This window comes from Meriones unguiculatus, chromosome 7, assembly GCF_030254825.1.
Source record: "Meriones unguiculatus strain TT.TT164.6M chromosome 7, Bangor_MerUng_6.1, whole genome shotgun sequence".
Classification (NCBI taxonomy): Eukaryota; Metazoa; Chordata; class Mammalia; order Rodentia; family Muridae; genus Meriones; species Meriones unguiculatus.
Genome location: NC_083355.1, coordinates 59,892,073 through 59,963,415, shown reverse-complemented (window position 1 = coordinate 59,963,415; position 71,343 = coordinate 59,892,073). Strand labels below are relative to the sequence as shown.

At 44.9% G+C, this 71,343-nt stretch overlaps 1 protein-coding gene and 1 non-coding gene across 2 annotated transcripts; both read left to right on the top strand.

The window, feature by feature from the left end:
- Positions 1-11,847: 11,847 nt before the first annotated feature.
- On the top strand, positions 11,848-58,647 carry Snx6 (sorting nexin 6). Its single transcript, XM_021655232.2, has 14 exons — positions 11,848-11,918; positions 12,063-12,110; positions 26,690-26,794; positions 27,328-27,438; positions 31,657-31,778; positions 34,510-34,633; positions 39,156-39,251; positions 40,967-41,072; positions 44,662-44,737; positions 47,424-47,463; positions 49,792-49,878; positions 51,542-51,701; positions 52,363-52,448; positions 57,961-58,647. Exons 1-14 carry the CDS (start codon positions 11,913-11,915, stop codon positions 58,012-58,014), a joined length of 1,221 nt encoding a protein of 406 aa, XP_021510907.1. The 5' UTR covers positions 11,848-11,912; the 3' UTR covers positions 58,015-58,647.
- Positions 58,648-70,541: 11,894 nt separating this feature from the next.
- Positions 70,542-70,705, top strand: LOC132655652 (U1 spliceosomal RNA). The gene has a single exon (XR_009593442.1). It is a non-coding gene; the product is annotated as a U1 spliceosomal RNA (small nuclear RNA).
- Positions 70,706-71,343: the final 638 nt, after the last annotated feature.

The following is a 71,343-nucleotide window of genomic DNA, read 5'->3' as shown; positions in this document are numbered from 1 at the left end:
AGAGATCTACCTTCCTTTGTCTCTTGAGTGCTAGGATTAAAGGCATGCACCACCATGCCCAGCTAGTTTATATTCTTTGTCTGAGACAGGATCTCTAATCCAAGCTGTTTCCAAACTCCCTATATGGCTAAATATGAGCTTGACCTCCTGGTCCTACTTCCTCTACTTCCTAAGTTCTGGGATTGCAAGCATGCTCCACCATGCCTATGTTCAGTCACATGACCTGTTTACAGTAACAGAACAGAAGAAAATCACAGACAAACGTATTTACCAAATATACCAGTGGGGGCATCAGGTATGCAGGTTACAGCAAAGAGGACAGACAGAATTCTGTAGGCTCCAGGCGCTATCAGATGACATGCTCAGCTTTGAGACTGACGGGAACTACCGGTTAGCTAAGTTAATGAACACCAAAGATTTGACTTGATAGTCTAAAGCAGTGGTTCTCAACCTGTGAGTCATGACCCTTTCACAGGGCTTATCTAAGACCGACAAAAAACACAGATATATACATTGTGATCTATTACAGCAGCAAAATTATAGCCATGAAGTAGCAACAAAAATACTTTTATGGTTGGGGACCCCACAGCATGAGGAACTGTATTAAAGGGTCGCAGCTTTGAACCACTGGTTTAAAGGATAGTAAAAATGACACAGAGATAGTAGTGAACGATTATTAAGGAGATAAGGGATACTCCAACAGAGCTGTTGCTCTAGGGATGTTGCGTTCCAAGGCTCTACAGTTACCACATTCTAATCACACTCAACATGCGGAACTTCAGGTCACAGGGCATGCTGACAACTTAGCTTTCCAGTCTGAGGACCAGTTTACCCAGGCAGGGTGGCCTGGGTGCCTGTCATGTGACAGGTCTTGCATTCCATCTCTAGCTCTGTCATTACCTTTGGTCTCATTATGCCTGGTGTCCTTTGACTCCACTTCTTCCATAATGGCACTTTCATTCCATCAGTTGAGGACAGCTGCATCACTGGAGTAAGACCAGGCTGGCCTCAAACTCACAGCAATGTGCCTGCCTCTGCCTCCCTGAGTGCTGGGATCAAAGATGTATGCCACCATGCCTGGCCCTAACTCCTGTTTTAGTATAAAACTTATGTGTAAAACATATTTGTCAGGTCCCAAAGATACTCAGGACAGGTGACTGGAGAGATGGCTCAGAGGTTAAGAGCACTGGCTGCTCTTCCAGAGGTCCTGAGTTCAATTCCCAGCAACCACATGGTGGCTTACAACCATCTATAATGAGATCTGGTGCCTTCTTCTGGTGTGCAGGTGTACATGGAGACAGAACCTTGTACCCTTAATAAGGGCAAATGGCTAAGTGTAGTGCCTATTTAACATAGCAAAGCACACCTTGGCCACACAGTTCTCTCAGTGTTACAAGTACCTGTTACAGATGGCACTTGGCACTTCTCACCCTTGCCCCTACCTTAATCCTCTCCAGCCCCTGAGATGAGCTTCCCTTCCTTCAGCTTCTGATTCCTGCAAAATCCTGCCATTTCATCCACAAGTTCTCTTTGTCTTCTTTGTCATTTTGGTCCTCTGCTCTTGGCTCCTGCTCCCCTCTCTCTCTCTTTTCTGGCTACCTCTCTGTCTCCTTAAGGCCTGGTCTTTCCAGGCTGGACTCTTCCACATGCTTCTGACTGTTCTCTCCCTTGTATCTACAATGAAAACCTTCTCTTCAGCCATACCTCAGAGAAGTCATTACCACATTTTCATTCAGAACTGAAATTCCAGTCTCAGATTGGATGAAGTAGCACAGGCCTTTAATCCTGCCACTCAGGGAGGCAGAGGCAGGCAGAGCTGTGAGTTTGAGGCCAACCTGGTCTAGGGCTAGTCCAGGACAGCTAAGGGGGCAAAAACATCAGAAGGAATGGGAGACGTGGTTAACAGGTTTATCATGATTTAAAAGATGTGTGTGTGTGCGCGTGTGTGACAGGGGTGCATGACAGCGAACATGAGTGGAGATCCGGGGCTAAGTGTGTGGCGTCCGCCTTCTCCTTCCACCTTTCCACAGGTTTCAGGAAGGGAGGGTTGCTTGTACGGCCTCACCGGATCCTCCTTTCCTCCTCTTCCTCTTCTTGCTCCTCCTCCTCCATGCCGGGCAGTCTTATTGGGTTCTTCTTCTTTCTTTCTTTATTAACATCTATTCATCTGTGGGGAAGGGATGTCCTCGAAAGACAGAAGACAAGTTATAGGAGCAGGTTCTTTCCTGCTAGTATGTGAGTTCCAGAGATCAAGCTCAGGTTGTCAGGCTTGGTGACAAGTGACAGTACATTTAGCTGCTGAGCCATTCCACTGACCCCCCTTAAAGTGTTTTTGTTTGTTTGCTGTGGGGTTTTTATTGTTGTTGTTTCTTTGTTTCTAAGACAAAGTCTCACTATGTAGTATGGCTGACTCAAGAGATCCACTCGCCTCTGCAGTGCTGAGAGTAAAGATATGTGCCAGCTGAGCACAGTGGCACACACCTGTAATCCCAGAACGTGGAGGCAGAGGCAGGTATTCTGTGAGTTCGAGGCCAGCCTGGTCTATGAAGTGAGTCCAGGACAGCCAAGGCTACACAGAGAAACCCTGTCTTGAAACAAACAAACAAACAAACAAACAAACAAAAAAGGAAAGACATGTGCCACCACACCTAGATAAAATGTGTTTGAGGTAGTTTTACTTGTGGCATAGTCTGGCCACAAACTTACAATGCAGCCCAAGCTGCCGTCAAATTCAGCATTAAATGCTGGGGTGTTCGTATGGACTGCCATGTCCAGTTTATGTTTTCTTTTAGGCTCCCAGGATTAGGATTCCTACAGACCTTTGCAAAAGCAAGATTAATAAACAACCCTCGTGTTCACCCACATGAAACCTGCACCCTCTCTCCTTTCTTATTTTTATTTTTTCTTGCATAATGGGCTCATTTAAGGGCAAGGAGTGTAGCTCAGAGGTAAAGCACTTGCCTGGCATTTACCAAGCCCTGGGTATGATCTCTGGTACCACCAAGAAACAACAGAGGAAGACAATATGGTCAAAGGAAGCCGGGTGTGAAGGTGTATGCCTGTAATGTTACCAGAAGACAAGACACTAGCCTGGGCTATATGTTAATTAAAACAGGGAATGATATTCCTTCCCCCTTAGGGACTTCCATTAGGGTAAAGCCAGACCCTTGATCATGTCTCAGAAAACAATTTCAGGATGAGTCCGAGTGAAGCCAAGTGAGTGTGATTTATTAAGATAAAGGAGACTACACACTCTAGATTCCAATGGAGGCTTTAGGAGATGGAGAGTACACAGCCTACGTGCTTTGCATGCAGAAGAGCCCCCCCCCATGGATATATATTGTAACCTTTTTTTTTTTTTTTTTTTTTGAGGCAGGGTCTCATGCAGCATAAGCTGGCCTCAGAGTCAAGGATGACCCTCACCTTGGAACCCTCTGACTCCCACCTCCCAAGTCCTGAGAGGACAGGCATGCTACTAGAACCAGATTAATGACTGTTTAAGTCATAGTGTTCCTAGGACATCATTTACAACAAAGTTTAAAGATTAAGCAAAGCTAGAAAAAAAAAGTTGATTAAGTAAAAACATGGTTTACTTATTTCTCTTATCCTAAAGAATTTCCTTTTGTAAACAAAATTGAAGTGCAGTTTTATGAGATTTAGATTTAAGGATCACAGGAATGGTAAATGGTAAAATGCAAGGTTACAAACATTCTGGCCCTGACTCAACCAAACCTCTGTTTGAGCAATCTTTAGAAAAAACACATTGTCTCTGCAGGAAGCTAGACATTATCAGTTGTGTTCAAGTTTCTTGACCTTTGGTCAGCAGGAAAGGTAAACTAGATCCCAGGTGAGTGTTTTTCCCTTTCTTTGTCACCTTGATTAACTGTTCTCGTCTAGGGCTACATAGCTAGAGCTATATCCTGTCTCCAAAAACCAGCAAACAACAAAACAGAAGAAACAACAAAAAAGGCATGCCGGTCAAAAGGGAGCCTGCAATAGTGCTGTTCAACTGTAGTCACTAATACAGAGGAAGCAGAGGCAAGAAGATTGTGAGTCTGAGGCCCCACCTTGGAAACTCAACGGAAACCCTGTCTGAAAAACAAAGGGCCCAGCAAGAGGGCTCAGTGAGTGGAGAAAACTCCTGAAGAGTGTTCTCTGACCTCTACATGCTAAGATGCTCCCCAGTAAATACATAACTAAATAAATGTCAAAAATAAAGTGTTGAAAAAAGATCAATAAGCTGGGTATGGGGGCGCACACCTGTAATCCCAGCACTCAGGAGGCAGAGGCAGGTGGGTCTCTGTGAGTTTGAGGCCAGTCTGGTCTACAAAGTAAGTCCAGGACAGCCAGGGCTACACAGAGAAACCCTGTCTTGAAACCAAACCAACCAACCAACCAACCAAACAAACAAACAAACACGACAACAAATAAAAACAAGGCAAAACAAGCACACGAAGGCAGGAACAGCAAGGACGCACACCTTCTGCACGCCTCTAGAAGAATCCGGGTCTGCCGACCCCTGACTTTAGCCATGTGAGGACGTTTATTTGGATGCAGGCTGGAAATGACTGGGTCGTTTCCAGTCACTGTCCTCGAAATCTCTCACACAGCTGCTCCTTGCAGGACTGAAGCCATGAACAGAGAGCTTGAGGACATCTGACCTTCCTCTATAGACTTTAGTGTATGTTTCTAAACACTGGGTATCACCAGTTAGAGAAATGCCCTAGGCTGCATGAGAAGGACAAGCTTAGGCGGGAAAAGAAAGAACTCACGTCTTGACCACATCACTTTCACGGCCTCTACAATCTCATTGTCTTGGTGAATTCTGCACAGGTGAGGTTGGTTTTGTTTGCAAGTTTTGAAGGTTGCCTAAACCACAGCTAAGGACTGTACCTGTTCTGTTAAATATAAGAGGGGAAAAGAAATAATCTGAATCATTCAGAACACAGCGTATGCTGTCTACTGCTTCTAAAATGAGGATTTTTGTGCTCTGTGTTACTTTAGAAACTGCAGAGCTAAGGAATTTATATAAACAGCAAGGTCAAGGAAGTACTGACTAATCTGGTTGAGGCATCTGAAAGTAAATAATTCATTTCTGGACTCAGAGCAGAAACAAAAGGGAGGAGGAGATTATGGGTTCTGGCTCTAGGCTCCTCCGAGGCCAGGACTAAATTCATCCTAGATGCGGTGAGGAACGGAAACACAGGTTAGAGACAGAGACAGGAAGAAAGTCTAGGCCAGGCGTGGTGACCTTAGGCTTTCTTTTCTTTTCGTTCCCCCCTGCCCTCCCTCTCTTTATTTTTCCTTCCCCCTCCTCCTCTTCCCATTTCCTCCCTCCCTGATCTTCTTCCCCCTCCTTTTTCTACTCCCCCTTCTCCTCCTATTTGATACAGTTCTTGCTATGTAGCCTGGAACTTGCTATTAATATAAATGAGTTTGGGAATATATATTATTTATTATTAGCCCTATAATTGTGGCAATATTATTTGATCTGCTATCACAAATAATAAGACACAGGCACCTGTTAGATTTTATAATTGCCTTATTACCTTGGTCTGGGCAGATATTTCTACCTACTCTATCTCAATAATTTCACCATCCACCTCCAGCCCCAGCCAATGCCATTCTCCTTATCATTTCTATGTGGGCTGTCTTCCTTCCATAATCTTATAAACACCTGCTTCTATTCTTCATCTGGGCCTTTCCACGCCATTATTGAAGTCCTTCCTCCCAGCCCACGTGGCTCCTTCTCCACGCTAGCCCATCATGGCACCCTCCTCTCTTCCCATCCATCTCTTTCTTGTGATTCTCCCATCCTCAAAAGCCCAGAAACCTTAGCCACGCCCACCCTATTCTGCCCTGCCCAGGTATAGGCCAAGCAGGTATATCTTAGGCAGGTTTATACAAGGGTATGTATATCCGGGGAGTAAGCAGATCTTGAGGACCAGTAATCAGTGTAGAAAATAAAACATCAGAACAACCCCCAACTATGAAATCTTGTGTGTGTGTGTGTGTGTGTGTGTGTGTTTATGCATGTGGATGAACACACCACGGCCTGAGTGTGCAGTTTTGAGAAGAACTTCAGAAACTAGGTTCTCTTACTACCATCTGGGTCCCAGGGACTAAACTCAGGTCATAAAGTGTTACAGCAAGTTCCATTACCCACCAAACTATCTCATCATCTTAAAAAATAATAATAATTAATTTAACCATTGTGTGTGAGTGTGTAAATAATTAAGTTAACCATTGTGAGTGTGTGTGTGTGTGCTTGCCATGGAGCATGTTTCTAAGTCAGAAGACAACTGTAGGAGTCAGTTCTCTCTTTCCACCACGTAGGTTGTGGAGACTGAACTCAGCTTGTCAAGCCTGGTGGCAAGTGCCTTTAATCCCCTGAGTTATCTGGCCAACCCCATGCAAAGTCTCACAAGCACAGGTTACTAATCAGGTGCAACGCACAAGCCTGTAATCCCAGCACCCAAGAACGGGAAACTCGACAAGGAGGGTCAGAACTTAAAAGACATCCTGGGCTGCGTGAGACAGAAAAAGAGATTCCATAACGTGTGTGTGTGTGTATGGTCTATGTGGACAGTGCATGCATGCTGTCTTGAGATAGGCCCTCTTGCTGAACAGTTCAGCGAGGCTGGCGGGTCAATAAACTCTGAGGACCGGTCTATCTCCTAGTGTTGGGCTACAGGTAAGTGCAGCCCTGCCTGGGTTTTTATGTGTGTGCCGGGTGTCCAGCTCAGGTCCTCACACTTGTAAAGCAGACACTCTCATTCACCAAGCCATTCCCCAAACCTCCTTAACCTTAAAAAAGATCTTTTTGTTTGATTGTTTTCAGTTTTTGAAACTGGGTTTCTCTGTTTAGCCCTGGCTGTCCTGGGACTCACTGTATAGGACAAGCTGGCCTCAAACAAGCTGGCCTTATTTTGTTTTTTTTTATTTATGTGTATATGGGTGTCCATGTGCCATGGGTGCCCATAAAAGCTGGAAGAGGGCATCAGAGCCCCTGGTGCTGGAGTTACAAGATGTGGCAAGATGTGGGTGCTTTCAACCACTGAACCATCTTGCCAGGCTTCTCCTTAATTTTTTTTTTTTTTTTTTGAGACAGGTTTTTCTGTGTAACAAAGCCCTGGCTGTCTTGGACTTGCTTTGGAGACTAATCTGGCCTGGAACTCACAGATTCCCCCGCCTCTGCTGAAATTAAAGTCATGTGCCACCGTGCCTAGCTCCCTCCTTGACTTTTGTCACTTGTTGAGAGTTGGTTACTATCAGTTACTAATAATTACTTTTTTATTTGTTTTTGTTTTTTGAGATAGTGTTTCTCCGGCTGTCCTGGAATTCACTATGTAGAGCAGACTGACTTTAAACTTGAAGTGACCCACCTGCCTCTAGCTCCCAGCGCTGAGATTAAAGGTGTGTACCACCATGCTCTACTGATAATTACTTCTTATCATGCACAGAATATTGCTTGTGACCTTCGCTCAGGAAGGAAAGCTTGAGTATTAACACTTTATTATTTCAGGCACAAGCCCTTTAAGCACGAGAGTTTTCTGCTACAGATTAGAGCTACAGTAATCACCACAGGTCTTTGTTGGTCATTTAATTTTGCTACTTGTATTTTCAACCCCATCCTGCATGTATTTTCATAAGTAGAAATTTTAACCCTTTGGCATTAAGGATTACAGTGTCTCTGGCTGCACTTTAAATGCTGACATTTAAGACTCTTGGATAAGACTGAGGTAGGGCCAGTGAGCTGGCTCGGTGGGTAACGGTGCTTACCATGCAGAGCTGACAATTTTAGTTCGAGACTTTGGACACACCTTGGAAGGAGAGAAACAATCCCCAAGGATGGTTCTCTGACCTCTACATGTACACTGGCATATGCACACTCATGCACATCTCACACACAAATATTAATGAATAAGACATTTTAAAATAACTGCGGCAACTGAAGTGTTTCTATCTGACCCTTCTCAGCCTTCATCTGTGTGGACTCTGCGAGGAGCTCTACACAAATCTGCTCATTAACTGGACCCCAATCCTCTTTCTCAACCTACTCATTATCTTCAACCAAAACACAAATTAGCACTTTTTTTAGTTCTTTTTTTCTTTAAAATCTATTTATTTATTATTTATGTAGTATTCTGCCTGCATTTGTGCCTGCAGGCAAGAAGGGGGCACCAGATCTCAAATTGAACCCAGGTCCTTTGGAAGGACAGCCAGTGCTCTTAACCTCTGAGCCATCTCTCCAGCCCCCAAATTAGCACTTGTACCTGTTAACAAATCCCTTTTTTAGAGTGGGAGGAAGGAAGGAGGGAATGCTCCATGTGGTTTAGGCTGGTCTCAAATTCCCTGTGTAGCTGAGGAAGACTCTGAGGCCCTGATCTTCCTGACTCTACCTTTTAGAATTACAGTGTTGGTTTTGAGACAGGTTTTCACACATAACCCAGGCTGTCCTAGAACTTGATATGTAGCTTAATCTGGCCTCCAACTCACGGCAATTCTCCTGCCTCAGCTTCCTAAGTATTGGGGTTACCAATGTGAACCACTACACATACCTGGCTTACTAAAACATTTCTCCTGAGAGTTTTTGTTTTGTTTTGGTTTTTTGAGACAGAGTTTCTCTGTGTGTATCCCTGGCTGTCCTGGATTTACTTTGTAGGCCAGGCTGGCCTTGAAGTCAGAGCCGTCTGCCTGCCCCTGCCTCTTGAGCACTGGGAGGAAAGGTGTGTGTCACCATGACCTGACAGGCTCTCTCCTGACTGAGAGACATAGGAAGTGAACAGCCTCCCTGGGGAGGACACCTGAGGTTGTCTTTCAGCCTCCACACATGTGCACATACATACAAACATTTTCTTTTTCAAGACAAGGCCTCTCTGTGTAGCCCTGGTGTCCTGGAACTCACTCTGTAGACCAGGCTAATATTGAACTCAGAGATCTGTCTGCCTCAGCCTCCTGAGTTCTGGGATTAAAGGCGTGAGCCATTACCACCTGGTAATACATTTTTAAAGACCTCTTTAATATGGCCTGGAGAAATGGCTCAGTGGTTAAGAGCACTGACTGCTCTCCCAAGAGGACCTGGATTCATTTCCCAGCACCTACCACATGGCAGCTCACAACTGTCTGTAACTCCAAGATCTGACACCCTCACACGCACATATATGCAAGACAAAACACCAATGCACATACAGTAAAAATCAATAAAAAAAACTTTAAAAAGACCTCTTTAATAGCCATTACAATGCTTTGGGAAAACAGAAGCAAAAGACAAAATGTAAAGTCCTCCTTCACACCATTTTGGGGAGCAGGAAGTAACGCTGTCTGGCTGAGTTCTCCTAGCATACAAAATAACTGCATGGAATTATTAGCAAATTTGCCATTTCTTAGAAGCTTCTTTTCAGTGGGATAGTACAGAGGACAAGGCAAAGTATTCACACAGGGGGGCCTTGGAAGTGTAGGCTGAACAGTGTGGACTGTCACAGGGTGGGCGTGGCTCACTGAGATAAGGCAAACTGCCTGCCAAGCCGGCACGACGGTCTGAATTTGAACCCCAGCAATTACATAAAAAAGAGACGGACGTGAACATGGTAGCACGAACCTGTAATCCCAGGAGTGGGGAGGCAGAGACAGGAGCATCACTGAGGTTTGCTGGCTAGCCAGCCTAGCCAATAGTGAGTTCCAGTTCCAGTGAGAGATCTGTCTTTAGAAATGAGGAGAGTGACAGAGAAAAATAAGACCTGACTTCAACCTCTGGCTTTCGCACATGCACACAAATGTACACACCTGTCCACAGACATGCGTACACATGTACACACCCACTGTTCCAACACACAAATTACTGCGCAGAGTGGACGTGGCAACCATCCACGTCTGTGCTGTAGGATGAAGACAGCAGCAGTGTGCGGGATATGGGAGAGAGACACGGAGCATAAGAAAAGTTAGGAGATAATTCAGTGCTGACGGTACACATCTATTATCCTGGCATTGAGGAGGTTGAGGCAGGAGGATCACAGACTTAAGGGTAACCTGGGTTACACAGTGACCTGGAAAATCTTGGGGAAAGAATAATCTCAGTGCTTGAAAGACAGATAATTGCAAATGGCTAGAGAAGAGACGTGAATGGTGGCAATTACTGGAGAAAGTGAGACAATCTAAAAACCACTATGGGAGTAAACAAAAGAAAAAACAAACCCAAAAAACAAGCCAGGTATGGGAGTAGACATTTATTGCCCTAGCCTCCAGAGGAGGAGGATCTCGGCAAGTTTGAGGCCAGCCAGACTTACAGGGGTAGAACTATAAAGGAAGAACGTGACCACTCATAGCTATGGCTGAGGAGGTTTTTATTGTAACATGAGGGAGGGTACAGCCTGAGGAATCTGAGAGAGTCCAGAGCAGGGAGAGAAAGACTGAACATGGCCAGAAGACTAGACCAGGCCATGAGAGGAAGTGGGGGTGTGGAGAGTAAAAGAGGAAAGAAGGAGAAAGCTGAGAGAAAGGGCCAAGAAAGCAAAAAGGGAGGGCCAAGAGGACCAAGCGCCAAGAGAGAGAACCAAGAGAGAGCATGGCAGAATGGCTGGGCTGTACAGGAATGAGAAGCAGGGGAAGGAAAGCCCATGAGCTGGAGAAGTTTGGGGTAGGAAGCATGGTGAGAAGAGCTGAGAGGAGCCAGGATGCCAGCATGGGCTCTGTGACAGATAGTTGCAGTGCTGGGAGAGCCTGGAGGCCGGCATGAACTTTGGTATGTTAATAGGCACCGCAGTTGGCTATTTGTCTGGAGATTTTTTTTTGGATCTGACATGCCAATCTTTTTGTTGATGATATGGACAATGTAATCTCTCCTGTAACTGCTTTTTAGCTGTAATTAGGGTGTCATTGTTGGGGCCCAGGAAGGATGGGGCAAGGGTGTGACCAGGGGTGGGGAGAGGATTCAGGCCAGGGGATGCATACATACGTGTGTGTACATGTAGGGAGGGAGGTGGGGGAAGGAGTCAGTTGTAGACACCGTGGTATTTGTTTGGATGTGAGGAGTGAGGAAGAGGAAGCGTGTGAATAGGACAGGTGTCTGGCTTGAACCTTTGAAGGTGATGATGCCATTAAGTCAATGGAGACACAGGTCTGCTTGAGTGTTCCTTTGTAGAGGTGAGGTGCAGTAAGTTAGAAACGGTTTTCTTTTAATGTTACATTTATTTAGTGATCACGTGTGCATGTGTGTGTGTGTGTGTGTGAAAGGACAACCTGTAGTACCTTTCTCCCTTGTGGGTAGTCTTGGGGATTGAACGCCTGTCACTAGGCTTAACAGCGGTACTTTTCCTCCCTGCTAAGCCACCGTGCCGGCCTGAGGAATTATTCCTAGCGTCCAGGGTCTGTGGATACCGGTTTGGTGCTCTCCAGCTGGACAGTTAGCTCCGGCAGGGAATTCTCTAGTAACGAGAACAGCTCGTTTTTATAGCGCTCAGTCATTAGCACTGCAAACAGGTCTTTATTACTTCCGCAGCAGTAAAAGCTTGATGACAGCCCCTGTCCGCTTACTGTGCGAAGCTCTGGGTTCCTGAAACTTCTTCCACAGGCAATGTGGTATTTATTAATGGTGACTAATCATCACGTACTCAAGACAAAGACAAGAATATTTACCGTGGCTTCCTGGGGGCCGCCTGCACAGCTTTCGGGGGCCTCCGGGCCAGGGAAGCGGGCTGGGAGCGGCGACTGCTGCGCCGAGCCCACCCTCCCCATCACCTGAGGCAAAGGCTCCTTTCCTCCTCAGGGACTGCCCTCCCCGTCCCCACCCCCAGGGCTGCGCGCGGGCAGGGGGCGGGGCTGGCGCTCGGCCCCGCCCTCAGCCCCACCCGCGCGGCCGCCTGGGTCCGCGGCCTCGCCAGTGCGTCTGCGCGAGCCCTGGACTCGGAGCAGCCATGATGGTGGGTGTTCACGGCGGCGCCGAACTCGGGGCGCGCGGTGGGGGCGGCGGGCGCGGGGACGGCGCGGACCGGGCGCTAATGTCTCTCTTTGTGTCCCCCCTCCCCTCCCTCGCCCTTGGTGTGCCCGGCCCGCCGACTCCGCAGGAAGGCCTGGATGACGGCCCCGACTTCCTCTCGGAGGAAGACCGCGGAGTAAGTCGTGTCTCCCGTCGCCGAGCACCCTCGGTCCCTTCCCCGCCGCGGCCTGAGGAGGGGTCCCGGCCGCGCCCTCCCGACCCCCGCGGCGCGCGCCCCGCCCTGCTGCAGCCCTACCTTCCCCGGCGTCGGCGCCTCTCGGGTCCGCGGGGTCCGCGGCAGCTTTCTCGCCTCGGGCGGGCGGTCCAGCTCCGGGCCGAGCCTGCTCTGCCCAGGCCAGGCTGCAGGTGGGGTGGCCAAGGTGGAGGCCGGGTTGCAACGCCCCCATCTTTGACACCCTGGGCCGGGAAACCCGTTCTCAGACCTTCCCGGTGGTGCCGTCAGAATCTTCTTTCTGTGGCTTTCTGGAACCCCGTGGTGCTTTCCTCTGCTGAATGATACAGATTTAGTCTAAATTTACTCTTTTGTAGTAATTTTTTTTTTTTCAATCAGCAAATCTCAGTTGTGAGCTACCAGATTTTGCAAAGAACTGGTAGCCCACAGTATCTACTTTTTCTAGTCTAGCCTTCAACCCCCATCTTTTTCAGGGTTCTCTGGGGATTGTTTCCCATCTCTAACTCTATTGAAGTTTGACTTGTAAAATTATAATGTATATAATTAAGATGCACACTGTGATATTTTGATGCTTGTAGAGGTTGTGAAATGATTATCATTGTCACCTAGGTACCTTCAGTTTCTTTTCGATGAGAACACTTGGTCTGCTCTAAGCAAGTTTCAAGTATATATTACTATTAATCACTATGCTTTACATTAAGTATCCAGAACTTGAAACTGAAAGTTTGTATCCTTTGACCACCCCCTCCCCCAGCCCTGCCCCTTGTGTAAAAGCTCTGATTTCTCCCTCCCAGCGCTCCATGTGTCTTTTAGTGAAGGGTAGCAATGCATGTAGTGCCTAAGTTTCAGTTTTGCCATTTAACAGATCACTTTTTAGTTTTTTAGGCTTCTTTCTTTTTCCATTCTTTCCTTTCTTTTTCTTTTTGACAAGTTTCCATGTAGCTAGGTTTGGCCTGGGACTTAAGGCATTTTTCCTGCCTCTGTCTTTTAAGTGTGGATTACAGGTGCATGCCACCCAGCCTAATTTTTACTTTTATTTTCCATTTTGCTTTTACTTATCCATCCTGTATACAGTGAGAGATACAGGTGTTGGTGGGTTTGGGATAGATGACAAACAATGCAGGATATTGTTGTTGAGAGATGAGGTGTTGGTGAGCTGGTGGAGGTGGCTCTTTGTTTTTTGTTCCCAGCAAGCTAGAGGGCAGAGGCAGGTGGATCTCTGAATTAGAGTCATAGCCAATTCCAAGTCAGCAAGGGCTACCTAGAGAGGACTTTAAGGGTTCATTTTAAATTCTATGTCTGTGTGTGGGTAGGTGCATCTGTGTATAAGTGCTTGTAGAAGCCAGAAGGTGTCAGATCCCGTGACACTGGGGTTACAGGTGGCTGGGAGCAGTCTGTGGGAGCTGAGCTCAGGTCTCCATGCTGAAGTCACCTCACCAGCTCCTGAAGCAGTTTTAAAAACCCACAGAGGGACACATGCTACTGTGGATCCCTTTTTTTCCTCCAGAAGTCCCCGTTCCGCTTTCATGTCAGACATGCATTCCATTGCAGAGAACAACCTTGAAGAGTCAGCCCTCTCCTGGGTTCTGGGATTAAACTCAAGTTGTTAGGCTTGCACAGAAAGCACTTTACATATTGAGCCATCTTGCTGGCTAAAGGCTGGGGTTTAGTAAAGATATTTTAATACATGCTTAAGCGTTAGGGTTGAGAAAGAACCACTCTCTCAGAAAAACAGACACACCCAAGAGCATGGGATGTGAGTTTCTGTAAGGAGACTTGAAAAGACTCACCAACGGGGACTTGAGTGTAGCAACCGGATGCTTTTGTAAGTGATAAACTAAACCCCTTAGTTTATATACAAGCATGTGATTTCTGGTTTTAAAAACTTCTAGTTAACTACAATGTTTATGTGTAAATATATATGTAATTTTTGGATAAGACAGAATTTTGGATAAATTAGAATTTACTAACTGTATTTTATGTTTTGTTTTATTTGATGTTGTGAGACAAGGTCTCACTTCGTAGCTATGGCTGGGCTGGAATTCAGAGATATTTCCTTGCCTCTGCCTTCCCAGTACAAAGATTAAAGGCATGTGCCACTGGCTGGTGTATTTTTGATTTAAAGGAGAAGGACTGGGGTTGTAAATGTGATGCGTGTACTCCCCTATCATGGGTAAGACCTTGGCCTCAGTCCTTGGTATTGGAAATAAAATAAAATAGGAGACACAAGTAGTTATTGATGAAATGAGATTAGTCTTAGTTCACTTAAACTGATTGTTCTGAAAGCATGTAGTCTTCTTTGTTTAGATTAAAAAACTGTCTTTTGTCTGGACAGTGGTGTACACCTGTGATCCCAGCACTCAGGAGGCAGAGGCAGGTGGATCTCTGTGAGTTTGAGGCCAGCCTGCTCTACAAAGAGAGTCCAGGATAGCCAAGGCTATACAGAGAAACCCTATCTCCAAAAACGGAACCAAAACAAAATAAAACCCTGTCTTTTGTAGTCTACCATAAAAAGTGAACAGGATTTGCTCATCAAGTGTTAATATTTTTTACATTAATGACATAAAAGATGGAATGTTTTCTAATGCATAATTTGTTTTGGTGGCTTTTGGCCTTCATAAAATTTGTTTACAGAACTGAAAGTACTTAAGTGATATGTCTGAGAACTTTTCATGTGTCACAAAATTAGAGCGAGAGGAAGCAAAGAGGACAGCTGACCAGGGGTTACTGTGGAATGTTGTAAGCGAAACAATTTTATTTACTTATTTTTCGTAGGGCAAATGTTGATTTATTAAGGAAAAGTAAGAAAGACTCTGGAGAGTAGCAGGGGTTCCAAGGAGGAATAATACCCTAGATGAGGATTCTCGTGTGAGAGTGGGAAAACAAATGCACAGACTAAACAGGCTGGAGGTGTGGCTCAGCGGCAGGACTCGCCCACACATCTAAGTGGCTGAGCCCGATCGCCCCTCCCCTAAGGGAGTTAGACTGCAGGACGGCTCTACTAAGGCTGAGGACCTGAGCTCCCTGGGATGCAGATGACAGAAAAGAAAAAAGCAGTTCTCACAAGTTGCCCACTTATTGGCTTCCACACGTGTTCTGCGGTATGCATGTCCCGTGCACAAAAAAGGAAAATGTTCGTATTTTTAAAAAGCCTAAATCTCCGTACTGATAGCTGTGAACACCTGTCCAGCTTGTTCTTATTTTGGTGCTGTGGAACTGCCGAGTCGGCAGTTATGACTGGACAAATAAAGCTCCGTGCAAACCTTTGGTCAGCATCTGAAGCCTGGTTTTTCTCTCTCACGTTTATTTATGTATAGTGAGTGTGTGTGGCCGGAGTGGTGGCACACACTTTTTTTTTAAGATTTATTTATTTATTATATATACAATGTTCTGTCTGCACATAACCTGCATGCCATAAGAAGGCACCAGATCTCATTATAGATGGTTGTGAGCCACCATGTGGTGGGTTGCTGGGAATTGAACTCCGGACCTTTGGAAGAGCAGCCAGTGCTCTTAACCTCCGAGTCATCTCTCCAGCCCTGGTGGCACACACTTTTAGTCTCAGCATCTGGGAGGCAAAGGCAGGTGGAGGCTAGCATGGTCTACCAAGTGTGTTCTAGGACAGCCAAGGCTACACAGAGAAACGCTGTCTTGAAGTAGAGTGAGTGTATATATAAAGGGGCACATACGCTATGGCAAACACGGAGGTCAGAGGACAATGTGGGCCCTGGGAGCAAACTCAGGTCATTGGGCTTGGTGGCAGGTGTCTTTACCTGCTGAGCCATCATGCTGGCTCCTCTGTGTGTACCCCTTTATAGCTGAGCAATCAAAGACTTCTGAAGAACTTTAGTAGTTTGGGGTCACACAACAGTAAGAGCTGGATTTTGTATCTTGTTCCTGACAGCTAAGACATATTTCTCCAACTAGTCTTGAAATACTTGTGGTTGGTTGTGGTAGTGCATGCAGTCCCAGCATTTGACAGGAGGATTGCCTTGAGTTCTAAGGTGGATGTTACCAGAGAGTGCTAGGGCAGCCTAGGCCACAACCCTTGCACAAGACAAGACTTGCATCAGAGTCGCCCGTGCCCTGGATGTGGTAGTGCGTTCCCATGGCACTCCAAAAATTGACAGGAGGAGGACCAGTTCAAGGCCAACCTGGGCTACAAAGCAAAACCCTACCTCAAAAAAGTCTATCCAAACCAGAGTCTCTTGGGGTGTATGAAAAAGAAAACAAACATTTTAGGATTCTTGCCCTAACAATCCCCCTAAGCTGGAGTTAGCAGCCAGTTGTGAACTGCCCAGTGTGAGTGGTAGAAGTCAAAGTGGGTCCTCTGAAAGAGCAACAGACACTCTTAACCACTCAGCCATCCTTCCAGCCTGTTTTAAGATTTTTAATTTTTATTATGTGTGCAGAGAAGCCAGCCTTCAGGAGTGGGTTCTGTCCAGTCTGTGGGCCTGGGCGTGAGCTTGGGTCAGCCATCCTGTGCAGCACAGTTTGCCCATTGACCTGTCTCTCTGGTGCCCAGCACCCCCAGGCGTTTCTCTCGTTCACTCAAGTTTGATTGCTGTTGGACAGTTAGTCTGCTCGTCCCTCAGTTTAGAAACAGAAATGTCTGGCCTGTCTAAATTTCCATGTGTCGCCTGTCCTGTTAGAAATAGATTCCAGTAGTTAGATATTAAGGCATTGTGGTTCTTGTTCAGACTTTAGATCAGTAGTTCTCCACCTCTTGGGGAAAATCTAAGGACCCTTTCACAGGGTTTGCCCAAGACCATCGGAAAACTAGATACTTACAATGCACAACAGTAGCAAAATTACAGTGATTGGAGTAGCAACAAAAATAGTTTTATGGTTGGGGGTCACCGCAATGTGAAGAACTGTATTAAAGAGTTGCAGCATTAGGAAGATTAAGAACTTTCCTGCTTTAGATCATTTTGCTCAGCCTATAAAAAAGGAAACCTTTTTTTTCTCTCCTTTAATTGTATTTATTTATTTTGTGTGGGAGATACACCTGTGAGGTCAAAGGACAACTAGTGGGAGTTGGTTCTCTCCTCCCATCATGTAGGAACTCAAGTTGTCCGTCTCCTTTATCCATTGCATTAGCCTTTTTCCTCTTCCAGCCCTCTTTTGTTTTTCAGATAGGTTTCCCTATGTAGCCCCCAAATCCTAGTTTTTCTGCCTCCCCCTCCCAAGTACTGAGACTACCCACATCCAGCTTTTGAAAAGGAGTCTGAGTGAAAAGTATAAAGTGAATATTTGATCTGTGTTGCAAAAAGAGACATGAAAGATTCAGAAATAACACAGGCATCTAGAGCAACAAGTAGGTAAAACTACAGCCAGTATTTTAAAGTAGATAGTTTAAAGCAGACTAGGTTTTCATCCTGGTATTTTTATCAGGAAAGGCTTTGATGACAAGAAGAAAATGTTTTCGGCATCTAAAAAGAAGGCTTAAAATAGTAGTGGCTGGATGTCAGAGTGCACACCTGTAGTCCGTGCTTTCGGGAGAAGTGAGGCAGAGGGTTGGCTGGGCTAGAGTGTGAGACACTATCTCACCATGCTCTCTTCCCCCCAAAAGGCAAAAAAGCAGAACAGTATGGGAAGCTGTTGTCTAAGCTTTGTTTTCTTCAGCCCCGCCTCTTCAGAAGCCACACACAGAGAAGTAAAGGACAGTAACATTTAGTAAGCACATGAGTCCTTTGAACTGGATGCACTTTGTTTTGATGTGCAGTGCATACCAGAGTGATGGCCTATTTCTCTTAGCATGTGGTTTCAATTCTAAATGGCATGCTGTTTTTCAAAAAACAACATTAGAGTTGGGCAGTGGGGCTCGCCTTTAATCCCAGCACTTGAGAGGCAAAGGCAGTTGAACCTTTGAGTTCGTGGCCAGCCTGGTCTACGGAGTCGGAGTGAGTTCCAGGACAGCCAGAACTACACAGAGAAACCCTGTCTCAAAGCTTCCCCACCCACAACCACCCAGAAAGAGAGAGAGAGAGAATCTTCTGGACTCCCAGTCTTGCCCCTTCTCTGCATTCCTTGTCTTAGTGCTATCATTATCATTTTCCAGTTGTGCCAAGAACTCCAAATCATACATACGTCCTCAGAACAGTCACTGAGCCCACCTTAATGTCACTATGGAAATATTTGCTCTACCTTTTAAGAAAACTTAAAACTTTTATTGTTACTGGAAGTGTGGAGGTCAGAGGACAACTTCATGGCATTTGTTCTTTCCACCTTTCCACCGGTTCCAGAGATAGGTCGTTAGTTTGGGAAGGAAAGGCTTTATTTGGCTTACAGGTTATAAAACCCAGGCTGGAGAGATGGCTCAGAGGTTAAGAGCACTGCCTGCTCTTCCAGAGGTCATGAGTTCAATTCCCAGCCACATGGTGGCTCACAACCATCTATAATAAGATCTAGTGTCTTCTTCTGGCATGCAAGTGTATATGCAGATAGAATATTGTATACATAATAAATAAATAAATTATATATATACATATATACATATATATGTATATATTTAAAATAAATAAATAAAACCCATCAGTGAGGGAAGCCAGGGTAGGTCAAGGCAGGAACACGGAGAAATGCTGCTTACGGGCTTGCTCGGTTGCTTTACCTACACAGTCTAGGCTCATCTGAATAGGAATGGCGCCACCTATAGTGGGCTAGTCTGATAGCATCAGTTCCTCGGGTGAAGTGTGCTCTTCTCCAGTGACTCCTAATTTGTGTTAAGCTGACAAGTGGCAAGTGCCTTCATCCACTGAGGCATCTCATTGGCCCTGCCCTACTTTTCTTATCCATAGCTTTGATGTTTTTCTGGATTGTAGCAATACTTGTTACTGGTCTTTCATCCTTCTGTTTTCCATTCACCCTTATTGTTTCCTTACAGTTTGATAATTTAAATTATTAAATCATTTCACTTGCTAACAGTTTTTCTTATACCCCATTTCTTTTGGAGTACGGTCCAAACATTTTATGCTATGTTTATCCCTGTTGACAACTCTTTCTGGCCGGTTAGTCCATACCTCTCTCACCCCATACAAACATTGTCTGCTTGTCTTTCAGGAAGCACTTTGTCTATTTTGCGTATGCATTTCAATGCTGTAGGGTGTTCCTCACACACAATTTCTTTGGACCTGGCACAAATATTTGTATTATTTGTGTGCCTGTACAGTATTTACACAGATTTAGAAAGATTAAACAACTGGTTACAGTCATATGCAGGTAGTAGGCGCTGTAGTTAGACACACACTGTTGAGCTGCAGGGTTTGGGCTCTTAAACTTTTTGTTGTCACCAAAATAGGCTAACTCCTGAATATTGACCTGGAATTTTGTAGTCTGGCAGAAAGGATAGTACGTGTGGGTAGTTTGGTTCTCCTTGGATTGCTTGATCTTACTGAGGCAGAGGTTGCAAAGGTCGTTATGACTGGAAGACAAAAGACATAATGGCAAAGGCTGCAGGCACTAGGGAGTGCTAAGGGGTTTTATTAAGCTAGAAAATAGGTGTGTTCACACTCGAACAGGGTTGTAGCTCACTCTTAAGGTGGAGAGTGCTTGATGCTTCCTTTCAGAAAAGAAAGCAGTTCATAGAAAATTGGAACACAGCAGCTGAGGTTTAAGAGTCAAGACTGAAGAAGTCCAGGGGTGGACACGGCAGTGAGTACCAGGCGAGACTGATTTTGTTTTACTTCCATGTTTGTGTGTGTCTTACTGTAGGGATGAGTGCATGTGGCTGTACGAGGACTGTAATCTGTGAGTCTCCCGATCTGTGTGCTGAGAACTGGACTTGGATCCTTTGTAAGAGCAGTGACTGTTCTTAACTACTGAGACATGTCTCTAACCCCTGTTTTTACTTGCTTTAAAAGCACTTAATTTTTGTGAAAGCTAAAACATACATAACTGAAATTAGCACACATTCTAGACTGCTCTGTGCATGGTTTTGGGTGAAACTCAACTTGGAATAATTGTGATGCTTACTTATACCAACAAATGCTGGCAACTTGATCTGGTTAGTAAAAATTATAGCCTCAGCTACATAAATGTAGTATAATAGGGAAATTATGGTTAGATTGATGCACAAAATACATGAAAAAAATAGGGGTTTATTAGCATATATAATAGGTTTCATTATGGCATTTTTAAAAAGAAGATTACATGTATTTGTTTTGTGTGTAAGGGAGGAAAAGGGCACACTCATGTCACGTGTTCAGTGGAGATAGAAAATAACTTGCAGAAGCCAGTTTTCTCTTTCTACCATGTAGATCATCACATTGGTGGCAAGCGCCTCTACCCACTGAGCCATCTCTCCGCCCACATTATAACTTTTGATATGTAAATTTTGTATTTTCAACATATACAACATTTATCACCCTCTCTTGTACCCGTACTCGCTCCATGGTCCCCCTTCTTCTTCCCAGCTAGCCTTCCCTTCTCCTTTCACGTACAAGGCGATTTCTACTCTATTTATTTATTTTGGTTTTTTGAGACAGGGTCTCACCATGTAGCTTTGGCTGGCCAGGAACTTGCCGTGTAGACCAGGCTGGCCTCAAACTTATAGAGATCCACCTCCTTTGTGCTGGATTTAAAGGCATGTACCATCACACTCCACTTAATTAATTAATTTTTGATTTTTCTGTATAGTCCTGACTGTCCTGGAACTCACTCTGTAGACCAGGCTGGATTCACAGGGATCGTGCTGGAATTAAAGGCGTGTGTCACGAGCAACTGGCTTTTTTTTTATTTTTTTAAGATTTATTTATTTATGTATGTGGGCGCTCTGTCTGTGTGTATGGCTGCATGCTAGAAAAGAATATCAGATCCCATTATAGATGGTTGTGAGCTGCCATGTGGTTGCTGGGGCTAAAGAGCTCTGGAAGAGCAGCCAGTGCTCTTAAATGCTGAACCATGTCTCCAGCCCTTAATTTAATTTTTTAAAGATTTGCTTTTATTTATACACTTTTATATTTTCAGGACAAGGTTTCTTTGTGTGGCTGTGGCTCTCCTAGAACCAGCTTTGTACACCAGGCTGGCCTCAAACTCCTAGAGATCCGCCTGCCTATTCCTCCCGAGTGCTGGGATTAAAGGCCTGCACCACCACCGCCAGGCTGACAGACTTACATTTTTATTTAATGTGTATGAATAAGTGTTTTGCCTGCATGCATGTAAGTGTATGTATGTATTTGTTCATGCCTGGTACCTGCAGAAGAAAAGAGAGGCAGATCCCCTGGAACTGGAGTTAAGGACAGTTGTAAGCAGCCGTGTAGGTAAAGAAAGCTGACCTGGGTCCAAGAACAGCAAGTGCTCCTAACTGCTCAGCCATCTCTTTAGCCAGAATGTGTAAGACAATTGAAGGGCTTGACAGTATGGCTCAGCAAGTAAAGCCTTACGACCTGAATTCAGTCCAGGACTAACATGGTAAGAGAGAACTGTATGGTGTGTGTGCGCACAAATAAATAAATGTGTAGTAAAAAAATACATTTAAAAAATATTTCCGTTGTGTGTCTATGTGCGCATGGGTGCGTGTGTGTGTACATGAGATGGTAGTAGTGGCGTCTGGGAACAACTTGCTGGAGTTGATTCTGTCCTCCCGGAATAGAACTCGGTCATAGGCTTGGTGCTGAGCTTTTGAATCCATGAAGCCATCTTGTAAGCCTAAGAATGAAAATTTTGATTATGGAACATTCAGCAGTCTTACTCATGGATTTAGTTCCCTCTCCCCTGTTAAATAAAAATAACTTTGTTTTTGAGACAGTGTCCCACTGTGTAGCCCAGCCTGGCTTGAAACTCAATATGTAGATCAGGCTGCTTCTAACTCAGAGATCTATCTGCCTCTGCCTTTGGGGTGCTGGGATTAAAGGCATGTCCACTATGGTCATCTTAATTTTATTTTATTAAGATTTATTTGTTTGTTTGTTTGTTTATTATGTATGCAGTGTTCTGCATGAGTACACACCTGCAGGCCAGAAGAGATCTCATTATAGATGGTTGTGAGCCACCATGTGGTTGCTTGAAATTGAACTCAGGACCTCTAGAAGAGCAGCCAATACTCTTAACCTCTGAGCCATCTCTCCAGCCCTGTAGTTTTATTTTTTGACAGGCTGTTACCGTATAGCCCAGACTAGCCTCAAACTCAACACCTTTCTCCTGTTGGCTAGGATTCTAGGTATGAGTCACTATACCAACCTTAAGAAATAATTCCAATCTCTGGAGCATCCTTGCAGCATGCATATGTGGTACATACATACACACATACATACCAACGTATATACATTCATTCTTAATGTTTTACTTAGAATACCAAGCATTGGGTTCCATTGCTGTGCGGTGGGAAGGATCCTGAAGTGGCAGCTTGCTTGTGTGTTCTTGAGATGACAGGGACACATGGCGGATGGCAGTGATCTAGGGAGCGTTAGACACATGTTAGGTGAGATGTTAGAGTGCCTGGTGGGTTGCTGTAGGAACATTGGTTTCCAAGTGGAAGCTTTTGAACACGGGAATAGTATCTCGCGTAATGAGATTATAGTGGTGGGTCTACAAGGACCAGGTTGCAGAAGGCAAAGCAGAAGATTACAGTAATTGTTACTTTCCCTTCTTTGCTGGGTCAGTACCCAGCAGGTGGAGCTGAGAGGAGGGTGGCCAGTCCAGCTGGACGCCCTCCGTGACTGAGCAGGATGGTGAGTGTCCACGGCCCGAACCTCCCCAGATGCCCCAGGGAATAGCAAGGAGAGGTGGGCCAGCGACAAAACTCCACGTAACAGTCACCAGGCAGGGTTGATTTTAAGGCGGATATGCTGAATTACTTTTGCCCGGAAGTGGTGCCTCTTAAATCAGAAACTAAAGACAGGTCTCCAAACTCGAGCCAGGCTCAGGTAGATGCAGCAGACCTTATCAGGCCCAACACCTCTTTCCTCATCCATCTCTGTACATTTGCTAATGCTTTCCTGGCAAAAGAAACTGATTTAATTATTTTATTTTATCTTTATTTTTGTTTTTCAAGACAGGGTTTCTCTGTGTAGCCCTGGATATCCTGGACTAACTTTGTACACTAGGCTGTCCTAGAACTCAAAAAGATCTGCCTGCCTCTGCCTCCCAGATTACTGGGATTACTAGCGTGCACCACCATGCCCAGCTTGATTTAATTTCTTAATATTTATTTGTCATGTGTGTGCACATGTGTATGACAGCCTGTTGAAGTCAACTCTCTTTCCTCTACGTGGGCTCCGGGAGCAGACTCGGGTCATGGGGCTTAACAAACAAGCACCTTTACACACTGAGCCGTCTTACTACCCTACGAATGTCTGTTGTCGAAGTAGTATAAATGGAGAACTAACCAGACAGCAGCTGATCAGCATCTGTGTGTGCACGCGCATGTGCGTGCGTATGCGTGCATGCGTATGCGTGCATGCACTGCTGCTCTGAGCCAGGGTCTTGAGCACAGGTTAACCTCAGCTTCCTTTACAAATGAGGATGACTTTGAACTTGTGATTGTCAGGACTCTACCTCTACCTCCCAAGAGCTGAGATACTTCTGTGTACCACACACCTGGCTTAGGGTCTTTAAATGAACATCATTGTCATCATTATCATAAGGTTTATTTTTAAGTGTGTGTGTGCTTATACAAGTGCCTGCAGTGCAGGTACCTTTGAAAGTCAGAAGAGGGCTTGGATCCTCTGGAGTTGGAGCTAAAAATAAAATTCCTGTCCTCTGGAAAAACAGCAAGTACCCTTAAATGGCCAAGCCATCTCTCCAGCCCAGGATCTTTAAATTTTTATTTTTATATATTTTTTTGATACTGAGCTAGCTGTGTAGACCAGGCTGGCCTCAGATTCCCAGAGATGTGCCTGGCTCTGCCTCCAGCGCTATGGAATTAAAGGTGTGTGCCACCTCCTTGGCCTGTACATTTTTTTAATGATACTGTATTTTTGTTGCTTCATTTTGGTGCTGTATTTTTGTGTCCTCTTTCTTATGAACAACAGCACAAACGTTTAACCTACTCTGTCTCTAAAGAAAGTACAAGCACCTCCCCACATGTGCCTAAGCCACACAGAAGAACTAAAGGCAGAAAAGTGAGGTTTCTTTTTTGAGACAGGGTTTCTCTGTAGCTCTGGCTGTCCTGGGCTCACTTTATAGACTAGGCTGGCCTCGAACTCAGAGATCCACTGCCTCTGCTTCCCCAGTGCTAGGATCACTGGTGTGTGCCACCAAGCCCGAGTAAAAGACAGGGTTTTTTTTTTGTTTTGTTTTGTTTTTAATCTAAACAAAGACTACATGCTTTTAGAACAATCACCAAGCCTGACAAAGTAAGGTTTCTTAAAGCGATGCAAAGGGAAGTGATGGAAATGTTCCATTACCTCAATTAGGAGTTTTGCAACATGGATGTCTGTTAAGATTTCAAATTAATTTTAAGACTTTATATGTAAATTGTATCTAAAAATTAGAATTATAGGGGCCCTGAAGAAAATGATACCCCAACCAAGGAAAATACATGGGAGGGGACCTAAAAACCCGGCTCAATGTAGCCCATAGACTCAGTGTCCAAGTGGGGTCCCTAGTAAGGGGAGCAGAAATTTTCACTGACATGAACTCAGTGGCAGGATCTTTGATCACCGCCCCCTGGGGGGTGCAGCCTTCCCAGGCTGCAGAGGAAGACAATGCAACCAGTCCTGATGAGATCTGATAGGTCATATGGAAGGGGAGGAGGACCTCCCCTATCAGTGGACTACAGGAGGGGCATAGGGAGAGGAGGGTGGGATTGAAGGAGACCAGGGAGGGGGCCACAGCCAGGATACAAATTGAATAAATTGTAAAAATGATAATAATAAAAAAAATTAGAATTACGGACAAAATCACCAGTTTTCAACCTTTGGGTCTGTGACCCCTTTGCGGGGGTCACATGACCCTTTCACTGGGGTTACCTAAGACTATTGGAAAACACGGATAAAGACAAATGTTAGCTAGGCATGATGGTGGGTACCTATAATTCCATCGAATCTATAAATCGTACTACTCAGGAGTCCTTGATTTCAAGGTTAGCCTGGGCTGTAAAGTGAAACCTTGCCTCAGAGAACAAACAAGGAAAAGCCCAGTGTGCTATTGATAAAGGGGAGGGCATTGTATTTGCTATAGAAGGATGGGAAAGTAGAAGAAAAATATTTTTAATAATCTGGAGTAATTTTGTTTTCTGACACAGGATTCTGGTGTGTAGCTCAGGCTGGCCCACTGCTCATTATATAACCTTAGCTGGTCGTAAAGTTTCACTTCTGCTGACCCTTCCGCCTGTGGGATGACAGATGTGCACCCGCATACCTGGTGCAGGGTTGATTCTTGTCATTTATGTTTGGGAAATGCTAATCTAGTAATTGAAGACATAACAAATGGGGACATGAGCTGGGGAGGTAGCTTGGTGGGAGAGCAATTGTTTACCATGTGTAAGGGTCAGTCCTGATACCCTGCGCCAACCCACCCCAGCTTGCACATGCCTCCACACACACACAAAAATAGAGAAATGTAAAGTTAATCCCAAAACATAGTTTGCTTGGGGTGTTGCAACAGATCACAAATGGGTTGAAGGAACAAAATTTAGTCTCGTAATTCTAGAGGACAGATGTTAGAAATCAGCATTATTGCCCTGAGATCCAGGTGTCTTTGCTACAGAGCCATTTTTCCTGCCTGCCAGCAACCCTTACTGGTCTTTTCAGTCACGCTGCCTTCTCTCAGTTGTCCTCAAAACAAGGACTAGTTCTTGTTTTGAGTCAGAGTTTCACCTGTTTCTGCCTTCAGAGTTCAGGGACCGACCGCCATGCCAGGTTGTTTGTCCTTGAAGATTTAAGGTACACCTAGATAAGCCAGGGTAATGGAATCTGAAAAACTCTAATTGAATCACATCTGCAGGGTCCTTTTGGCCACATAAGGCCTGTTCACAGACTGCAGGGATCTGGACCTTCCGGGAGTCATTAGCCAGGCTGCCACAACACTTATTTAAAGGTGGCTTGGACATGAGTTAAAAAACAAGAAAGGAAAAAGGTTCCCTATATTTTTTGGTGGTGGAGGTTAAGGTGGGGTCTAGCTGGTCTTGTATTAGCCATTCTGCCTCAGTCTCCTGAGTGCTTGGACAACAGGACAGTGGGTGCCTGGTCTGTTTTGGTACTGTGTTGTCTTATTGTTAGAAGAAGAATGAAATTATATAAAAGTACACATAAATGATATACCTTTCATTTCAGCCCTCAGAAGGCAGAGGCAGGAGGATCACAAGTTTAATGCCAAACTATCTTTAAAAAAAGAGGGACCATCTTGAAAAAAAAAAACAAAAAACAAAAGAGGGACTGGAAAGATGGCTCATTGGTTAAGAATCCTTACTGCTCTTATAGAAGACCCTAGTTGAGTTTCTAGCACCCTCGTGGCAGTCCATAACTGCCTCTTCTGACCTTGGTCTCGTCAGCACACATTCATACACTCAGACACACGTACACATAATATAAAGAAATTTTTCTTTATGCTGTATTTTTCTTTTCTTTTTCTTTTTTTTTTAGCTTAAAGCAATAAATGTAGATCTCCAAAGTGATGCTGCTCTGCAAGTGGACATTTCAGACGCTCTTAGTGAAAGGGATAAAGTCAAATTCACTGTTCACACAAAGGTAAAGTGGGACTTTGTTCTGTGTTCCTTTAGAAATGCTGTTACATATATGTTGATTAGAGCTTAAATTTTAAATATATTGGAAAGAGTCTTAATTGACTGATACTTTAACAGACAAGTTTAGGAAAGTTACTTTCTGTTTTGCCTTTTTTTTTTTTTTTTTTAAGATGGTATGTAGTTCTGCCTGTTTGGGAACTGGCTGTGTAGATCAGTCTGGAAAAGTGACTTATTTCATGGTTTTAGGAATTACACAGAACCTAGACATAAATTTCATTTCCAGGCTCCTCTGTGTGTATGTCTGTCTCCCCATGTAGCTCTGAGTGTCCTGGAACTCACTGTGTAGACCAGGCTCACCTCAACTCCCAGATCTGCCTGCCTCTGCCTCCTGACTGCTTACAAGTGAGCCCACCACAACCAGCCAATAGTGTACATCTTAAGTGGTGGTAGCAGTACAATATATAAGTGCCTGGTAATTTGTTTTTCAAAGCCTGAGGATAATTTTACTTTTATTCAAGAAAATCACTGTCTTTGCAGAGTTCATTGCCAAATTTTAAACAAAATGAATTTTCAGTCGTTCGACAACATGAAGAATTTATCTGGCTTCATGATTCCTTCGTTGAAAATGAAGACTATGCAGGTTATATTGTAAGTATTGGGGTTTTGTTTTCATATATATATGTAATGTACATGTATCTAGGTGTTGTATGTTAGGTGCCCACAGTGGCCAGAAGAGATACCCTAGAGTTGGAGTTACAGGAAGTTGTGAGCTGCCTGACAGGGGTGCTAGAAACCAAATTTGGGTCCTATGGATGCGCACCAAACTGCTGACCCATCTCTGCAGCTCTTATTTGATGTCTAGTTATGTGTATGTGTCTACGCATGTGAGTCCAGGTGCCTGTAGAGGCCATAGGCACCTGGTGTCCCCGAGCTGGAGTTCTGGGTGGTTGTGAGCCGTTGGCAGTGTCAGGAACTGATCTGGGGTCTTCTGCAAGACCACGGTGTCTCTACTGCTCAGTGTGTCCCCAGCCCCAGTTTTCTTTTTCTAAGAGCAGTTTAGAAACTCGTGCTTCTATTTGGCATTTTAGTAACTGATGTGATTTGTGAAGATGCCAGCTGTGAGCATTGGTCTGCCCCGTTTACCCTGAGCTGTCTTGTCTTTGACTGTTCTACTTGACTGAATTCTTTATTTTTCCCAAATAGAGTGTTGCTGTGTTACCTAGCTCCTTCCTGGTCTGGGACTCTCTGTATAGTCCAGTCTGATGTTGAGCCAGCCGCAGTCTTGGTTCTGCCTTTCACATGCTAGTGTTACAAACATGAGCCCCTCTACGTGTGGATTGTTACTGTTAATACTGGAGTAGGTAATTAGTGAGGAAACACTACAGAATTTTCTGGCTTTGGCCCTGAGTGTTCAGGTACATAGGGGTTGGCAGGCTTTTGAAGACATTATGATCAAGAGTAAGTGGTTATTCCTGCTTAGTTATTGAAGTGTATGGTTTCCCTGACGCCATCATGACCGGATTGTGTCCCCATCCTGAGACCAGCACCCCTTTGACATGTGTTTCCTTTCCACAGCTCAGATTTTGGTGAAAGACCAACAATGTGGTCTTCTCTTTGCATTCTAATTCCATCTTTCCCCTCCCTGTGTGATAGTATCTTTTTTTCTGCTTTGTCCATCAAGAGGGTAAATATTCCTCATTGATTCAGACTCTCTTATTTACTTTTATATACCCTTTGCTCGCGATGGTACCTGCAGTATAGGAACTGTTTAATATTATTTTGGATTTTCAAGGCAGGGTCTCTCTGTATAGCCTTGTCTGTCCTGGACTCGCTTTGTAGTGCTGGGATTACAGGCATGCACCACCACTCCTGGCTGTGCAGGGTTTTTTATTTTTCATTTTTATTTTATTTTTTTTAATTTAAGGGGTCTGGAAAGATGGTTCAGCAGTTAAAAGCACTTGCTGCTCTTGCGGAAGACCCAAATTCAGCTCCCAGTACCCACATGGTACCTCATAATCATCTAGAACTCCAGTTCAGGGGTCCTATGCCGCCTTCTGGCCTCTGTGGGCATCAGGCACATGGGTGGTACACAGACATACAGGCAAAATACAAATACACATTACTTTTTTAAATTAAAAAAAAATAGTATTTATCTATTTATTTGGGCTTTTTATTGAAAATAGTTTTTTTTCATGCAGTATATTCTGATTATTATTTCTCCTCACTATTGTCTCCCAGATTCTCCCTAACTCCCCACCCATCCAACTCCACCCCTTCTTTCTTTTTAGAAAACAAACAGATAAATAAAAGCAGACAAACAGGGAGGGGGCACGAGAAGTTCATGTGCAGAGGCATAGACACACACGCAAATTGGAAACCATAATATATAAGTAAAAGACCAGACAAAACATTATGATAAAATCTAAAAACACCATTGCTTTGTGTTGGCTGTTTGCTGCTGGGCATGGGGTCTGCCCTTAAGTGTGATTTGTATACCCAGTGAGACTCCATTGGAGAGAACTAATTTTCCTTTGAGAGAGATTATCAGTTAGAGTTAGCTTCTTGCTTAAGGATGGGAGCTCCTGTGTACTTTCTCCCTCATTGTGAGGACCCTGTCTGGCTTAGCCTGTGTGGGCCCCGAGCATCCTGCCACAGTCTGAGTTCATGTGTGTTGTCCTGTTGTGTCTAGAAGACCGTGTTTCCTTGGTGTCCTCTGTTCCCCACTGGCTCTTACAGCCTTACAGTCTCCCCTCCTAAGGGGGGAGTTTGGAGACCTCCATTTAGGACCCAGTGTTCCAAGGCCTCTCACTCTACTCGTGTGTGTGTGTGTGTGTGTGTGTGCGCGTGTGTGTGCGCGTGTGCGCACCGACCGGTGTTAAACTCTATGTATGTAGACCAGGCTACCTCAGAGTCATAGAGTGCTAGGATTAAGGTGTTTGGTACCAAGCCTGGCTTGTCATCTAAGTTTTAAATAAGACTTTTCTGCTTCAGATATATTCCTCTAATCTTAGATCCCTTTTAATACGTTGTGCTCAATGATAGTAATCATTAATTAAAAAAAAAAAAAAGGCCCCAACCAGCTGTACTGTTGCATACCTTTATTCTCAGCACTAAGGAGGCAAGGGAAGGTGGATCTCTGAGTTTGAGGCCAGCCTGGTCTACAGAGTGAATTCCAGGACAGGCAGGGCTATACAGAGAAACCCTATCTCATACAGCAACAACAAATATATATCTATTTTTTTATTATTTAAATTTTATTTTTGTGTTTAATGATCTTTTACACATTTGAAAAATGGTACACATTTTTTTCTTTTCTTTTTTTAAGGAGTCTACATTAATGCAGAGGCCATTTTATTTTTGGTTTTTCAAATCAAGGTTTCTCTGTGTAGCCTTGGCTGTCCTGGAACTCTGTAGACCATGCTGACCTTGAACTCAGAGAGATCTGCCTGCCTCTGCCTCCTGAGTTCTGGAATTAAAGGTGTGTGCCCAGCAGTATACATAATTTTTATAACATTTATTTGAGAACAGTTTTGCTTAGTTTGCTTTACATTTATTTATTGTTTGTGTATGAGCATGTGCTGAGGTCAGAGGACAACGTGAAAGAATACCTTTCCTTCTTCCACCATGGGGGTTCTGTAAATCAGATCTGGAAAGCACATTACCCTCTGAGCCATCCCGCCAGCTCCACAGCCGTTTTTACTTTGTTCTCAGATAGGCTCTTACTGAGTTGCTCATAGTGCCTTCAGTCTCTTGCCTCAGCCTCCCAATATGGGTTATATGGTCCACTGCTCCTGACTTGACAACTACCTATTTTATCTCATTTTTTGAGGCAAGGTCTCATTGTGTAGTTCTAGGTGACACCATGTAGTTGTAGGTGACTCCCTATGTAGACCAAGGTGACATTGAATGCTCAGAGAGCTGTTTGCCTCAGCTTCCTTGAGTGCTAGGATAAAAGGCGTGTGCCACTATGCCTGGCCTTTTAATACTTATTTTTATGTAAGTGTACATGCTTGTATGAGGGATTGTAAACATGTGCCACCATGCCTGGTTTGTGTGCAGGGTAGAAATTCAGGTCATCAGGCTTTAGGTTGCAGCACTGAGCTTCCTCTCCATTCCTTGAAACTATCCTAAACAAAAAAATGGTATGATGGGGCTGTGCACTTGGAGGAGTGAGGCAAGAGGGTTTGCTGCAGGTGTTATACTTTGTTACTTCTTTGGTATGAGGAACCCACAGGTTGATTTTGGTTTTGGTTTGTGTAGACAGGGTCTCTCGGTATAGCTCTGGCTATCCTGGAATTCTCTGTAATCCAGGCTGGCCTTGAACTCACAGAGATCCTCTGCTTGCTGAGTGCTGAGACTGATGGCGTGCACCTCCATCATCAGAGATCTCAATTTCTAGAACTAGTAAAGTTTTCTAATCTGAATTTTAGCATTTCTAGTGCTCAGTTCATTTATTTTCATTTATTATACTTTGGAATTATCAAGACTGTTGTATTTTGTTTTGTTTGAGGCAGAGTTTCGCTGTGTATTTAAAGCTACTCAAAAGTGTTAGGTAGGCTGGTAGTGCTAGGTAGTAGAATGGCCTCAGATTTGCAGCCATTCTGCTTCAGTCTCCTTAGTGCTGGAGCCACTGTCTTCAGGTTCCGAGATGCAGTTGCTAAAGGAATGAGACGGCTGCTGAGGTGGCTCACCAGGTGAAAGCCCTGAAGTCCTGAGTTTGATCCCTGGTCGCACGTGGTGGTAGGAGAGAAACTGTCCACTGTCTTTTGGTCACTGTGCATGCATGGGCTGTGTGGGTGCATACACACAAAATAAAGGTTTAAAAACAGCAAATAGTTCCTTAAAAGTTACTTGGTTTTGTTATAGATCCCACCAGCACCACCAAGACCTGATTTTGATGCTTCACGGGAGAAACTGCAGAAGCTTGGAGAAGGGGAAGGGTCCATGACAAAGGAGGAATTCACGAAGATGAAACAGGAACTGGAAGCGTATGTCATGGTTTTTTGTTACATTTGTTAACTGCTCCCTGATACTCATTATTTAACCATTTCACCACAGTGACTGAAAAATCTAGTCCTAACAGTCTGTGTTCATTAATGGTCATGAACAGAGCCTCTTCAGTTTATAAAACTGTCTCCATTGTCACATTTTAAAATTCTTTAAATAGACTCTGAAAATTGAGTATTCTAAAACTTTATTAAATAGTAGGAAGGGAATATGACTTTTTAAAAAAAGATTTATTTATTATGTACACAGTGTTCTGTCTGCATGTACCCCTGAACGCCAGAAGAATGCATCATAGATCTCTTTATAGATGGTTGTGAGCTACCATGTGGTTGCTGGGAACTGAACTCAGGACCTCTGGAAAAGCAGCCAGTACTCTTAACTCCTGAGCCATCTCCCCAGCCCCGGAATATGACTTTTTAGAGCAATATAAATTTTCTGAAAACTTCATGGTGAGACCTTGTTTCAGAAAACAAACAAGCCAGTTAAGGTAGATCAGTCAATAATCACCAATCAAACAAAAAGCAATCGTACTAGCACAAACCTCTAATCCCAGCACTTGGGAGATAGAGGCAGGATGATCAGGTGTTCAAGGCCAGCCTCATCTGTATAGTGACTTCAAAGCCATCCTGGGCCACATAAAAGCCTGTCTCAGAACAACAGCAGCAGAATGTGTAATGTGCTTGTCCTCTGCCATCCCCAGGTGACCTAAAGAAAAAGAGTAGCAGCAGACTAGTGAGAACAGCTACAGACATTTTTCCTCATTACATTTAGGAGACTGGAGAGGTGCTCTGAGGATAAGCTTGCAGCTCTTGCAGAGGCCAGAGCACTTCAGGTGCTTACAGCCATAACTCCAGCTCTGGGAATCTGGCAGCCTCTTCTGGCCTCCCAGCAGTCGAACACATGCACACAAAAGTATCATCTTTATATGCACTCAGAACATATTAAGTCCTTGAAAATTTGATAACTTTTTCTTTTGACATATTTGACAAGATAGTCCCAATCCTCTTTGATCAGACTTTTAAACTTTGTATTTTTCAGGGTATGGGAATTTATTTTAATTTTTATGATGATAAGCATCAATCTCATATGTGATCTTACATCTCAGAGCATCTATCCAGCTACATGCAATAAAGATACCTGCTAGCCACATTTCCAGATCTTTTTTTTTTTTTTTTTTAATTTCTTCCTCAAGGTAGGGTTTCTCTGCGTAGCCCTGGCTGTCCTGGAACTCACTCTGTAGAACAGGCTGGCCTTGAACTCAGAGATCTGCCTGCGTCTGCCTCCTGAGTGCTGGAATCAAAGGCAAGCCACCACCACCTGGCTTATGTTTCCAGATTTTAAATAACAATAATTGAATATAGAAAATGAACTCTACATTTTTAATGCATTATTTATATTATTTTTTTTTTTCAAAATAGCAAGGAAACTTTATTCCTAAAGAAAGGAAAAGTATAAATCAGAGATACACTGTCAAGACTGCAGCAAATGAGATGGCTCAGCAAGCAAAGCCCTTGAGTTGACTCCCCAGAACCTTAGAAGGTGAAAGAAGTGACCACTTAGGTCAGGGCACATGGCACATGCATACATGCGTGCTCACACTTACACAGAGTTATAAAAGGAAGAAAAAACCGAGGAGCAGGCCATGTGAATAAAAGAATACTCAAAGACTTTGTCAGTATTCTGAGAGTTGTCCAAGGGAGTAAATTTCCTTATATTATTGTCACCTTCATTTCTCTTTCTGGCTAGTTCTCCCCTTGGGGCATTTTCTTTACTCTTCTTTTTAAGTTTGTTCTTAAGCAGCTAATCACAGTGCTATGAAGCTGCTTTTTGGAATGCTATGTAAGTTATTGGGAAGCAATAAATGAACAAAGTAGATCTTTGTTAAAGTGTAAAGTGACACATCAGAATTCTGACAGTTCTACATAGGCCTGGCTGGAAATGAGCAGGACACGTTACTGCTGAAGCCTCTGGTTCCCCAGTGGCTCTGATCATGGCTCTTTTGTGGCCTGGCTGGGGTTGGGTAACAGAGAACCTTGGGTTTGTCCCACTGCCACTTGCTGCACACTTCCTTTTTGCCCTCACTGAATGACCTCACAGAGGTCACACTGCTTCCCACACTGAGCCTGCTGGTGTGCTGGTACATGACACTTAAGCTTCTTGCACGAAGTTGAAGCAACAGTATCAGGCTTTTCCTTGTTGTCCCAACACCACCACAGACACATAACAAAACTGTTGGATGCTGCTCTGTCCTCGCCGGGATTCATGCCAGTATACCTTAAACACATTCTTCAGCATGTCATAACAGTTGCTGTGCATTTTTATACATATGTGAAAATAATTATTAATACCGACTATATGATTACTGAGATGTGGGTATTTTTGGTGTGTGTTCAGGTGTCTAAAGGCTATAATTATAAAAAAAGGAGTTGTTAAGGTTGTATCAAATAATAGTGACCTCACATCAACTTGCATAATAGAAAAGTTTGTAAGACCTGAGATGGTAACGTTCAGATATAGCAAATACTAAACTAGCATGAGGCTTTCTCAGAGATGAATTTTATATTTTTACTAAGCAATTCAACTAAAGGCTTTGTTGATGTGAATTATGTCTCTGCATTCCTAGTTTCACAGTTAGAACGCTCCAGACAGTAATTGCTGGAGTGACTTCCTAGTTGATGCCATTGTTTACTCTTAATGTTGTGTTGTTTCTAGTGAATATCTGGCGATTTTCAAGAAGACAGTTGCAATGCATGAAGTTTTCCTGTGTCGTGTGGCAGCACATCCTATTTTGAGAAAAGATTTAAATTTCCACGTCTTCTTGGAATACAATCAGGATGTAAGTGTCAAATCAGTGAAAGCAGTGGTGGGCTTCGTTTGTGCTGTTTGTCATTTTTGTAGGAAGTATCACTAGCCAGCCATGAGCACAGCCTGGGGCTTGATAGCCAGTACCAAGAGTTACAGTCACGGAAAGGGTCGAAGGCCTTTTCGGAATACTTTCTCTCCTTTAAAAATGTTTTTGGACTTTCTTTTCCTTTGTAAGATTAGGCTTCTTTTATTCATGTGTGCCAGCTGGCACCTGCACCTGCAGAGGCCTCTCACTGGTCCGCAAACTTTGACTTTAGGGCAGTTGAAAGGACCATATTTCAGTGGTGAGACAGTTCAATAGAACTGGAATGGATCAGTCAAACCAAGTTAGAAATGGAACTTTCATAATTCAAAAACCTGAGATTAAAAACTTGTTTTGTCTCTCTGAGACAGAGAGTGGGGTATCCAGGTTGGCCTCATGCCCCAGGCAGCCCTGGGTGATGTGAACCATTTGGTCCTCTTTCCCTCAGGAGCGCTGTGATTACAGACATGTGCTGTTGTGCCTGGTTGAATGTGCTGCCAGGGCTAGAACTGAGAGGTAAATTTAGCCTCTGTGAACTAAGCTACATTTTGAACCCCAAAACTTTTTTCCATATTTTAGTCTTTATTTCAGGCTAGCCTCAAACTCTCAATACCGCCTCTGCTTACTTGTTAGTCCTTAAAGTTACAGGCACGGGCCCTCAGGGCCAGGCTGAAACCCAAGCCTTTTACTCCTTTAAGCCTTTCTCATACTCAGTAGATTTCAGGGCCTGTGAAATGGCTCCGAGAGGAAGGCCCCTAACATGAGTTCTGTCTATCCCCTGAGTCTGTTTTACCTTTTCTCTTAACACTAAGCTCCCAGCTTCCGGGCCCTGGGCCAGATTGTTAAGTTTTAGTTATATCAATCAATCTAAGTCCAAATACTTTATTTTTTTTCTCTAAGAAGTTTCTTTTAGCTGAGCAGTAGTGGCACATCCCTTTAATCCCAATAGTCGGAAGCAGAGGCAGGCAGATCTCCATGAGTTCAAGGTCAGCCTAATCTACAGATTGAGTTGCTGGTTAGCCAAAGCTACACAGAGAAACTCTGTCTCAAAAACAAAACAACAAAATAGCAATTGAGAGGAGTTTCTTTTATAAATTCAGGGGCTGGGTAAGATAATTATGATACTCAAAATTTGGTGTCTCTAAGTGTATTGTTTGTTTTTAACTGAAGTATATGAATTTGAAAATAAAATGTAATTTTAAAAAAGCGTGTATAAGAATATATAATTTTAGCTGGGCAGTGGTGTCGCACCACTTTAATCCCAGCACTAGAGGGGCAGAGGCAGGTGGATCTGTGAGTTCAAGACTAACTCTATGGAGTGAGTTCCAGGACAGCCAGGGCAGGTGGATCTCTGAGCTCAAGGCTAACCTCATCTACAGAGTGAGTAGTTCCAGGACAGCCAGGGCTACACAGAGAAACCCCAACTTAAAACCAACCAACCAAATGAATAATTGTGGTCTGGAGACATGCCTCAGCAATTAAGAGGACTGGCTGCTTTTCCAGAGAACTTGGGTATAAATCCCAGAACCCACATGGCAGCTCACAACTGTCTGTAATCCCTGTTCCAGGAGATCCCACACCTTCACACAAAAATACATGTAGGCAAAACACCGGTGCACATGAAATAAAAATAAACACGTTATTAAAAATAAACATTTTATTAAAAGTAAATATTTGTAAAAGAGCTAAAGATACAGCTGAGTTGTAGGTGCTCATCTGACATGTGACGGCCTAGGATGTTTGTTTGTACAGGGTTCCCCTGTGTGTGGCTGGTCTAGAATTCTGTACATAGGGCATTGACCACATTGTCTCCTGAGTGCTGGGATTTAGATGTTTTAAGTGGTTTTATGAGACAGTGTTTTATCTGTGTAGCCTTGAACTTAGAAATCCGCCTACTTCTGCTTCCCAGAGCTCTGGGACTACATGTGTGCACCACTGTGCCTGACTAAAGTAACTTTTTTAAAGATTTATTTACTTATTATATATGAGCCCTCTATCTGCATGTATATCTACGTGACAAAAGAGGGCATCAGATCATATTACAGATGATTGTGAGCCACCATGTGGGTGCTGGGAATTGAACTTACGACCTCTGGAAGAACAGACAGTGCTTTTAGCCACTGAGCCATCTCTTGAGCAGACTCCAGCACTTTTTAAGAAATTATAAATTACATTTGTTTATTGAATGTGGGTGTGTGTGTGGAGGTCACAGGGTGACTTGTGAGGGTCCAGTGATTGCAGGAAGGTTGTTAGGCTCCGTGGTAAGTTCCTGCGTAGCCATCTTCCCGATTTGATAAGGTAAGTTTGTCCTTTATTTAACACCATTTATTACTCGTGTCTTTCCATTTTGAGCAATCTTTGAAACAACTGTTGGTAGCGTTTGAGGCGTCAGAGAAAGGAAGTTGTACTGTTCTAAGAGGTTTGAACAAAGCAGGGTGGTGGTGCACAGGGCTGAGAGGTGGCTGCAGGCGGATCTCTGAGTTAAGGTTAGTCTGGACTACTTAGAGAGACCTTGTCTCAAAAAAAACAAAAGGTGATGTTAGAGATTAGATTTTAATTTTATTTTGGCTGTTTGAAACAGGGTCAGTTAGCCTTAAACTTGCAGAATCCTCCTGCCTTTGTGTGCCTTGTTGGGATCATAGGTACACATGACAAACCTAGTTAGAGATTAGATTATAGTTAGTACTTGTTATTGACCATTCATTGTGCCTTTCATGGAGACAGTGATAGCGCTTCTGTTTGTTTTGATACAGCTGCAGCTGTTGGAACTCGCTCTGTAGAACAGACAGGCCTCTAATTCAAAGATATCCTCCCTCTGCCTCCCAGAGCGCTGACACCAAAGGTGCATGCCAGCATGCCTGGCTTACTGTGTTTGTGTTATTGAAGACAGGCTCTCACTTATATTGCTCTGGCTGTTCTGAAACTCATTATATAGACCAAGCTGTTCTTGAACTCACAGAGATCCATCTGCTTCTGCTTCCCAGCGCTGGGGCCAAAGGTTTGTGCCACCACACCTGGCTCACTTCTGGGTTTTGTTGTTGTTTTGTTTTTCGTTGAGTCTGATGAGCCATCTCTCCAGCTCCTGTTTTTTTGTTGTGGTTTTTTTGGAGCGGGGGTACAGGATTTAGTCCATTATTGTCATGGCAGGAAGCATGGCATCGTGCAAGCAGACCTGGTGCTGGAGAAGGAGCTGAGAGCTCCACGTCTGGACTAGTAGGCATTAGGAAGAGAGGAACACTGGGACTGCTTGGAGCTTCTGAGACCTCAAAGCCACCCCCAGTGGCACACTTCCTCCAAAAAGGCACACCTCCTAATGCCACCCCTTAAGCATTCAAATATATGAGTGGATGGGTGTCAGTCTTACTCAAATTACCACAGTTGCCTATAATTCTTTGTGTTAGGGTTAAGCACATAGGCTTTTTCCCATCCAGTTTGGTACATTCATTAATGTCATTCTATTTCAGGTCCCATTTGGGCAGTCATGTTGCTGAGAATTTGGGGGTATAGCTTCTGATGTTACCAGGAGACACACACTCTTACAGCAAACTCCCTGATCCCCTGGCTATTAAAATCTTTATACCCCCACTTCTGAAATGTTGTACCCATTGGGATTAGGCTTCCCAGCTCTATAATTCGATTGGTTGTGGTTTTCTGCAGTGGTCTATCTGTTGCAAAGATGGGTTTCCTTGATGAGGGGTGAGATCTGCAGTTATCTGTAGACATAAGGTAAAAACTTGTTAGGGATTATGCTGGTTTAGTAAATTAATGTTTTCATTCTCCTCCAATAGCCATGATTTCACTAGCACTGTGTAGCTGGCTAGGTTTTTGATACCCGGCGTGATGATCCTCTTGTTGAGTGGGTCTTAGCTTTAATTAGATGTTTGTTGGTTACCACCAAGTATGTGCGCCACAACTGCACCTGTAGGGTTGTCGTATGTGCTGGTTGTTGACTTGGTTCAGAGGCCGTTTGGTGCCTCCCCCCTTTGGAAGCTTACATGACACCTTCTGGTACTGTGAAAGCCAGTCTTTAGGGAGGGGATCTTCAAGTCAGTTCCAGCTCAAAAGCCTCTAGGCTGTTTTTTAAATACATGGTATCTTCAGCAGTACAGACTTACCTCCCACTTTGATGGCATGAGTGCCCACGATTGACAAGGGTATGTTGTGTGGTGGGGATTCTCTTAGGCACCCCTGTCCAACAATTCAAGAGGGCATCTCATGTTTGATTCTGGGATTTTTGTTAGACAGTTTTTCCCCAGTAATCATTCATGCTGTTGGAAGTTAACTTTTGTCTTGATCCAACACAAGACGAAAGGTCCTCAAAGTAAGGGGAGTAATGAGTTTGCCTAATGTAGGTTAGAGCTAATACGGAATCATAATGATGTGTCGTACTCCACAACATTTCTTATATTTAAAGAAAGTCCTGTGTAAACTTTTACTTACTTTATTTGTCTCTTTATTGCCTTTCTTTCAGTTGAGTGTGCGAGGAAAAAATAAAAAAGAAAAACTTGAGGATTTCTTTAAAAACATGGTTAAGTCTGCAGATGGAGTAATTGTTTCAGGAGTAAAGGTAAGCAGTGTTCATTGTAACACATACTTTTTGTTGTATGAATATGGTCTTCCTGTATAGCCCTTTGGGACCTGGAACAGATCCACCAAAGGTGTATGCCCCCATACCTGGCTGCCCTGTGCACATTATGGATCTTCTGGTTATCTGACCCTGGGTAGAGGAGCAAGATAAGGGGAAATGCCTATGCAGAATCACATATACACTGGGCCTTCCAGGTCAGGAAAACCAGCTGCAGATAGGCTGCCTGCCAGCACATGCTCTGGCTTGCAAATATTGGAACAGACCGGGGTTGAATTCAGCTGAGGATTCAGTAATGTCTTTGGGTAAATGTGTGATCCTAGGAAAAACTGTCTTCTCTGAATCTGTTTCTCCATCTTCAAAATGAAGTAATAAGCTGGGCAGTCATGGCACGCACCTTTAATCCTGGCACTCAGGGAGTCAGAGATGGTGGATCTCTGAGTTCGAGGCCAGCCTGGTCTACAGAACGAGTTTCAGGATAGCCAGAGCTATACAGAGAAACCCTGTCTCAAAAAAAAAAATCAAAATAAAGTGGTATCACTTGGTTCATGGGATTGTGGGAAAGATAAATGAAATATGAGTGAAAATATTTTAATAGTTACTAAATAGTAACTTTTCTTAATGTCTTTAAAAATGGTACGATAATTTACTCATCTGTCACCTTTTTTCAGTAAATGTTACAATATCTGCAAATATTAATATAAACAATGCTTCTGTTTCATTGTTACTGACTGCTCTCATGTCAGTAGGAAAGCTTGTGTGTGCTGTTTGACTTACACTCTGAGCTTGTGTTGACTGCTTTTTAGCATTGACTCACTCTGCTTCCTTTCAATGCTGCTGTGTGTTGATAGTTAATGTTTGGTAATCAATGGCTGTATATAATGTGTAGTATATTAACTTGTAGCTTGTGCTTACAGTCCTTGTTATAACCCTACAAGTTAGATATATCTGTCAGTTTAGAAAACTGACACTGATACATTTGAAGTTAAGTGGTTAAATGACACTCCTTGTAGTGCAAATTATTGCTTAGATTCTATTGCTATGAATCCTAAATTATATCAGTAACACTTTCAAAGAGCAATTGCTAGAAAGCACTATTAGTGATTTTTTTTTTTTTTTAATTTAAAGCATTTATCTAGCCTTATTTCAAGAAGAAATTGAGGGCTGGAGAAATGGTTTGTTCAGTGGTTAAATCACTGTCTACTCTTCCAGTGGACCCCAGGTTTGATCCCCAGTATCCACATGGTCTACATCTCAGTTTCAGGGGATCTAATACCCTCCTCTGTCTTCTGCGGGCGCTAGGCACATAGGTGGTACACAGACACACATGCAAGCAGAACAGCAATACATATAAAATAAAAATAAATGTTTGGTTTTTTAAGATTTTTTTTTAAAGATTGACAATGGTGGTTAATTGTACCATTGTTCCCACATAGCTCATTTGGCTAGGATCATCCAAGTAGTTAGTTGGCCCCTGAATGACCAATGAAATGCATAATAGACCAGGAAAAATAGGCTTTTCACCTGTAGATATCAGAATTTCCTCCTTTTCCTCAAAGTCATCCTGTGTTGGTGAGGTCATAAAGCCTGGGTGCTGGGGGAATAGTGCTCATTTCCTGACTATAGCGAAGACAAAGTTATAGATCATGTTAGAGCATGCGTGTATAAACAGCTAGTGCTCTTTCCTCATCTCACAGGATGTAGACGACTTCTTTGAACATGAACGAACATTCCTTTTAGAATACCATAACCGAGTTAAGGATGCTTCTGCTAAATCCGACAGAATGACAAGATCTCACAAAAGTAAGGCTTCTGTGGTAAAAGTTTTTTGTTGTTGTTGTTGTTTTAAAGATTTGTTTGTTTTCATGGGCATGGTGATGCATGTCTTTAATTCTATCACTCAGAGGGCAAAGGCAGGCAGAGCTCTGTGAGTTCAAGGCTAGCCTGGTCTGTATAGTGAGTTTTGGACAGCCTGGGCTTTGTAGAGCCCTCACCCCCCTCCCAATATTGTTTTATGTGTGTTTATGTAGTGCCTCGGTGGCTGTATGTGCACCGGGGAGACCAGGAAAGGGCATCAGATCATTTGGAGCCAGACATTGTTGTGAGCCAAGTGATGTGGGTGCCGGGAACCAAACCCAAGTTCTCCACCAAAGGAGCAGGTGCTCTAACCGCTGCGTCGGCTCTCCACGCCCCAAACTTATGTTCTAACTGAAGTAATGTAAAGTCAACATGTCGCTTACACTTTATAAAGTCTGAATATAGAACAGCAGTATTTGTTTTTTGAGACAGAGTTTCTCTGTGCAGCCCTGGCTGTCCTGGACTCACTTTGTAGATGATGCTGGCCTCGAACTCGGATAACCGCTTGCCTCTGATTCCTAAGTGCTGGGATTACAGATGTATGTCACTGCACTCGGCTAAGAACAGTGGTTCTTAAATTGTGGCCTATGACACTCACGCTCCTCAAGTGTCCTCTTTGGGACAGAATATATCCCAAGCTGTTCTTGAAATCACTACGCAGCTGGGCGATAGAGGGGCGCACCTTTAATCCTAGTGCTTGGGAAGCAGAGGCAGGTAGTGTGAATTTGAGGCTAGCCTGATCTAAAGAGTAAGTTTTAGGACAGCCAAAGCTACACATAGAAAAACCCTGTCTGGAGGGGGGGCGGGAATCATTATGTAACCAAAAACGTCCTTTAACTTCTGATCCTCCTGCCTTTGCTTTGCCTAAGCTGAAATTGTAGGTGTGTGCTGTGTCCAGTTTTCCTGTGGTGCTGGCCATCAAACCCAGCATGTTGTGAATGCTGAGGAAACGCATGCCTAGTTGGGTACCATCCTAGCTCCCCACCTGTTTTCATTCCGTCTGGCCTTGAACTGTGAGGATTCCTGCCTCAGCTGTCCCCAAGATCACTCCCTCGCTTTTTTTTTTCGGGGGGGGGGGGAGTTTCAGACAGGGTTTGTCTGTGTAACCTTGGCTGTCCCAGAACTCACTTTGTAGACCAAGTTGACCTCAAACTCTGCCTGCCTCTGCCTCCCAGGTGCTGGGATTAAAGGCGTGTACTACCATGCCCGGCTTCCCAAGACCCTTTCAAGCAGTATCTGCTTGTTTTGTTGGTGTATGCTGTCAATCCCATTGCTTGGGGCTAGCCTGGGCTATGTAGCAAGTGAGATGAGATGGCTCAGTGGGTAAAGATGCTGGCTGTACAAGCATGATGACTTTAGTTCAATCCTGGAAACCTGTATAAAGGTGGAAGACAGTATCAACTTGAGCACATGCCTCCACCCATACTCAAGTAAACACACATCAGACACACTGAAATAATAAAGTTTAAATAAGTAAATTTTTAAGGAAGAAAAAGAAAAGGGAGGAGACAGGGAGGAAACGAAGTGAAGAAAATATTAGTGATTCCTATTCATTTGGCCAAATAGATGGTGCTTAAAGAGAAATGATGATGAGTGTGCGTTCCTAGTTGATAATCACAAAATAAAATAAGGGTGGGCACGGTAGCATGTCTGTAACCCAGCAGTGGCGCCCGAGGCAGGAGGGTTCTGAGCGAGCCTGGGGCCACTTCTTCGGTAGTTCGGAGATTGCAGGCATGCACCACCACACCTAATTTATCCAAAGTTTAACACATATGGAGAGGTAGCTCAGCGGCTAAGGGCTGCTCCTCCAGAGGACCCAGGGGTGATCCCAGCACCCATGTTGGACAGCTCACCACCACCCGTAGCTCCAGCTCCAGGGCATTTGACAGCTGTCCTCTTTTGTCCTCCACAGACATTTGCATTCACCGACACATACCCATGTACAGGTGCACATAATTTAAGATGTTTTTAAACTCTAAAAAGATGGAACATACCTAATTGAAATAACAATAATAGTCAAGTGCTTACTAGTTGAGAATAATTTTGTGCAGCATAAGTATAATATAGGGGTTATTTGTTTTGTTAACACTAGTAAAAATACTGCTGCTGTATTCCCAGACAAGTATCTTACATACTACCAGCTAATATGTGGTAACTGCTTTGTGCTGTGTTCTTGTGTAGCATGTACTTCATATTCCAGACACTTTGTAATATTTAATAACTCATACAGTCTTGTACATAAATTATGGTGTGGGTACCATTGGTACCTTCATTTTTGCATGAGACAAGTACAAGTGACAAACCAAGGTCACAAGAGTGGTTCCACATTGTGCTGGATATGCCTCCTTTGAACTGCAGAAGCACTTGCAAGTGAGCTGCTGAACCGCTGAGTGCTTTGCCCTCTAGTGTCTGAGTACAGGAGGTATCGTTTGTGTGTGTTCTGTGTATATCCAGTCTCTGGTTCCAGCACCCACCTGTCAGACCTTCACAGTGACTTTCAGCTTTGCCAGGACTTACTACCACATTATTGTAACAGTTTCTTGGTTGGTCACTCTGCCTTTTTGTCTTTCCACTTTAGACTGCAGATAGCACTTTTTTTTTTTTTTTTTTTTTGAGTGGTGGAGGATGTAAAATCCTTTTTAGGTTGATTTTTGCCACCTTATGACTTAGATATTTAGTGATGTCTATCCCACAAACTGAAACTCTTGTGGTTTGCAAGGCCTTGACCTTGAAAATGCTTCCGGTTTTCAGTTCATCTGCTCTTTTGTTTGCAGCAGTGTTGAGTCCTGCCTGCTCTTAGTGTGCTGTTCTCATTTCTGTGGCCTTTCCCATGCTGTTTCCTTTAGTCATTGTACTCTCACTATGCCTCTGAAGAGTTTAAGTTAGCTTGGGTGACTCCATTTTGAAATCAGGAGCCATCTTGACCGGGAGCTGAACTCAGGTACCAGGAAATATCACAGAATGTGCACCTGGCAGAAAAAAAAAAAAGTTAGCTCTCCTAGCAACGGCCTCCAGGAAATATCACAGAATAAATGTTTAGCAAAAAATAGAGACAATCTCCCCTGGCAGCAGTCAATGAAACATGTCCCTCCTGCTTGCTGTCATGGAAACCCTACGCTTACAAGTCTTTCCCTTTAAAAACCCTGCTCACTCAGGGCTCAGGGTCCCACTTCCGTACTGATGTGTCAGTGAGACTTGGATCCCAAGTTCAGTTGCTCTCATAATAAAGCTCTCTTGCTCTTGCATTGAGTCGTCTCCTGGTGGTCTCTGAGGGTCCCGTGATCCTGGTATTACACCTCCTCCTGCACACTTCAATTCATTCTGTAGTTTCCAGTCTTCTCCAACTTAGGTGGCATCATATACTTCTGCTCCTGAAGCAGCTTTTATATGTCTGGTGTATCTGTCATATTGCATTACAGTTGCTTGTATAATTTCCTTTATTGGGTATCTTATAATACATCTTGCAGATAGGTGATCAGTAAGTATTTTTAATTTTAATGTTAATATGTTATTAAAACTTAAACTTTCTCCATAGGTGCTGCTGATGACTACAATAGAATTGGGTCTTCATTATATGCTTTAGGAACTCAGGACTCTACAGATATATGCAAGTAAGGATTATAGTTAAGAACATTAATGTAAGTAAAGCAGGGGAATGGTCTTGCTGGCAGCAAAGGAAATAGTACTTGTAATTTACATAGGAGTTTTAGAATATTCTTATCAGCCCATTTTTGATAAACTGGGGTTTTATTACAGTAGTTTTTGTCTTCTCGTTTTCTAATTACTATTTGAAGATACTACACTCTGTAGCTGGGCGTGGCGGTGCATCCTCTAATCCCTGCCCCTCGGGACAGAAGTGAGCAGCTCTCTGAGCGTGAGGCCAGCCTTGTCTACATAATTAATTCTAGGCCAGTCATGGCTACATAGGGAGACCTGTACACAAATAGATAAATATGGACACTTCACATATTTGCTTTATATTTCATTGGAAGTCAAGACTGGGAGGCAAACACCTGCCTCCAGACAACAATGGAGAGCAGAGTGTGGTGGCGCCCACCTGGAACCCCAGCGCTCAGGAGGCAGAGGCAGGTGGATCGCTCTGAGTTCAGAGGCTAGCCTGGTCTACAGAGTGAGTCCAGGACAGCCAAGGCTACACAGAGAAACCCTGTCTCAAAAATAAAATAAAATAAAATAAAATAAAATTGTGATGGAAGATACTCCTCATGGTACCTGGAGGCTGAAGTAGAACAATTTTGAATTCTAGGCTTGGCTAGAGCACATAGTAAGACCCTGTCATAAAACCAAAAAAGAAGGGGGAAAAATTAAACTTACAACTAGAGAAATGGCTCCGTTGGTGTCCAGTATGCATGTTTGTGACTTATGGCCACCTGTAATTTCACTGCCAGTGCCCTCTTCTGCACATGTATGACATATTTACACAATATACCTACATTCAGATTTAAATTTTTATATATACTTACATGTAGGCAAAACACCATATACGTAAAAGTACGTAATTCAAGGAACATATACATATATTCTTTATAATTTTTTTTTCTTTTCACTTGTATGTTTATGTGTGTATGTGACAGCTCTGTGCTGGTGCCCTCAGAGGTCAAAGAGTGTGTCAGGTACCCTGGGGCTGGGGTGATAGGTAATTGACCCACCTGACATGGGTGCTGTCAACAGAGCTTGGGTCCCTTGGACCTCTGGGCTCTTCACTGCTGAGCCATCCGTTCCAGGCCCCCTCCCCCTCCCTCTCTCCTTTTATTGAGATAGATTCTTACTATGTGACTTGCTCAGAGATCTGCCTGCCTTTGCTCAGAGATCTGCCTGCCTTAACTCAGAGATCTGCCTGCCTTTGCTCCCAAGCCCTGTGATTTAAGGGTTGAGCCACCAGACCCAGCCTGGCATATTTAAAAAACTGGTATTAGACTTGCCACACTATCTAAAAATGAATTCTGAAATAGTAATTGCTTATTTATTTATTTGTTTGTTTGTTTTCAGCGCAGAGATGCTGTGTATCCTGAAGTGTTTAAACTGGGGCTGTAGCTTGGCGGTAGAGCCCTTGCCTAGCATACAGGAAGCCCTGGGTTCAATTTTCTTAACTGCCAAAAATAAACAACCAAACAATATTATCAGAGTATTCTAAGAACTTTTCTATCATCAGTGTTTTCTTTCTTTTTTTTTTTTTTAAGATTTATTCATTTATTATGTATAAAATGTTCTGCCTGCATTTGTGCTTGCATGCCAGAAGAGGGCACCAGATCTTATTTGCTGTTAACCTCTGAGCCATCTCTCCAGTTCTCCAGTATTTTCTTTTAATTGCTCTCTTTAAAGAATAAATAAATAAATAGATAACATTAGGCTGGGTGGTGGTGTTAGCTGCAGAGCTGCAGGCTTTTAATCTCAGTGCTTGGGAAGGAGAGGCAGGTGGCTCTTTGTGACATTGAGGCCAGCCTGATCAACAGAGTGAGTTCTAGGACAGCTAGGGCTACACAGAGAAATCCTGTCTCAAAAAGAAAAAAGAATTAACATTTAAAAAATTTTAGACACAGTGGTGCATGCCTATAATCCCAGCAGTCAGGGAGACAGAGGCAGGCAGATCTCTGTGAGTTCAAGGCCAGGTTCTTGAAAAACATTGTCTCGCTGTATCTCTATCTGCCCTATAACTGTCTTTGTAGACCATGCTGGCCTGGAACTCAGAGATCCACCTGCCTCTGCCTCCTGAGTGCTGGAATTAAAGGTGTGCACCACAACTGGCTTTTCTTTTCTTTCTTTCTTTCTTTTTTTTTTAAGATTTATTTATCTATCTATCTTTATTTATCCATTTATTCATTTGTTTGTTTGTTTGTTTATCTATTTATGTGGTATTCTATGTGCATGCACACCAGAAGAGGGCACCAGATTTCATTATAGATGGTTATGAGCCACCATGTGGTTGCTGGAATTGAACTCAGGACCTCTGGAAGAGCAGCTGGTGCTCTTAACCCCTGATCCATCTCTCCAGCCCCCACAACTGGCTGTTTATTTATTTAGGGCACACATTTGTAACAGCATGAGTGTAAAAATCAGAGAACATAAACAGCTTATTATAATAAGTGCAGAAATTTGTTTTTTTGTTTTTGTTTTTTTTTTTTATGAAACTGTTGAAGTCTTTAGTTAAGACCATTAGATGCTTTTATGTGATGAACAATACTGTCTTTTATTAATATGGTTTGGGGCCATTGTCTCTAAACATTTAAAGTGAAAAATTAATCAAATGATGCTTCTCATCGAAGTGTTTTTCCCTTGCAGGTTTTTCCTCAAAGTTTCAGAACTGTTTGATAAAACAAGAGTAAGTACCAAACTTGAGAGAACTGCTGCATAGAACTCTACCTGTGTTCCAGCGCTGTGCTGGCCCTTAAACAGCGAGGCAGAGGAGCTCGCTCCTGAGTTCTCAGGCCTCCACACATGCATGTGGCAGAGACAATGTAAAAGTAATGTAGATAGTTCAGAATGTCAGCTGTGCTGAGTCACACTAACAATCCCGGCACTTTGGAAGCTGAGGCAGGGGGATTTTGAATTCAAGACCAAACTGGACTACTATATCAAAAAAAAGAAGAAGAAGAAGGTATTAGGGTCAGTGAGGTGGCTCAGGGCTAGAGACCTTTCCTGTCATGACCTGAGTTTGACCCTTGAGAAGAGAAACAACTTCTAAAGGCTGACCTCTGACCTTCCACACTAGCACTGTAGCACATGTGGTTCCATTTCACCACATTTCGCTCCCACTACAATGAATGTGAGTGTTCAGGTTGCTCTGTGAGCTTGCTCACACTGGTGGATTTTTCACCTGTGTTTTAGCTACTTGGTGAGCATGCCTTTTAAGAAAAAATAGACAGTTTGCACAGTAATTTCACATTTGTTTTTGAGTCAGGGTCTAACCCAGGCTAGGCTTGAACTCTGTGTAGTTGAGGATAACCTCGGAATACTGATAATCCTGTCTGTACCTCTCAAGTGCTGGGACTACATGTGTGCACCACCACACCCGGCCTAGTTTCAGGTACATAGGAAAGTATAGAGAGTAGTAGAAAATGTAAGGTAAGCATTATCGAAGTGCCCTGGAAATGGTTGTCTCTGTGGCTTATAGCTCTTTTATTCCAGGTGTTCAGGTTTATCTGTGCTGTGTCTTTGTGTACATCTCGGTTCTTTTTTCAAGGTTGAGAATTATTTTTTAATGTAGCTAGTACTAAAATAAGAAAAGAAAAGCCAGGCAGTGGTGGTATACACCTTTAATCATAGCACGAGGGAGGCAGGATATCTAAGTTCAAGGCCAGCCTGGTCTACAAAGAGTTCCAGGACAGCCAGGACTATACAGAGAAAGGAAACCCTGTCTCAAAAAGAGAAAGAAAGGAAAGGAAAAAATATAGCCAGTAATATTGTTCCTCCCAGTGTCACCAAATACATGTTTCTTCTTTTGCTTTCTGAATGCTTAAGTGACTTTTGGGGAATGACATAAGTCCTTACTGCATTGAGCATATATAAAACATCTCTTAAACTGGATATGTTGGGGCACATGTTCAAGGCCAGCCAGAGCTGCACAGTGAGACACTTTTCTCAAAAAAAGAAAATGAATAATGTGTCTCGGCTGGGCCTGATGGTACATAACATTAATTCCAACCCTTGGGAGCAGCAGCAATAGGGTCCTAAGTGAAGGGCTCCCTGGGCTCTGTGAGACCCTGTCTCAGGGAGAGAATTGGGAGGGGCTAGTGAGGGGGCTTAGCAGGTAAAAGGATTTCTGGGACCTCTGGTACCCATGGAATGTTGAAAGCAGGGAACCAACTGAGAAAAGTTGTCCTCTGACCTCCATACATGTCATAGCATGTGCATCCACATACACATGCATACGTACACACTCATATATACACACAACAATAATAAGTTTTTTAAAAACTACCCCTTCCACATTATCTGAGCCAGATATGATGGGACATACCTGTTACATGAGTTCAGGCCCTCCTAGGCTACATAGTGAGACATGTTCTCAAAAACCACATTATCAGCCCGGCACAGTGTTGCACACCTGTAATCCCAGCACTCTGCAGGCAGAAGCAGGTGGAGCTCTGAGTTTGAGGCCAGCCTGATCTACAGTGTGAGTCCAGGACAGCCAGGACTACACAGAGAAACCCTATCTTCAAAACAAACAAAACCCTTCAGAACCTTAAAAACAACTGGCATTACTTTTATCCTCATCTCTTTTTTGGGGGGTGGGAGTAGCTTTTAGAGACAGGGTTGAGATCTCTGTATAGCCCTGGCTAATTTACTCTGTAGATTAAACTCTCAGAGGTCCACCCACCTCTGTGTCCTGAGTGCTGGGATCAAAGGTGTGCACCACCCCACCAGCCCTGGCTTACTGTCAAAGAGCTGTTTACCTTCCCTTTCCATCTCCTCTCGATGCCTTCGTCTGCGGATGGCTACCAGTTGCCATTACAGTAAACTATAATAGTGGAGCTAAAAATGGTAGGAAAGCCAAGGTTTCAAATGTAGAATTTTCTCATAAACTCATTATGCTTGATTTTTCTGTTAATTTCTTGTTGGAATTATAAAAGACACCCAGAAAAAGCTGAGTGGGGTCTGTAGTTCTTCAAGGTTACAGGTGATTTAATGCCCAGGGCTCCTTTTTCAGAAAATAGAAGCTCGGGTGTCTGCTGACGAGGACCTCAAGCTCTCCGACCTGTTAAAGTACTACTTGAGGGAGTCTCAAGCAGCTAAGGTAACTTGTCATTTCTTTAGAGATTATTGGAGGGAGGCTGTGAAGAGTTGCTTTATGGGGATACTAATCTGTATTTTCAAGCTGTGTGCACTGTTCTCTCAAGGCTGAGATCCAGCACTTGGTAAGGCTGGCGTGGGCTGTGTAGTGAGACCCTGTCGTAAGAAAATAAATAAATTTTATACGAAAGTACCTTTCCTGGAGCTAGGCATGGTATCACACACTTTTAATCCCAGGACTCAGGAGGCAGAGGCAGGTGGATCTCTGCGAGTTGGAGGCCAGCCTGGTCTAGAGTGAGTTCCAGGACAGCCAGGTATACACAGAGAAACCGTCTAAACAAAACAAAAAAAGGAAAATGCCCAACTAAGGTTTGTGTATCTACTTGTTTCTGATTTGTTCCAAATGAATGCTTGGCTGAGGTGAGAACACTATTAAACACAAGTATCTTATATTTTAAGGTGACTCGCACATTTTCTGCTGTGTGTAAAAGACTTAGTTACCAAACAAAAACAAAATAGAACAAATCTTAAGACAGACATATAAGAAGCACTGAGAATGCTGTAATTTCCAAATAATTCGTGGTTTGTGAACACATTGGCAAGGACAGTGCTCTGTGGGGTTTTTTGGGGTACAGATAGGCCCCTTCTGCTCCCTTGAACCTGCTTCTTGCATTTGGACTGCCACTTAGCCATGCCTCCAGCCTGGTTACTCCCTTCTGAAGGCTCTGTTACAGAATGTGCTTGAGACAGGTAACTTTTTAAAACACAGTTTTAAAAGTAAATCCAGCTGGTGCTCGTTTCAGCAGCATGTGTACTAAAGTTGGAATGTGCAGAGAGCACCAGGGCCCCAGTGGAAGAATGTTGCTGCTCTGTGAATCCTTTTTGGGTGTTGAGGTAGAGTGGCAGGGTTTCACTGTACGGCCCTGGCTGGCCTCCAGCTCACAGAGATCTGTCTGCCTCTGCCTCCTCAGTGCTCAGAATAACAGTGAGCACCATGCGAGGATCACATTTACCTTTTAATAAATATTGTGGCATTTTAATGTTCTTGGTTGGTTTTTTTTTGTGTGTGTGTGTTTTTAAAGAAGAAATCAGTTGAGTCTGGTAGCCCTCATCTTTAATCTCAGCACTGGGAAGGTAGAGGCAGGCCAGGCCAGCCAGAGATGTCTCACAGAAAGAAAAAGGCGGTGGTGGGCGTTACATCAGGTCTGTTGTTAGGCAGCCTTGGAAAGTGGAGACTGAGGGTCAGGAGTTCAAAGTCATCTTCAGCCTTGTAGTGGTTTTGAAGCCATCCTGGACTACTTGCGATCCTGTCCAGACTGGGTAAATGTATGGAGATAGAAAGCTGGCAGTTAGTGTGGGGTTTCTTACTGAGCGGTAAATACCGTCTAAAATTGAGTCAGATGCTTGTTCAGCTTTGTGCACATGGTACAAGCCCTGAGTTCTATATTTTAAATGAACAAGTCGTAAAGTATGTGACTTGCTCCAATTAAGCTATTATTTATTAAAAACCTTGAGGAACTGGGAGCATAATTAATGGTGAAGTTTGAGGCCTGGTTAGCGCCCCAGAACAAAGTATTTAGAGGCTCCGGCTGTGTACGTCACTGCTGCTGGTGGGGTTGCATCTAACTCCGGGAAGGGCGCAGCACAACCTGAACCCTGTTTCGCAGGACCTCCTCTACAGAAGGTCTAGGTCACTGGTGGACTATGAAAATGCCAATAAAGCGCTGGACAAGGCAAGAGCAAAAAACAAAGATGTTCTGCAGGCTGAAACTTCGCAACAGCTGTGCTGTCAGAAGTTTGAAAAAATATCCGAGTCTGCAAAACAAGGTACCATGGACAGGCCTGGAAGGGTGTGCTTTGTGATGGAGGCATTCTAATTGTGTTGCAAATAAATGATCTTGAGCTAAATACTGTTATTGCTAGCCCTGTAATCATGTGGCGGTACTATTTAACCTGCTGTCACAATTAACTAAAACACAGAGACCTGTCAGATTTTATAATTCCCTTAAAACACCTTGGGCTGGCAGATAATTCCATCTATACTGTATCAGTAACCTCCCCATCCATCTCCCAGCCCCCATCCAATGCCATCTACCTTAATCCTGGCCTATCCCATCTCATCTGGGATAGAATAAATACTTGCTTTTATTCTTCATGTGGGCCTTTCCATACCATTATTGGAGTCCTTCCTCCTGGCCCACGTGGTTCTATCTCCATGCTAACCCATCATGGGATCCTCTTTCCTCCTCTCTTCACATCCTTTTCCCCGTGATTCTCTTGAACTCAAAGCCCTGGCACCTTAGACTACCCTGTTCTGCCCTGCCCAGGTTTTAGGCCTTTAATCAACCCATTGGGTGTAATGTCTGAGGCAGGTTACCACAAGGATAGGTATATCCAGGCAGTAACCAGATCTTGAGGGCCAGTAATTAGCATAAAAATACAAGCATCAGACCAATCCCCAACATAATTGTCTTGTTTGTGTTTACAGAGCTGATAGATTTTAAGACCCGAAGAGTTGCTGCGTTCAGAAAAAATTTAGTGGAACTCGCAGAACTAGAGCTGAAGCATGCAAAGGTAGTGCCATTAAATACTTGATCATTTCAATTTTAAATCTAGTCAGCTAAATAGTAGATGCTAATTTTTTGATCAACCTCCTTCAGGAGCTTGACACAACTGTCCTTGGTTTATTTGGATGTTTTCTTTTACACTTGTATGCCTGTACACACGTGTGTGCGTGTGGAGGTCAGAGGAACACCCTTTTTGGTTTTACTGCTCCTCTTGTACAATTTCCAGATAGAACTGAGGGCACAGTCTTAGGCAGCAAGTGCTCTTACTTGATTGGCCCTCTCACTGGTCCTTATTTGGGATTTTTTGTTTTCACTACTAGAATTGTATATAGGCATCTGTGCAAGCTAGTGCATTGTCGCGGAGCTGCATTCCCATCCTGCGGGAATGGGAATTGGGTTGTTTATTTGTTGTTGTTGAAGCAGCTGCTAAACTGCTTCAGTAGGGCTCTGCTAAAGCTCAGTAGGTAGACCAGCTGGCCTTGAACTCAGTGATCTTCTTGCCTCAGCCTCTACTTGGGAGGTTGTTCTGGCCTGCACACATGTATACAGAAAATAATGTTAAAAAAATACTGCCTGTTGTTTGCCAGTTGTGTTAGTGCATGAAGGTGTTACTTTATGTTTCTTAAACCTATCCCTTCCTTCTTCACCCGAATCCTTTCCAACACACCAACACCAGGTAGAAGAGAAAGAAGGTTAGTGGGGAGAGGGAGTAGTTTTCCCTAGCTACTTCCTGGGGCTTAGGGTCATCAGATTCCTTGGAGCAAGTCCAGTCCTCTTTTCAGGAGGTCACAATGCATCCACAGCAGCTGGGAACTGCAGGAGGAAGCAGCAGCCGCTGCCTTCTGCTTCGGAGCCCCCATTTCTCTCTCGGCCGTGGCCTTTATTCCCTGTCAGAGTCCTCAGAATTAAACTGTCTGCAGCTGGCAAAGAGCCCCTCAGAGCTGGCAGGAGGCAAATGTTGCTGCTGTGGACAGTCTGAGTCAGCCCCACATCCCACACCTGGGACCAAAACAAAACCGAGCTTACATATCATAAACCAAACTTCCACAAGTGCTTACTTGCAGGATACACTTGAAAAGAGGCAAAGGCAGGGTCACAAGTTCAAGGCCAGCCTACAGTTAAGAGCACTTGCTGCTTCTGGTGGACTCAATCTCAGCACCTGCCTCAGGTGGCTCATAATCATCCTAGCTCCACATCCAGAGATCAGACATCGTTTTTACTTCCAAAAGTACCTGAGTGTATGTGGTATACACACACAAAAATGAAATCAGTCATCAACAATTCCTTTCAGTGAGTGAATGGATGAATTATAGTGTGTTCATACACCAGATATTATTTGGTGGTAAGCAAATTAAAACAAAAACAAAAAAACAAGCAAGTCCTAGCAGAGCATGAAAAGTGTTTTTTGTTTTGTTTTTTTCTCTCCAGACAGGGTTTTTTAATGTAGCCTTAACTATTCTGGAAGTAGCTGTGTAGACCAGGCTGGCCTCGAATTCACAGAGATCTGCCTGTCTCTCCCTCCAGAGTGATGGCATTAAAGGTGTGCAACACTGATGCCCAGCAAAATCATTTTTTTCATTACTTATTTTTCTTGCAGGTATGTTGGTGTCTGCCTACAAGTATGGCTGTGTGGGATCCTCTAGAACTGGAGTTACAGTTTTGAGCTGCAATGTGGGTGCTAGGAATTGAACCCAGGTCCTCTGGAAGAGCAGTTAGTGCTCTCAATCACTGAGCCATTTCTCCAGGCCTGATGATTATCTTTTAAACTCCGTCAGTGTGTGCTGGAGAGATGCTCAGCAGGCTAAGAGCACTTGTTCTTGTAGAGGGGATGGGTGTGGTTCCAAGTTACACACAAGGTGGTTTGCAACTCAGTTCCAGGTTATCACATGCCCCTCCTGGCACTTGCAGGTACCAGGCATTCATGTAGTACACATACATACATGCATACAAAAACAAATATACCTAAAATAAATCTTAAGAGGGCTGGAGAGATGGCTCAAAGGTTAAGAGCAGTGGGTGCTCTTCCAAAAGTCCTGAGTTCAATTCCCAGCAACCACATGGTGGCAGTCATCTGTAATGGGGTCTGGTGACCTCTTCTGGTGTGCTGGTGTACATGTAGGCAGAACACTGTGTACATAATCAATAAGTAAATCTTTAAAAAAATTAAGAAATCTTTTGATCCATGCATGGTTCTTGTTTGAATGTACAGTTATTATGATGGCTGACGAATGTTGGTCTCCATTTTCCTTTTCTGTGATCAACTCCAGAACTTTGCATATGCTAGGGAAGTAATCAGCACTCTCTGCCTTTGAGACAAAATCTCCCAAAGCTCACTCTGTAACCCAGACTTGGTTTAAACTCATGGCAATCCTTCTGTCCTGAGTTCTGGGGTTACTAGAGTGTGTTCCTATGCACAGCTCTATCTGTGTGTGTTGTGTGGTTTGAATAAGGACCACATTGCCAGTTGGTGGTACACTCCGTTAATCCCAGCACTCGAAAGGAGAAACAGGCTGAGCTCTGAATTTGAGGTTGGCTGGTCTACACTACAGAGTGAGTTCCAGGACAGCCAGGGCTACACAGAGAAGCCCTGTCTTGAAAAACCAAAACTAAAAATGAAAAAGGAATGCCCCCCATAGGCTCATATATTTGAATGCATAGCCACCAGAGAGTGGAACTCTTTGATAGGACTGGAAGGATTAGGAGCTGTGGCCTTGACACTGGAGGTGGGCTTGACATTTCAAAAGCTCAAGCCACCCCCAGGCTGTCCCTGAGCCTGTGGATGGGGATGTGAAGGTCTCAGAAACTGTCCTCTGCCATGCTTCTCACCATGATCACAGACTGCCCTCTGAAACTGTAAGCCAGCCTCCCCGACCCCCTTAAATGCTGCTTTGTAAGAAGTGCCCTGAGCAGGGCGTGTTAGCACATGCCTTTAGTCCCAGCACTTGGGAGGCAGAGACAGGCGGAGCTCTGTGAGTTCCAGGACAGCCTGTTCTACAGAGCAAGTTCCAGGATAGCCAGGGCCATCCTGGGAAACCGTGTCTTGAAAAATCAAAAAGGAAACAAGAGTTGCCTTGGTTATGGTGTCTCCTCACAGAACTAGAACTGCAAAAAAGACTTGAGACACGGCGCAATAAGGATAAACTTCCCATGGGGTGTAGAGGCTTATGCCAGTCACCGTGGCCCTTGGGACTGTGACGCAGGAGATTATGAGGCCATGCTGCGCTACCTAACAAAACCCTGCCATTTAAACCTGAGGAGCAGAGAGTGGGGGCAGGGAAGGAGGGTGGAGGAGCATCTGCTTCACAAGCCTGATGACCCGAGTCCAGCGCCTGGAACCCAGAAGAAACGCTGAACGTGGAGGAAGCATCTGTAACCCCAGACGGGAGTCAGCTGGGTCTCTGCTGCTGTGAGGAAGCCCCGTGGCCATGGCGGCTCTTGTGGAGGAGCACGGTCAAGTGGGGCTGTGCCCAGGTTCAGAGGTTTATTTAACAAGTCCACTGTCATTACAGTGGGAAGCATGCTGGCATGCAGAGACATGGCTCTAGAGAGGTAACGGAGAGTTCTACCTCTGGATTGGCAGGCAGCAGGAGAAGAAGTAGCCATCGGGCCTGGCTTGGGCATTTAGAACCCCAAAGCCCACCCTCAGTGACATACTTCCTCCAGCAAGGCCTCACCTCCTCATGCCTCTCCCTAAGTAATCAAATATGAGTCTCCTGGGGCCATTCTTATTCAGACCACCCCAGAGGGTGTGAGGGAGTTGAGATAGGATGTCTCTCTGTAGCCTTGGCTGTTCTGGAATTCACAGAGACCCACCTGCCTCTGCCTCCCAAGTGCAGGGATTAGAGGTGTGAGCCACCAGGCCCTGCTCATGTAACATCTCTCTTAAGCTCTTTTTTTGTAAGGATTTATTTACTTATTATTTATACAGTGTCTTGCCTGCATGTATGTCTGCAGGCCAGAAGAGGGCATGAAATCTCATTACAGATGGTTGTGAGCCACCATGTGGCTGATGGGAATTGAACTCAGCCATCTCTCCAACCCATCTTCCTAACCTTTGAAGCTAGTTCAACTGTTCTACAAATGGCTACCTGCATGGCAATTCTGTAGAATAGATCTGCGTACAGTGCTAGCATTTTTATTTTAAAAATAATTAGTTTAGAAGCTGGAGGGATGGCTCTGTGGTTAAGAGCACTGGCTGCTCTTTCAGAGGACCCGGGTTCCCAGCACCCACATGACAGCTCACAACTGTCTGTAACTCCAGAGGATCTGACAACCTCACACCTATGCACATAAAACTAAATACATTATTTTAAAACATGATAGTTTACCTGCCGGTCACACAACCAGAAATGAGGTTCACTAGTTAACCTTGGACACAGAAGTCTTATTGGACCCTTGTCAAACGTGTCCAGCATGTGGAGAGATGAGAGCACTGGCCGCTCCTGAGAGAACCAGAGTTCTTCAGTCCCAGCAACCACTTGGTGACTAACCTGCCAGTGATTCCAGTTCTGGGGATTCTGACGTCCTATCCAACTAATAGGTGCCAGGCACATGGGCAGAGCACACTCACGCACACAAAAAGTTTTTTTAATTGTTTTTTAAGGGGCTGGAGAGATGGCTCAGAGATTAATAGCACTGGCTGCTCTTCCAAAGGTCCTGAGTTTGAGAGACCAAAAGATAAAAAAAACTAGGTGGGTGGAGAAGTCCAGTAATGCCCTGAGGGGAAGGACTGCCTTACTGCATTCTTTCCCCATCCACTAGAGATACAGTTGCTAGGAAACTGGCCCATCCCCCTAGGGAGGGACACCTGGTCATTATGGTCTGGGGACCTTCCTATAGCCAATCAATTCAAAATGTAGCATCTTGACCAATAGATGCTTGCCAGACAGGAATCACCCCTGCCTTGGGCATGCTGGGATGGACCAGAATCTTTAAATCACCCAACTAACCTGAGCACAGCGAGCTCAGCTCCCACCGCTCCGGCAGTGGGGGGGTGTGGGCCCAAGCTGCAGCTTGTAATTTACAATAAAAAGAACCTCATGTATTTACAGTGGAGTCTGTTTATTCCTGGTCTTTTGGGGTTCATGAACTGGGCAGAACAAGTTCAGTTCCCCGAAACCACATGGTGCCTCACAACCTTGTATAATGAGATCTGGTGCCCTCTTCTTGTGTGCAGGTGTACATGCAGGCAGGACACTGTATATGTAATAAATCTTAATTTTTTTTTTAAGTCAAACCATCTAAATCATTGATCCCGGTCTAGGTCGAAATCTCTTTAGTGAACAAGTTGGTACTTTGTGTCTTTAAACTGTGAGAGAAATGCTTCTAGACTTCTGGCATCTAAATAATATTTCTCTATCTTTTCCTTGCTTGTATGGGGCCCCTCAGGGCAGCAGGCAGGCAAATGGTGTGCCCAGACATACACAGCAAATAACAGTTTAAAAAAAATTACAAACAACAACTCTTTTCAAGCTGTCAGGACTAAAGAGACTGATGATTGACTGTGTTTCCGACTCTAGGGCAATCTCCAGCTGCTGCAGAACTGCCTTGCGGTTTTAAACGGGGACACATAGGCCCCGCTCGCCTTCTGTCGAAAAGGGCTGCCTTCAACTCTGGTTTGCTTTCCTGATGACGTCCGTCCGGCATCTTAAGCTCACTGGGAACAGCAGACACCGCAGGCCGATGCATTGCTCTTCTTCTGAGAGACAGTGGCGCGGCGGGGCTCAGCGGCCCGCGCCTGACCTTCCAAGAAGCCCAAAGTTCAACCCTCTCTCTCCTCTAAGTAGCCTGTCTTAACTGCGTTTGTTCCTACGTGGCGATTTTCTGGCTGCCAGCCTTATTTACCTAGGAACCACTTGTCCAGTTTGACCTTCTCAGAGTATGTCGTTCACACAAGATAAAGGTTGCCTTTCTGGATTGTTTTCTTCTTTTTGAAGCGCCCTGTGTTCTTTCATGTATCCGTGTAAGCATCTTAATAGACTTACTTTGAATTAACGAACGTAGACGTTTTGGGTCAGAGTTTGTGTAAGCTTTGTAAGTGTGCTCTCTGAAGAGAAGCGGATGCGTTAGGATGTTTGCCTTAAACTTGTGGACTAAACCGATATTGTAACCGCCCAGGGCCACCGGGGCGTTTTAACTCCGCGCTCCCTGTATCACTCTGGAACTCGGGGTAGCGATAATAAATCTACTCCAGTATTAGCTCTACAGTGCAGGTCTGCTTTCTGATCTTTGCCCTGCCCGCTGTGTCTTGAGATGAACCCAGCGCACAGAGCGTGTTCCGGCAGCGCGGCCTGCTCTTCTGCGCTGCACTGTGGGGGAGCTGGACAGGGGCATCTTGGCTCCCGGGATCCCGTCCCCAGCTCAGCCCGTCAACCCTGAGACGTTTGTCCACCCAGCCCGCGTCTTTCTAAACCCCGGAGCTCCGGCCGGGTCAGCCGGGACCGGGTTCCTAGTTTGTTCACATTTCTCCACACCATCCTGGAGACTGCGGTCCGGTCCGCCTCACAGGCAGTTGCCATGGCCCCCACCCAGCCTCCCCCGGGGCCTGTTCCCTCGCCTCCCTCGTCCCTGTGCTGGTGAGTGCGCTCTCTGACTGACCTGGTCGGGTTTCCTGTTGTTGGCGGAGAGGTCCTTTCGTCCTTGGTGTGCGTGACCTTCGTGGGCAGAAACACACCCAGGCGGTGTCCACCGTGGGCGAGTGCAGGACCAAGAGCCCTTGCCTGTGGGGTCGGGTCTGGCCCTCCCCAGCTGCCCTCGTGGCCTCAGTCTGCTTTGGGCAAGATGCTCTTGGCCTTTGCCTCAGGCCTCTGCTGGACAGGACTCGTCGACCTCCCTCACAGGGGTGCTGTGAGGATCCACCAATGTTGGTGCCACGCTTTGGAAAGGTGAAAGTGCTGCGTCAACGCTGAGAGATAGGAGGGGACAGAATGCACGATGCTTCTCTTGCCCGTGTTTGTTGTTGTTCTAAAGCGGACAGTGTGTTTTTTATTAATGTTACATTGTGAAAAAACGTACTAGGTTTTTACTTTTGCTCTGCCGTGTAGGAGTGCTTTTGCCTGCCCATCTGTGTGCTACATGTGTGCCGTGCGTGAGAAGGACAGGAGGGGGGTGCTGCCGAGGAGGACATAGGATTCCCCGGACCCGGCACCTCACTGTGGATACGGGGAAAGGAATGCGGGTCCTAGGGAAGAGCAGCCTCCATCACCAAACAGCTCTCCAACACCCGAGTTCTCCTTTCTTTTTTGTTTTGTTTTTAATTTTTTATTTTTATTAATTACAGTTTATTCACTTTGTGTTCCCCCTGTAGCTCCCTCTCCCCTCCCAACCCCACCCTCCCTTCCTCTTTCCCACCTATGCTCCTCTCCCAGTCCACTGATAGGGGAGGTCCTCTGCCCCTTCCCTCTGATCCTAAGATGATCATCCTAGGATGAGATCCTATTAGGTCTCATCAGGACTGGCTGCATTATCTTCCTCTGTGGCCTGGTAAGGCTGCTCCCCACTTCAGCAGGAGCTGATCATAGAGCCAGCCCCTGAGATCATGTCAGAGACAGTTCCTGTTCCCATTACTATGGAACCCACATGGACACTGCATTGCCATGGGCTACATCTGTGCAGGGGTTCTAGGTTATCTCCATGCATGGTCCTTGGTTGGAGTATCACTTTCAGAAAAGACCCCTGTGTTCAGAATTTTTGGCTCTGTTGCTCTCCTCGTGGAGCTTCTGTCCTCTCCAGGTCTTACTATCTCCCACTTCTTTCATAAGATTCCCTGCACTCTGCCGAAAGTTTGACTATGAGTTTCAGCATCTGCCTCGATACCCTGCAGGGTAGAGTCTTTCAGAGGCCTCTGTGGTAGGCTCCTGTTTTGTTCCCTGTTTTTTCCCTCCTCCGATGTCCATCCTCTTTGCCTTTCTGAATGGGGATTGAGCATCTTAGCCAGAGTCCTCTTTCTTGATTAGCTTCCTTAGGTGTACAGACTTTAGTATGTTTATCCTGTATTATATGTCTAATATACACTTAAGAGTGAGTATATACCCTGTGTGTCTTTCTGCTTCTGGGATACCTCACTCAGGATGATCTTTTCTAGATCCCACCATTTACCTACAGATGTCATGATTTCCTTGTTTTTTATTGCTGAGTAGTATTCCATTGTATACATGTACCACAATTTCTGTATCCATTCCTCAACTGAGGGGCATCTGGGCTGTTTCCAACTTCTGGCTATTACAAATAAAGCTGCTACAAACACGGTTGAGCAAATGTCCTTGTACACTTGTGGGTCTTTTGGATATATGCCTAGGAATGGTATAGCTGGATCTTGAGGAAGCGCTATTCCTAATTGTCTGAGAAAGCACCAGATCAATTTCCAAAGTGGTTGTACAAGTTTATATTCCCACTAGCAGTGGAGAAGGGGTCCCCTTTCTCAACAACCTCTCCAGCATGTGTTGTCACTTGAGTTTTTTATCTTAGCCATTCTGATGGGTGTAAGGTGAAATCTCAGGGTCATTTTGATTTGCACCTCTCTGATGACTAAAAGAATTCTCTGTTTAACTCCGTGCCCCATTTTTTAATTGGATTACTTGATTTGTTGCTGTTTAACTTCTTGAGTTCTTTATATATTCTGGATATTAGCCCTCTGTAAGATATAGGGTTGGTGAAGATCCTTTCCCAATCTCTTGGCAGTCGTTTTATTTTGACGACAGGGTCCTTTGCTTTACAGAAGCTTTTCAGTTTCATGGGGTCCCGTTTATTGATTGTTGCTCTTAGAGCCTAGCTGTCTCCTGTGTCAATGAGTTCAAGGTTCTTTCCCACTTTTTCTTCTAACAGGTTTAGTGTGTCTGGTTTTGTATTGATGTCTTTGATCCACTTGGAGTTTAGTTTTGTGCAGGGTGGTAAGTATGGATCTGTTTGCATTTTTTTACATGGAGACATCCAATTAGACCAGCACCATTTGTTGAAGATGCTATCTTCTTTCCATTGTATGGTTTTGGCATCTTTGTCAAAAATCAGGTGTCCATAAGTGTGTGGATTTATTTCAGGGTCTTCTATTCGATTCCATTGATCCACCAGTTGGTTTCTATGCTAGTACCATGCAGTTTTTAGTATTGTTGGTCTATAGTACAGCTTGAGATCAGGGATGCCAATACCTCCAGAAGATCTTTTATTGTAGATTGTTTTAGCAATTCTGGGTTTCTTGTTATTCCATATAAAGTTGAGAATTTTTCTTTCAAAGTCTGTAAAGAATTGTGTTAGTATTTGGGTGGGAATTACATTGAATCTGTAGATTGCTTTTGGTAAGATGGCCATTTTTACTATGTTAATCCTGCCAAGCCATGAGCATGGGAGATCATTCCATATTCTGATATCAGAGACTGGAAATTTTTTTCATACAAGTCTTTGACTTGCTTGGTTAGAGTCACACCAAGGTACTTTATGTCCTTTGTGGCTATTGTGAAGGGTGGTGCTTTCCTAATTTCTTTCTCAGCCCTTTTGTCTTTTGTATACAGGAGGGCTACTGATTTTTTTTGAGTTAATTTTGTATCCAGCCACTTTGCTGAAGGTGTTTATCACATGTAGGAGTTCCCTGGTAGAATTTTTGGGGTCACTCAGGTATACTATTATATCATCTCCAAATAGTGATACTTGACTTCTTCCTTTCTAATTTGTATTCCCTTCATCTCCTTGAATTGTCTTATTGCTCTAGCAAGGACTTCAAGAGCTATGTTGAAGAGATATGGAGAGAGTGGGCACTCTTGCCTTGTCCCTGATCTCAGTGAGATTGTTTTAAGTTTCTCTCCATTTAGTTTGATATTGGCTATAGGTTTGCTGTATATTGCCTTTACTATGTTTAGGTATGTGCCTTGTATCCCTGATCTCTCCAAGATTTTAACCATGAATGGATGTTGGATTTTGTCAAATGCTTTTTTAGCATCTAAAGAGATTATCATGTGTTTTTGTTTTTTTCTTTCAGTTTGTTTATATGGTGGATCACATTGATGGATTTCCAAATATTGAACCACCTCTGTGTACGTGGGATGAAGCCTACTTGGTCATAGTGGATGATATCTTTGATGTGTTCTTGTATTTGGTTTACAAGTATTTTGTTGAGTATTTTTGCATCAATGTTCATAAGGGAGATTGGCCTGAAATTTTCTTTCTTTGTTGGGTCTTTGTGAGGTTTAGGTACCAAGGTGACTGTGGCTTCATAGAATGAATTTGGTAATGTTCCTTCTGTTTCTATTTTGTGGAATGGTTTGAAGAGTATTGGTGTTAGCTCTTCTTTGAAGGCCTGGTAGAATTCTGTGCTGAAACCTTATGGCCCTGGGCTTTTTTTGGATGGGAGACTTTTGATGACCACTTGTATTTCCTTAGGGGATATAGGACTATTTTACCTGGTCTTGATTCACCTTTGGAAATTGGAATAGATCATGAAAATTGTCCATTTCATTTAGATTTTAAAATTTGTGGCATATACTTTTGAAGCAAGACCTAATGATTGTTTGGATTTCGTCATTGTCTGTCGTTTTGTCCCCCTTTTCATTTCTGATTTTGTTAATTTGGATAGTGTCTCTCTGCCTTTTAGTTAGTTTGGCTAAGGGTTTATGTTGTTGATTTTCTCAAAGAACCCGCTCTTGGTTTCATTGATTCTTTGAATTCCTTTATTTGTTTCTAATTTATTGATTTCAGCCCTGAGTTCAATTATTTCCAGCCATCTACTCTTCTTTGGTGTGTTTGCTTCTTTTTTTTTCTAGGGCTTTCAGGTGAGCCATTAAGTTGCTTGAATGCGCTGTCTTGAATTTCTTCTTGAAGACACTTAATGCTTTGAATGTTCCTCTTAGCACTGCTTTCATCGTGTCCCACAAGTTTGGGTATGTTGTGTCTTCATTTTCATTGAATTCTAGGAAGACTTTGATTTTTTTTTCTTTATTTCTTCTCGGACCCAGCTGTCACTGAATAGTGAGTTGTTCAGTTTCCGTGTGTGTAGGCTTTTTGCTATTTCTGTTGTTGTTGAGGTCCAGCTTTAGTCCATGGTGATCAGATAGGATATAAGGGATTATTTCAATCTTCTTGTATCTGTTGAGGCTCGCTTTGTGAGAAGGAGAAGGTTCCATGAGGCGCTGAGAAGAAGGCAAGTTCTTTTGTGTTTGGGTGAGAGAGTCTGTAGATCTCTGTTAGGTCCATTTTATTAATGGCCTCTGTTAGAGTTATTGTTTGTTTAACTTCTGTTTTTTTGACCTGTTTGTTGACCTGTCCTTTGTTGAGAGTGGGGTGTTGAAGTCTCCCACTATTAATGTGTGGGGATCTATATGTGGTTTAAATTTTATCAATGTTTCTTTTACAAATGTGGTGCCTTTGTATTTGGGGCATAGATGTTCAGGATTGTGATGTCTTCCTGGTGAAATTTTCCCTTGGTGAGTAAGAAGTGTCCTTCCCCATCTCTTTTTATTAATTTTGGTTGAAAGTATTTTATTAGCTATTAGAATGGATACTCCAGTTTGCATCTTGGGTTCATTTGCTTGGAACTGTTTTCCAGACCTTTACTCTCAGGTAATAGCTATCTTTGTGATTTATGTGTGTTTTCTTGTATGCAACAGATTGTTGTGTCTTGTTTACGCATCCATTCTGTTAGTCTGTGTCTTTATTGGAGAATTGAGTCCATTGATGTTGAGAGAGATTAATGACCAGTGGCTGTTAGATCCTTTGATTTTGATGTTGGCTGTGGTAGTGTTTGTGTGCTTGGCTACTTTTTGTTTTGCTGTAGTGAGGTTATTTATTTCCTGTGTTTTCTTGAAAGTAGTTTTCTTGGGTTGTATTTTTCCTTCTAGTATCTTCTGAAAGGCCGGATGTGTGTGTGGGTATTGTTGAAATTTTTGTCGTTGAAAATCTTGTTTTCTCCATCTATGAGGACTGAGAGTTTTGCTGGGTATACTAGTTTGGGCTGACATCTGTATTCTCTTGGGCTCTGCATGATATCCGTCTAGGCCCTTCTGGCATTCATAGTTTCTGTTCAGAAGTCAGGTGTGATTCTAATGGGTTTGCCATTATATGTTTCTTGGCCTTTTTCCCTTGCAGCTTTTAGTATTTTTAATTTGTTCTGTACACTTACTGTTTTGATTATGTGGCAGGAGGATTTCTTTTCTGGTCTAATTTATTAGGTGTTCTGTAGGCCTCTTGTATGCTTATAGGCAAGTACAGAGAAAAATCCTGCCAGGGACTGACCCAGTCGGGTCCCACAACCGCGGGAGAATCAGGGTTTTGTATATTCAGGAAGGCACGGTTTCGGCGATTGACAGACACGACACCGCTTTGAATCTGCTGCGATTTACTGAAGTCAAGCTAATAATTTTATAGTGATTACATAAACACTTTAAAGTAGGCATACTTCCCGGAACATTTAGATTTTTACCAAGAATACAAAGTTTACATTTTAACTCAAAAGTGTAGCCAGACAGAACAGTGCCCACCAGAAATCTTGGCCTAGGAATTTTTTGATCAAAGCAAACAAAGGACAAAAAACCTCACACTCATGGCTATTCATGCAAGTTCATTATTACTAACTAGTGAAGGGAAAAGTTGGCTGTTACAGTCCTCCGAGCAAAGTCAGATACCTGCCAAAATCTTTCTCTGCATTGAAGTCTAAATACACCTTTTCTAACCATCCTCCCATCTGTCTTGCTAAAGATTTACGATCCTCGTTAGAGATAAGGCACCAAGGGGGATGCGCTCGAGCCAGTCTATCCATAAAACTCATAGTATAATATAAAACCTTCTGACCTCCCATCTTCCCGCTTCATCATAAACACCTGTGTATGGTAATGTTCTGTAGTAGTTCTGTACTTTCCCTAAAGGAGGAGCCCACTATTTCCCCCTAATCTTGTAATGCTTCCTGCCATGAATGACTGCATTGGGAATACCCAGAGCATTTATCTTGACAGATCCTGATAAACTATTTTTCTTAGAAAAACCTAAAGCTCTTGCTCTTTTACTACCTATAATGTCTGGATTTTCCACAGGCAATTCCTAATACTGAATCTGATTCATTACTTCTCCTAAAATTTTATTTTTCTTCCACTCTATTTTTGCTAAAGCTTTTAATAATCTATCAGAAATGTGTTTCCTTGAATAGTTAATTGTGCTGTTCCAAGAATCAGAGAAACAACAAAAAGCTCATTAATCCAACCCCGCAACTGAGGAAACATAGGAATCTCGGAGTACGTCTATTTGGCTTAGGTGGCCAAGGGACGAGCACTTTGCCAGAGACCTCCAGGGAGCTTATTCTGGAGGGAAATGTATCTCCTGTCTAGCAGCACGACCATTGTCATGCTACACAGACAACACTGGAGTTGCTGTGGCAAAATCCTGTCTCAAAAAAAAAAAAAAAAAGAAAAGAAAGAAAGAAACATGGGTTATGGGAGTTGGTGGCACAGGCCTGTAATCCCAACACTGGGGAGGCACAGGCAGGCAGATCTCTGTGAGTTCATGACCAGCTTGGTCTATATAGCTAGTTCCAGGACAGCCAGGGAAACCCTGTCCAGCAAAAGAGCAACAGCAGAAGGAAAACCCAGAGAGACCGGGCGTGGTGGCACACCTCTCTAATCCCAGCGGCAGCAGGTGGATCTCTGAGTTTGATGCAGCCTGGTCTACACAGGAAGCTCCAGGCCAGCCAGGGGCTGCAAGATGTCACACCCCTACCTTGTAGGAGCTAGCTTTTCAAACGCTACTTTATTTGGGGGTTCCTTAAAGCTTGTACCTCCCTTCCAAGCCCACCCCCCAAGGAGAAAGAAGGTTGGAGGGAAGGGGGACATAGTCCTCTTCTTCCTGCTGGGTAGGATCCTAGGAGTCTTTGGGGGCAAGACCAGTGTCATGGTCAGGAAATCCCGAAGTCCAGGTGACCAGCAAGCCAGCAAAGGCAGCAAGCAGTCCGCGCTCTTCCTCTGGGCTATTCTATCCGTAGCCCTCAAAGTCCTAGAATTCAGCTCATCCCAGCTGGCAAAGACCACACCCCTGCACTAGGCAATAATCAGCTGTGAAGAGACTAAAAATCCCCCACTTGGGATCACAAAAATATGTTTACATAGCATAAGCCAAAACCTCCACAACACCACCCCGAACCCTGTTCCTCCCGAAAGTGTTTGGGGGTGTCAGGGTGGCTCCCTGGGTAAGGGTTGCTGCTACCAAGCCTGACCTGGGTTTGAGCCCCAGACCCCCTGGAGTGGAGGCAGAGAACCAAGTCCCAGAAGTCAGCCTCAGCCCTGGACACACAGACACACACGAGTGCTGTGCATACCATGTGTGCACACGTGCACAGGAGAGGGTTTCATGAAGGGAAGCAAGGCAGAAAGAATACACCTAAGTGCGTGGCTCCGCCTGGGGCCTACCCAGGAAGGCTGGTTTATGCTTGGAGGACAGGTCAGTGGCCAGCTCTGCTAGTCCCTGTCAACACCACTCTGGGTTCGCTGCTGCTGAGGGGTAGAGGGAACGTCCACCCATCCTCCCGGGCGTGTAGGGGAGGTGGCACCAGCAGTTGCCGTAAGCATGTAGGTTCCAAGCCCAGAAGCAGCTTCACCTCCCCTGTGGGAGGCACAAGGACATGAAGCCCAGCAGGCAGAGCCATGGGAAAGGCGGGAGTTAAGAGGTGTTTGGTGGCCAGTGTGAGGAGGGGCCTGAGCTGCAACTGGAGAGAAAGGGACAAACCTGCTGAAGGGACCCGTGTAGGCTCAAGACACCCCCTGGTGGCCGAGTTCTCAGCACAAAGGAGACTGTTTGCCCCAGAGGGACAGAGGAAAGGGGGTAACAGACAAGGAGAGGAGATAGAGGACAAGGGGGAAAGGAACAAAGGGGGGGCATGTGTCCTGGTGGGGAGCAGGGGTGGGTTCCACCAAGGACAGAGAGGAGAGGGATTAGGCCACAGGCAGATGGCAGTTCATAAAGGCCAAAGGGGGAACCCTGTGTTTAATTTTGATTAGACATGTCAATTAGGGCGGTCAAAGAGGGGTTTGGATTGCTGGACTTCAGGACTTTGCCAGCTGGGCCCTGGTGGTCAGCCTTGGGAGGAGGAAGTGACCAAAGAGAGGAGCAGACCTTGGTGGCTAGCTTTAGGAACGTGATCTAAGGGCGTTTTAGCAAGGCAGAGGGGAGGGGGCAGAAGGGCAAGGACTGCAGGAGCCCTGCTCGACATGCTCAGGCTGGCGAGAGTCCCTTCACCTGCTGACGTCTTTGGCCAGCGAGGCTGCAAGGCTGGTGGACTGGAACACGCTGCAGAAAGGGGTCCAGGCGTCCGCAGCAGCTGGATTTTTAAAAGCAACACCACTGGGTAACTGACTCCTCTTTCAGCCTGCCCTGCTGTGGCAGAGGACCAGGGCGGGTTGTCAGCACCCACTTTAGGCAGCTCACAGCGGCCTGTGACTCCAGCTCCAGGACAGGGGACACCCCTCGGGCGACACTCATAGACGTTGCTGTGCAGCCTTTTCTCAAAGATTGAACCGTCTTAAGCCAGCAGGAACACAACTGCAAACAGCTTCAGGAAGTCCCTGAAACTGACCAGCTCCACCAGGCCCTTTCCTGCCAGGAGTAAACAGTGAAGGCCGCTGAGAGTCCCTCTCAGAGCAGCTGTGAGGAGGCTGCCTCCAGAGCCCAGACTGCTGGGAGCTACCCTTACTTGTCCCTCCCCCATTTCGCTGGCACAGCCAAACTAGGTTCACACCCCCAAGCTTGCAGAGCCGTCTCCTGCCTGGGCCCTTGAAACATTTTCCTAATTGTCTGTTAACTGGTTAACTTGCTGTTGCCTTAACCGAGGCACCTACATTGTGAAACCATAATGCCTGCAAAGCCCTCGCTTACCACAGACACATGGTCCACTTCTTCCGTTTTCACCTTGAGCTCCAGACCAAATGTCTGGGAGGGTAAATTAAAGACCTTGGATTCCGGACCAAATGTCTTGGAAAACCGCTAAAGCCCTCGTGGCTACGTGTCCTGGATCAGGACCAGCCTCCAACAGAAACTCCCTGTTCAACCCATCCTGGTAAAATTTGATCAGATGACCCTGACACTCACTAAGGCTTTATCACCTTCGGGTTTCCGCCTTTAACTATGCAAGACAGCTTCCCCTTCAGGACGCACATCTGTGCAGAGCTGCTTGTTTGCCAGCCTGCTTTGTTCTTGCGTTCTCAGAGAAAAACATGTTTTCACCCAGGCCTTCACCTGGAGACAGGGGATAGGCAGGATGTTTGCCAAGTTCCTTCCCTTTAGTTTCTGTGAGGATCACACAGGAGGTCGCGGTAAACAAGTCTGACTCCTCCGTGAACCCCTTCGCTCTGACTAAAGAAGGGAGCTGTGGATCAGTCTCCACCGGCAGCCCCCGGAACTGATCTCTTGTAGCGTGTGTGTTCTTTTTCATCTTCTGTCACGCCTCAGTCTGCACTCAAGAACGGTTGGACCCCGGTGGTAGGCTGAGGCGCAGTTCAGACCCCCGAACTGGCTGCCTCCCTGGAGCTCAGAAGAGAAAGCTTGCACATTAAGCTTCTGTGTGTGAAGGGAGTTTTGCTCGGCTCCACCGGGAACCAGCAGAGCAAGCTGCCAAGGAGCCTCAGAGAGCGAGCAGGAGGGTGTGTGGGAGGTGAGGCTCAGCTGAGCCAGCTGCAGGCGACACTCCATCCTGCTGGGGCCGGTGCGGGGGTGCAGGGGCTCCAGGTCCCCACCCCTGTGAGGCTCCGTGATGCAGCGCCTGGGAGTCCTCCCTGGGCCCCCAGTAACCCTCACCTCGTCCGTACTCCCGTAAGGACGCCCGATGAACCGGCTGCGTCGCCGAGTGGACTTCGGTGGTCTCGGGCTTGGGTCTGCTGTGGCCCTGTCTGGGGTGCGTGGACCTGTGTCGTGTCTCCCCAGGGCGAGTGTCACAACGACGCATGATCAAAAGGCCAAACCCAGAAACCGTTCGGTGGAGGTGAGCCGCGATCGTGGACCCAGTGTTGGGGTGACGCGAGTCCCCCACAGCCACCTTTCGCCTTTGAAAGGCGGAGTGAAGAGCGCTCTGCTGGGGTTCACCCCTGACTGAGGGTAACTAAAAAGGAACCCGACAGGAAGGTGGCTGTCTCCTCCCCGGACTCTCGGGAGAACTTTGGGGCGCTGTAAACCAGCCCACCTTCACGGTGGTCGGGGCACCACACCGGAGCAGGGGCTTTGGTGTTTTGCTCACATGTAAAGTTGCAGGCAGTTGCCATATGGGTGACAGGGAATTGAAGCCAGGTCCTCTGGAAGAGGGGCCAGTGCTCTTAACCTCTGAGCCATCTCTCCATCCCCGGGGCTTTGGCTTTTCTTTCCCGGCAGGAAACCGGTCTCCCCGGGACGGGAGACTGTAACGGGTCAGAGCTGTGTCGAGGGCCCGGCGGAAGGTGTTTTACTGAGGGGGTGCACGGGGTGTCGGTACTCCAGACCAGACCCGGGGTCTGCTGACTGGAAAGCAAAGCAACGGTCCTAGGGCCCCTACAGACCCCACAGGACCCCACCGAGGCCGAGAGAGCCCAGCCAGCCGCGCAGGCTGGTGTGTGTGTCGGGTGGACGCGAGCGCGAGTCCTCGGAGAGGAAGGCGCCTCAGCTGAGGGGGTTCCTGCGCGAGACCCGGAGGTCGGCTACGGAGGCCCCGCGCTGTGGGCTGCTCCCGGGACGGAGGTCCAGGGGCTTCGGAAACGTTGGCATCCACGACGCCCGGGCGTGTTCTCCCCAGCCGTGGGAGACGGCTCCCAGGCGGGACGAGAAGTCTAGTCGTGCAGGCCGCAGAGCGCGCGCCAGGCCAGGCCGGGGGAGAGCCTGCGGGTCTAGAGAGAGGAGAGCCAGGAGGGAAAGGAGGGGAAAGCGGAAGCCGGACGGGAAAGGCTGTGGGCGGGGCTATGCAGATGAGGCCCCGCGCGGAGGCTGCCGGTCCCGCGGATCCCGAGGGCGGCGTCGCGCGTGGCGATCATGGGCGTGAGGCGCGCGTGTGTCGGGCGCGGGGCAAGCGTGGCGGGCGCGTGTGGAGGGGCGCGGGCGGGGCGGCGGCCCCGGGTGTGGGCGTTAGTTGAAAGGGAGCGGCGGTCGGGGGAGGGCGGTCGGGGCGGGCGTGGAACTCATACTTACCTGGCAGGGGAGATACCATGATCACGAAGGTGGTTTTCCCAGGGCGAGGCTTATCCATTGCACTCCGGATGTGCTGACCCCTGCGATTTCCCCAAATGCGGGAAACTCGACTGCATAATTTGTGGTAGTGGGGGACTGCGTTCGCGCTCTCCCCTGTGTGCGCTGGTCAAAGACAGAACTTTCTTTTTAACCGAGGCTTCCCACGGAAACTACACTTTGTTTTCTACCCGATTTCTTTCTGTGCTGGACTGAACGTGCTGTAATAAGCCTTTTTCTGCCCCTACTTGACAGGAGACAGACATGGTTGTTGTAGTTTAGTCAATGTCATTAGATTGCTTTTTGGGAAGAGTCTTGGTAAGAGTAGCGCCTGCAATACATTCTGTGCTGCTTAAATGATCATGCTGTCAAATTGCCTTCAAAGTGTTTAAATTCTCTGAGCGGTAATCCCAGCAATCAGGAGGCTATGAGTTCCAGGACAGTCAGGGCAGGAAAACCTTGTTTTTACATACATATATAACACATACACACACACTGGGATTTGTGTTACGTTCAACTGCAACACAAGCTGGAATCACTGGAATGGGTCCCGGGTCCAGCAGGAGCCCTGCCTCAGGAAATGAGTGGAGACAGCTAGGGGGCTAACCCTATTGCAACCTTTAACTTCTGTCCACCCTGCAAACACATATATGTGTAATTGCACACGTGTGTGTCCACACATGTGGGTATGTGGGCACACCACACATAGCTACATACTGCTTTAGTTTTTAATCCTCCTGGGACTCACTATGTAGACC

Coding starts and splice junctions, on each gene's coding strand:
- Snx6 (XM_021655232.2), top strand. Junction 39,252..40,966: donor TAATTGTTTCAGGAGTAAAG/GTAAGCAGTGTT, acceptor CTCATCTCACAG/GATGTAGACGACTTCTTTGA. Junction 47,464..49,791: donor AACTGTTTGATAAAACAAGA/GTAAGTACCAAA, acceptor CTCCTTTTTCAG/AAAATAGAAGCTCGGGTGTC.